We start from the raw sequence: 70,971 nt of genomic DNA, 5'->3' as shown, positions 1-70,971 counted from the left end.
TGTGGTCCCTGAGGACGGTGGCAGGCTGCTCCTGCTCTTGGGGACTTTTTCCTCTTAAATGCTCTGACACAAAGCAATGCTACAAAGGTACTAATACCAAATTTGACATTGATGACTGCATTTAAGTATGAGTCATTACTTTGTCATGGCTGTGATAGAACTTGGAAGATCTGAGAAAAAATTGGAAGGCAGCATCTATATAAATAGGCATGAGCAATTCTGAGGGGGCCTGGCATCTGCTATCTACTATTTTCAGTGTTCTCTGCCCACATCAGAGTTACGAGGATTGCTGCTATTCACAATTCCGTTTAAAGACTCATGGGAAAAAAAAATTAAATATTTTAAGCCAAGACTTTCTTTAAGAAGGAACTAGGGGGAAATGTCCTGATCGAATCAATCTTTTTTATGAGACCAATATGCCTTGAGTTTGTTCTGTGTCTGACTAGCTACTTTCAGCAGGGGAAATACATGTGGGACCCTTGTGCTGTCAGCTAGGCTGCCAAGCAGGCTGAGCCTTCTGGGCAAAGGATGCGTGATGTGCTGTCTTCAGTCTTTGGGGTGGCTGATTTACCTCGTTGAGCGCCACATCCTAAAATTCTCTCCAGATTACGGGAGCATTCTTGAGGCAACAGGAAAACTGTGCTGAATTACTCTTCTTGTAATGAAAGCATCCTTGTTTTCCATTTATCAGCTCCTAAAAACATCTACTCCTCAATGGGACAGAAGCCTAGATAAAAAATTCAGTTGTATTTGTGCCCAATTTTCATTACTATTTTACCTATTTGCTGCTTGAAATCTTACGGTTTTCTTATTGAGGTAGTCTTGGGGTGGGCCTGTCTACCAGTCTGTGTTCCGGCAAAATGACCAGAACATGCTATTGTAAACACAAAGTGGACTTGATTACTTTAAAATGGACCCTTAAATGAGTAAATTCAGCAGAACATTGCACAGAGCAGGTAGGCAGACCCTCCTGTTGGCCAAGCGATACTTGTAGAACATGAGGTTGTAAGCCCTTGGCTTTTTGATTACAGCTTGCTATGAGGCCACCTGTTGGAGCCCCAAAGGGCCAGTAGAATTTGCAGGGGAAAAAATGCATGATGGGACACAGTGCCATGCCCAAAAGTTGTGCTAAACTTTTTTTTTTTTTTTTTGATGAACAGGTGTTTAATGCTATTAACATGAACTAACCCAGAGGGCAGATAATAAAATGTCCATTGTTTATAAACACATAATTACATTTAGTACTTCCAACAACCCTATGTGATAATGCATATGTAAGCCCTCAGTGCATGGTAATTATCACGACATATGTGTTGGGGTAACCCATAAAGACAAGCACAATGCCTGGCATCTAGAAAGCACTGAATGAATGTTAATGACAATAATTTTTAAAAGCTAATGAAGACATTTGTCCCAGACCACAGAACTCCAAGTGAACCAGTGGGTTTTGGACCAGCCGTCTGGTTTCAGGACCAACACATTGCTGCCATGGATTTCTGGGTGCTGGAGCACTTGCAGCAGGCTTATTTTGGAAAGAAGGCTATTTTCATTAGATAACTTTCTACCTTTATAAGTTATATGTATTCATTGCAGAAAAATTGTAAAATACATAAACATTAAAGAAATAAGTAAAGGTGCCTGTAACTGACCATCAGCAAGTTTTGATGTATTAATATTTCCTTCTGAACTTCTGTTTTTCATCTTACATATTCTGTAACATACATAAGCACACCCAACAGTTTTTAAGAAGCTGCATTTGGCTTAGTCTGCATTGGATTTAGTTACCATCTCCTTTTCGTTAACATGCTATTACAGCTCCCATATATCCACATGACCTTGGGACAGGGCTTGTCTCTGCTTTAGCAGGCTCCAGTGCCTGGGTGAAAATACACATTCCAGCCTGGGATCCAGCTGGGGCATCTTCTTTACCTTGCAGCCCTCACTAAACTAGAAACATGACTGCTGTTTGCAGGATTTTAAGTATCACACGTCTAAAACAAACCTTTGCCACCCTCAGAGCAATGAAAGTAAAGCACTCTTATTTTTAATTTTTTTAAGTTTTGCATATGGTCACTGTAAAAATTGGCGCTGGCAAAGCACCTGTTGTGAAGATGAAATGGATACAGAATGACAACAGGAGCAGCTTGGAGAGTCAGGCATTCCTTGCCCACACCCAGCATTGCCCACATAGGCAGCGGAGGTCTCCTTGTTCCTCTCCTGGCAAGATGATAGGACAAAATGATCTCTGAGATTTATTTTATTTTTAAGGGCTCTAATTCTCTGTGTTATATATTTTATTAAACCATTAGCCTCAAAAGTACAATGTGTATTGGTTTTGAAGCCACTTGAGAAAAAATAAAAAATGAATTTTTTCAGAGGAAAAGCAAGGATGTTGGCAAACAAAGCAAGGCGTGTAGGGTCAGCTCAGTAAACAGATACTCAATTTTGCTTTTTTGAGATTCTTGTGTTTTTCAGTTGCTTTTCTAAGATGCCAACTCCTGTACTTCTCATTTGAGTATGCCCTCCACAACGTCAAAAGTGAATTGTCTTTCCACGGTCACAATGGAGAGACTTTATGACTTAACTGGGGGCAATGAGACATGATCCTGCATGGTGCACCCGAACTGCCGCGAGCCGCCACCGGAGGAGTGGCCAAGTTAGCGTGCAGGGCCAGCTGGAAGCCTCGGGGTGCCTGGAATGACTACACGGCTTTGAATTCTGTCGTAGCGTAAACTTGTATTTGGTTTTTAGGTCTAGCTCAAACTTCCCTTTATCAACTAGAATATAATTGCCAAATAATTTCACTCCTTTCATCAACTAATAGTGTGTGAGTAAAGTTCACCCACACAGGGTGGCAGAGTCTAGATACTGAGAGCAGGTGGCTGCACCACCAAGATGCATGGCTTCTTGCCCACTGATGCAGCAGAGGCCTTTAAAACCTCTGTGAGCTCCTCGTGCTGGGTAAGACAGGCACTGCCTTGGGCTGCTGGGCTTCAAGGGTGGGACATAGGCTGTCCACCATGTGGTTCAAGCATTCATTCATCCATCCCCTCATTAATTTAGCTGGCATTTCCCGAGCACACGGGCTGTGCCAGGCACAGTGCTAGGCATGGTCTCCCCACTGATCCTTGCCTGCCTGGAAGGTCCTGACAGCATTGAGTTGAGCCCATGGCTCCGCATTCCCAAGCCCATCCGTCTCTTATTCATCCTGCCTAGAAAACACAGTGAGGACAGGAATGAGAAAGATGAATGTGGGGATACCATTTCCCATACCAATTGCTAATTTTATGAGACTCTCACTGGCCAACTAAAAAATATGTCACAGTTGGCATTCCGTGACCTTTTTGCATCAAAAGCACCCTCGGCTTCTTTCCTTCTCACCATCTCCCTTTTCTTTCTATTCCTTCGATTTTTCTCCAGTCCAAGCCTTCCCAAGCTGTGACTTGTGCTTCCCTCCTGAGCACTGCTAGTGGCTTCCAAAGACTGCTTTCCAATTCTACTTCCCTCCCCACAACCTTCTCTCCTTCTTCCTTTTTTTGCCTCTACCTCCACCTCCGCTCTTCCCTCTTGTCTATTTTTCCCCCCATCCTTCCCTTCCTCTCCCTTTCTTTCCCCCTTCCCCCTCCACCTTCACTTCCATTATGGAGCTCCTGCTGTGAACCAGGCCCTGGGGACTCAGACGAGAAACGAGCAGCCTCTGCTCCCAGGAGCTGGCCCTGGCGCCAGCTCTCTGGCCTGGCCTGGGGCTGTCTCCAGTTCCCTTCCATCCACTCAGTGTCCCAGATCCATCCCCTCAAACTTGCTAGGCCCTGACCTTGTGTGGAAGTCCAGTGGACACCTTGTCTGACTGAGCCCAAAGTCAGTCTCTGCCCAGGGCCCGGCCCAGTGCAAAGAACCATGCACACCTTTGCTTGTTCCATGCCCTTCCCTGGGGGCCAAGGTCTTGATCTTTGAGGTGGGCTTGTGGATGGATGACTGGAGCTATGATGACAGTGACGAGGAGATGAAGTTTCCCGGTGAAGAGAGTGTCACAGCCTGTGCAAACATGGGTGGGCTGCACGTATCCCATTGTGCCCAGGATGCAGCACTCTGTCTCCTAGGTTTCTCCATGCTCTGTCCATGCTCTGCTTCTGTCCCTTCCATCCGTGTCCTCAGGGTCCAGCTCTTTACTGTCGCCTACCTGAGTCCCATACTTCTAGGGATGCTGGTGTAGGCTTGGGGGTAGCAGGAAGGCTCCTGGTCAGAGGAGCCCCTGGTATAGTGGAGATCATGTGACTCCTTTGGGTCTGGCCCAATCTGCATCTGTGTCCTGGGCCGTGGCCGGAGGGAGCTCACCTGGGCTTCCTTTTCCATCTTCCTGACTCTCCCTAAATCCCTCAGAGCATCTGACAGAGTCCAGAAGCTTGTTCATCTTGGGTGGAAGGGAAGAAAGTCTGGGGGCTGGGTAGCTTGTTGGGGATGGTGGAGATGCAAGGGTGGGCGAGGATGAGGGCCACCTGCCACCATCCCTGAGACCACGATCAGGCAAGTGGCGCAGGCAGAAGGCTGGTGGATGACTGTGCAAGCCTGAAAGCACAGCCTGATAACAATCAATAAGACAATTGTCCTGCAGACTCCCCTCTGAGCTTCAGAAGAGTGTTTCTGGGAGAATAGAGTGGGCCGAGCCCTCCTCAGCTCTTTGTCACATGGGGAAATGCATTAGAATTAACATCTTAGATGTGGCATCTTCCTAGGAAATACAACCAGACCAAAATGGGTGGTAGAAGGTGCTGTGGAAAGGAGACATCCTGTGTGTTTTCTATGCCTCTCATGGAGTACAGGCTTATCCAGCAGATCTGCCTTCGGAGCAGAAAGAAGGGATGGGTGACCCCTTGAGACTGAGCTGACGGTGTCAGGCTGCAAATCAGCGAAGGTCACATGAAGGGTTGTTGGCTACTGGGGAGCATGGGATTCCACAAAACCTGCCAGAGATGAGCAATTTTCTGTTCATACAAGTTCAGTAAATGTCTCAGAAGGACCCCCCCAAAGCCCCCGAGTCCCTTTCCCATCCAGATCCAGCACAAGCAACTCCCTCTGAGTACAGCCCATGGGGAGCTGCTCAGACTTGCCCCTGCTGCCATCCACCTGCTTCTCACCCGGATGCCCAGTGACTGACAGATGAAACTGTCTTACTTATCTTAGTGATATCCCAGATGATATCTCATCAGAAGGCAGAATTCTACCACAAACCCCCAACCACTGCCTCCTGGTGTTATTCCCACAGTTGTGGGATTAAGGAATGTTGCAGACGTAATTAAGGTTACTAATCAGATGACCTGAAAACAGAGAGATGTTCTGTATGGGCCAAACCTAATACATGAATATGTTAAAAGCAGAGGCTGGCTGGTTGGGGAAGAGACAGCCAGAGACTTTGCAGATGTTTGAAGAATTGGACACACCATTGCTGGCTTTGAAGAGGGAGGGGGTCATGGAGCAAGATTTGAGGGTGGCCTCTCGAAACTGAGAATGGTGCTTGGCTGACAGCTAGCAAGAGAATGGGGACCTGATTCCTACAGATGCATGGAACTGAATTCTGTCAACAACATGGATGAGCTGGAAGCAAACTTTTCCCCAGAGCCTTAGAGACGACCGCAGTCTGGCTGACAGCTTGGTTCAAGCCTTGTGAGACCCTGAGCAGAAAAGCAAGTTGAGCCTGTCTGACTTCAGATCCATGGAACTGTGAGCCCATAAATAGGGACTGTTTCAAATTGCTGTTTGCGCTAATTTGTTACTCAGCAATAGGGAACGAATACATCCCAGGAACATCAGGGTCTCCTCCTTCCCTCCCCCCACCTCTCATGCTCCTGTTGGGTTTACCTGGACCTCGTCTTACAGTTTTTGTACTCCTGTCCTGCACCACCTCCCCCACTCTCGCCTCTCCCTGTGTCCCACAGGGCTCCTCCCTCTCTCCAGACATATCATGCCCTTTCATACCCTGGGGCCTTGGACGTGCTTGTCCAGCTGCGTGAACTGCATGTTTTCTTGAACAGAGGCTCTGCTTGCAGGTGGAATGCATGGAGTGCATGGGCATCTGCCTAGAGAGGATATGTGGGGGCTGGGCATGGAGGTAACAGAGGAGTCAGCCTGTGGGCCCTGGGCCCTACCTGTGCTGGGTTCCACCTTAGCATTTAAGGAGGTGGTCTATACAGAGCAGGTGGCATTGTCGGGACAGGGGGCTCCTTCCAAGGTCACCATGGGATTGGTGGGCAGGCCTGTGCCTGTGGTCCAGTCTCTGGCTCTGATTGGAGCACGCTCATTCCTACAGAATATTGGCAATCCTCTATTGCTCACCTGCAGCTGGGGATTAAAAGACCCAAGGGCCACTGAATCATAGATTTTCATCCCCAAATCCTTTCCCTTATATGAAATTTCCCAAGTGCTGTCAAATCACAGATTCTTAGTGTTGGAGGGAAGCGTAGTTATTTATTCTTCATTTCACAGACAAAGAAATGGGCTCAGAGAGGTGAGCCCACAGTTGCAGGGAGGTCCAGGTCTCCTCATCAGGTCTGGGCTTTGTTGACCCAGGTTCTTTTGGTCCAAAGTTGAAACAAGGGCCTTTTAGCATCCCCTCTGGGCTGCCATCCAAGGCCTAGATGACGGGCCAAACATAAGCAGGATGGCTATGGAATTCACGGTTCTCCAGAGAAGGAAGCAGATAGGAAAGTGGGGTCTCCACCTGCCCGGCCTAATTTACTTGTACTACAGTCTTTTGGTTAAAGCATCTCTCATTTTGTTATTGTTGCTTGCGGCTTCCCATTATTAGGAGTTGACGCATTTGTCTGTCTGTCTAGCCTCTGGATGTGGGACAGGCAGATCAACGAGATCCAGGAAAAGTTTGTGTCTTGCTGTGTGAAAGCTGAGACTGACAGAACAAAGTGACTCAGTTATGGGAACACTTGTTAAAAGGATGTCAAAGCTTTTATTTTTCTCCCTCAAAGTGGGTCTCTCGTCCTATAACCACCGACCATCTTGATCTCGTACTGAGCCATTGATGTGGTTTTACTTCACCTCCAGGGGAGGTGGGATTTGCTACTGAGTTTCATGATTCATTTTTCAGCTTTCAGAGTTTGCTTTGGTTTGAGGTTTACATGCCTGTCAGTGATGAAACATGGTCAGTAGAATTGATTCTGATTTTTGACACTTGCGCTATCCCTACCCTGCAGTGGCGGATTGGGGTCACTCATTTACAGCCTATCTTCCGCAAGTGGGAAAATTCAAGAGAATAATTAAAATGTGTTGCATTTTCATTATGATAAAGTTCAGACCAATAGAATTCTAAGGAACAACAGTGAAACAACAGTAAAAAGCAAAATTGAAAGGAAAGGAACAGATACACTCTGGAGAAAGTATCCTTTTTTGCAGCAAGATTAAATTTCCCGGCCGGGCTCGGTGGCTCACGCTTGCAATCCCAGCACTTTGGGAGGCCGAGGCGGGCGGATCACGAGGTCAGGAGATCGAGACCACGGTGAAACCCCGTCTCTACTAAAAATACAAAAAATTAGCCGGGAGTGGTGGCGGGCGCCTGTAGTCCCAGCTACTCGGAGAGGCTGAGGCAGGAGAATGGCATGAACCCGGAAGGCGGAGCTTGCAGTGAGCCGAGATCGCGCCACTGCACTCCAGCCTGGGCGACAGAGGGAGACTCCGTCTCAAAAAAAAAAAAAAAAAAAAAATTTCCCTAGAGTGATTCACCGCAGCAAAGCAATTCATGGAACTCCCGCATTGAGTAAGAATTTGATGCTAACATTCCAGGAAGGAGGATGCAACTGCAGGTTAGACTCAGCTTTCACAAGACCAGTTAAAACCACGGTGTCTTCACATATCTGCAAATCACTAAAGTTCTAGCCCTGCAAGGCCAAAACAATGACCAAGGTAAAGTCCAGGGAGTTGGTAAGTGGCCCGCATGTCACCAAATGATCCACCTGGGCTGACTGAGGGTTTGGGGTCCTGCCAGGCTGTGTGGATGCCCACGGTCCCCATGCAGGGGAAAGTGAGTAGGTTTCTGCTTTCACTGTCATGAGCAGGGGCAAGCAGCTGCTCTCCTTCTATGTGGCCCCTAGGCCCCTGGGTAAGCTCAGTCTCTCCAAGAGCTTGGAGAAGACTCAGGAGAAACAACTGCCCACCCAGAGGGGCTGCAGGAGCTGGGGCTCCCTGGGCAGCAGTCTCTGCTGGGGAAGAAGCTTAGCCATCTGGAGCTGCCTGTCCATGCTGGGTTCCCTGGACTTGATCTTGATTATGTTGATAGAGAAGCAGACCACCCCACAACTGGGAAGCCCATTCCAAGGCAAATGGGCCATTCCACCTTCAGAGCCCCCCAAGGGGGCCCCAGCAACTAAAGTGAGGCCTGAGCAGACCTTGCTGGCTTCCTCTGGTCACCAGGCTCCTGCAGTGCCCATACGAGGTCAACAATGTGGCACGAGGCCCAAATGATATCAGGTAGAGGTTACAGGGATTAAACTAGGAGCCCAGGGGTACACCCCCAGCTGCATCCTCCAAGGGACTATCGTCATAGGCACTTCTCAGTGGTCACTGCAGTCTCAGAGGACAGCTGCTGAAGCCCACTAGATGAGGCCATGTGCCACAGTCTGAATGTGTCCTCTAAAATTTATGTGTTGGAAACATAATCCCCAGTGCAATGGTGTTGGGAGGTGGGCCTAATGGGAAGAGTTTAGGGCATGAGGGCTCTGCCTTGGTGAAAGGATTAGTGCCCTATAAAAGAGCTTGATGGAGGGAATTTTGTTCCTTTTCATCCCTCTAGCCCTCTTCCCACGTGAGGACGCAGTGTTCCTTGCCCCAGAAAATTCAGCAAAGAGTTGCCATTTTGGAAGCAGAGAGCAGCCCTCACCAGACATTGAACCTGCTGGTGCCCTGATCTTGGATTTCCAGCCTCCAGAACTTCCAGAAATAAATTTCTATTTTTTTAAATAAATTACCCAGTCTCAGGTATTTGGTTAGAACAGAATGAACAGATGTACACACCGTGCTTAGTGTTTAGGGGCTTGAGTGTCCTGGGGGACAGCCCAGGTGGGGGTGACGGGCTGGGGCAGAGCTTTAAAAGTGAAGCAGAACTCAGTCAGGCGGAGCTCATGCACAGAATTGAGGACAGTCACTGCCCTGGGGACATCTTCTAGGTTTGCTCCCGGTCACCCCCTCAGTCCTGTCCTAAGCCTGGGTCTGCAGGAGCCCACGCTTGGAGAGCAGATGATGGGCTTGCTTGTGTTGCCTTTGCTTTTCCCAGCTCGGGGGCCTGGACTCACACTCTTGCAGTAGGAGAGATTCAAGGACCCAAGGGTACACTTTTTCTATGGGTGAATGGAGAGGGAGAGAGGGAAGGTGTGTGTGTGTGGAAGGGGAGAGAGAGAGAGAAAGAGGTTCTCAGAGCCTAAGCAGTAGGATGGCTCACGGTGGAGAGCATGGTAGCCCAGGGAGTGGGGTCTGTGTTAGATGTGGGCACCCGTGGGGGCAGGGTGGGCTTCTAACAGTCCCACTGTGTCCGAGACGCGTAGGGCCCCGGGGTGACCTGGCAGTATCTGTTGACCTGAAGGTGGGGACAGGAATTGCTCAGCTTCTTGAGGGAATCCAGCACTTTTCTCCGTGTTGCTCTGCATAACAAACCACCCCCACACATGTATTGGGATGTTTCTCAGCTCCAGTGACCAGCTGGCCTGGGCTCAGCAGTTCCCTTGCTCTACCTGAGGCTGCCCAAGGCTGCCTGGTGGTCATGTGGGGGCTGGACTGGCTGAGAGGCTCAGGAAGTGCCATGGAAGGCACAGGGTGGGGCTGCGAGGCTGGTCTTCGCCAGGAAGCTAGACATCCCTGCTGTTCCCTCCCCGTGGGGCCTGTCCACACGGTCTTGTCAAGGGGTCTCTCTCCAGAGCATCCTGCACAGGGATGTTCCACTCCCACTGCATTTTGTGGGTGAATGGGAGCCACTGGCCTGGGTTACCCAGGAGAGAAGACCACCTGAGATGTGTTGTGGAAGTTCTTTTTGCAAAGAGGAGCTTCTCAGCAGGGCCAGGGGACCCTCACTCACCTCCAGGGAGTAAATCAGCTGGGTGGGGTGGAGTGGGGGGTGGGCCTGGTGCCTGTGAGGAAGGGGTTTCAAATCAAGTCCAGGCTTCCCCTGTTAACTCACCACTCTTCCCTTATCTGTGGGAAAAATAACAATATCATTTCATGCTATGATATAAGTTTGAATAATGAAAATATCAATTAATACACTGAGCTATAAACTCTGGAATCTAGCATAGAGGTCCAGGTTCCACTCATCATTCTCCAACATGTGTCCCTCTTCCCCCATGCCTTCTATGTGGCCTGTCTGTGCCCAGGATTGCATGTCCCAGGAGGACATGGCATGGGCCCCTGCCCGCCGGCTTCTTATTGGATTTGGCCAATGAGAGGTGTTGGTGGGAGATGAGAGGGTTGTGGGGAGGGAGGTAGGGCTGTGTCTTCCCTCTCACTCCGGCTTTCGGCTGAGTCCCCAGGGGTACCTTGTCCCTCTGCACTTTACCTCCTGCCAGGAGCCCCTGCCCCATGGCTCTGGTGTGGGGTATCTCCTGTCCTCAGCCCTCAGCCCAGGGCTGGTGACAGTCCCCCGGCCCCCGGGAATACATCAGCTCCATCCTCTCGGCTCTCTGAGCCACCACACATCTGAGAATGTGAACCTTTCTTTCTCTGTGGGAACTTGGGGCGACACCTCCTTCTGCTTGGCCCTGGCTGGTGTGCACGCGGAAGGACCTGAGTGGAACCATGACCCTGAACAGGTCAGGCCTGGGGCCGGCTTGCTCTTGGCAGAGCACTTGGCTTCAGTCCCACGTACCTGTCCCTGCCTCTCCCACATCACTGGCCAAAGCAAGGCTTGGGGTTGTGCCTAATCAGAAAGCAGAGCAGCACAACCCCCAGGTGCCTGGAAGGAGGGGAGCAGGAGGTTTATGAGTGGTGCCAGGACCCACACTGAGGCCTGGCTGCCAGTGACATGGGTGCCCACTCAGACTCCCTTTGGCAACAGGTGTGCCCATCCTTCAGCCCCTGAGAGCGTCACTGCTAGCCAATTCCTGCCCCTCCTTCTCTGGAGAGTTGCACGCAGGGAGCTGTGGGGGCTTTCCCTCTCCAGACCCCAGCCAAAAACCAGCGGGCAAAGGAGATAGGAAAGGCCAGCCTGATGCCTCCAAGTGGGACCAGCCCTGGGTATAGTTCACACTCCAGAGATCCTGGAGGCTCAGGCCCAGGCCAACGTCCTGGCTGAGCTTTCCCTCCTCGCACCCCTTCTCTTGAGAGCATCCCCATCCATCACTGGAACAGAGGTCCCCATCCCAGACTCTACGGAACCCAGTCTGAGGCAGAAACTGTTTCAGAATTACAAAGCCAGCAATGGGAGAAGCCAAGACCCAAAGGGAGGCCTGTCTGACTTAAAATCCTGCCTTCCTTCTATTGCTAGAAAGTAAATCTGCTGTGGTTTGACTGTTTGTGGCCTGCCCCAAATACATCTGTTGAAATCCTAACCCCCAAGGTGACGGTGCTAGGAGGTGGGGTCTTTGGGAGGTGATTAGGTCATAGGGGTGGGGCTCTCATGACTGGGATTAGTGCTCCTATAAAAGACACCCCCAGAAAGACCCACTGCCCCTTCCACCACGTGGGGACACAGTGAAGAGGCACCGCGTATGAACCAGGAAGCCCTCACCAGATACTTACCGAATCTGCTGGTGCCTTGATCTTCTATTTCCCAGTCTCCAAAACTGTGAGACATAAATGTTTGTTATTTATAAGCCACTCTGTATGTGGTATTCTGTGGTACCAGCCCAAATGAGCTAAGACAAAACCCAATGTCCTCAAATGAAAATAAGACTTACGGTGCATCTTGTGGTGCATACCATTTGTTCTGTGGGAAAGTGTGACACAGCCATAGAAGACCGTGGTAAATAACAATGACTAAACCCCTCACCGCTGCTGGAGAAAGCAGGGACTGCACCAGCAGGGAGGAGGGCAGCATCTGTCGGCTGGGAGCTTTCCTTGGAGATGGGGCTGGGGAGAATCCCATCCCCTACTAGCTGCATAACTTGGTTCAAGCTGCTTCCATCTGGAAGGCAGGCCTTATCTCATCAGGTGCTTGTGAGTCAAAGACATAAAAAAATGCTGAGGGGGGTGGATCTTGAGGTCAGGGGTTTGAGACTAGCCTGGCCAACATAGTGAAACCCCGTCTCTACTAAAAATCCAAAAATTAGTCTGGTATGGTGGCATATACCTGTAGTCCCAGCTACTCAGGCTGAGGCAGGAGAATCGCTTGAATCTGGGAGGTCTCCGGAGGTTGCAGTGAGCTGAGACTATGCCATTGCACTCCAGCCTGGGTGACAGAGCAAGACTCTGTCTCAAAAAAAAAAAAAAAAGTGCTCAGAACAATGACTGCACAAGAGAAGGTGCAGTGAGTGCTGGCCAGTGTTGCCTAGCTTCTGTTTGGAGTTTTTAAGGGAAGGGAAGGTAATTCTCCCTTTCTCCAAAGAATACAACTGAAGAGTTAGGGAGCCCCTGCTAAGTATCCCCTCTATCAAGAGTTGAGGTGTTGGACAGTAAGTGACAAGCTATAAAAGCCACATGAGCCCCAAGGCTCAGGCCACCTGCAAGGAGTGGTTCTCTGCAGCCAGCCAGGCTGCTGTCCAGACCAGAGAGAGCTTTCCTTCCCTGCAGGGGTGCTGGAAGGTGCCTTTCACTGCAGCATGGCAGCTTCACTGGGTGAGACCAGGGCCAACTGTGGCCAGGGATGAGGCCAGGCCAGTCTGCTAGGGATTCCTTCAGGGGCTGGGGAAGAACTTGCCAGAGAGAAAGCCAGGACACTCTGAGGTAGGCTAGCTTCCCTAGGGGATGTGCTGGCTGGCTTCCTTCAGGCTCTGGCTGGCTGCTCCTTGACCTCAGGGTCTCCTTGGGTTTGGGAAGAGCAGCCTGTCTTGGTCTCTAACTTGCCTGTCAGTCCCCTGGGATCTCCTGCACACTCAAGAGGGCAGTTTTTCCAAAAACGCTTCTGGGGACAGTGCTACTGGTTCACTGAGCACATTCTGGGCATCGAGAGGACAGAGGAGCCCTCCACTCCATGGGGTGGATTTGCATTTCCACCCAGGTAGAGCTCTGTGGAGAAATTTCTGGCTCAATGGGGGCCAAGCCTGAACCGACATTGAACTTGAACGGGAGCTCAAGCTCCAGTTCCAGGATGATCCTGGGATAGGGGGCTGTCCTCTGCTGATCTGATCCCATGCAGCATTGGAGAAATGGGAGGAGTGCTGTGCCGCCACACGATGAGACAGGACGCTGTACTGCCTTGGCCCTTACTGGCCACGGGGCCAGAGCTCTGGGCTAGGAGCCAATGTGGGGCTGGGGACTGCATTTTGAATTCCTGATCTTCCCAGCTTCCCAGCTGTGACTTCAGACCCTTTGGTACCTCTCTGAACTTTAATGTCCACATTTTTAAGACGTCTGACCTCACACAGTACCTGTGTGCTCAGAGGTGCCCAATACACCAATTGACTCGGGATCTGACCTCGGGGCAGGTTGCTGGCCTTCCCTCTCTCAGTGCTCAGTATCTTCAGAGATGGCCAGAGGCCTCTCTGCTTGTGAACTAAGGATTAAAGCCAATGGGCTCTTAAAGGCTCTCCCAGTTACAGGACACCAATTTCCCCAGGTTCCATAATCACCTGTTCTGCTAGCTGCTTCCTCCCACACATGCACACACACACACGCACACACACAGGCACATGTGCCCATAGTCCATACCTATCTATTGTGAAATGAAATCATTCAATCTTGTTGGACTCCCCAGCTATTAAATTAGGTCAGCAGCATTAGCTTTACCAACCTCAGATGGTCAAGGATGAGTGAAAAGTAAGAGCTGCTTTGCCCCTGCAGAGAGTGGAAAGGTGCTGGTGAGGAGGGCCAGCATGCCGTGCTAAATGGCCTGCACCATGCCCTGTGAGCCTCCTGCATGGGCCTGGCAGCTCGTTCTTAAAGAGTGAGCACTAGAAAATAAACAGACAGTGATTCTCTTGATGTTTTTCATTCTCCCGGGTTCTTTCTTGAGGCCACCTGAGGGTCTGTGGGGATGCCTGGGTGTTACCCGGTGCAGGCAGGCTCTGCCTTTTCGCTGTGGTTTTGACATTGTCACCATCCAGCCATGTGCTGGATGAGGCTGTGGCCTCATTTGCTTGCTTCTGCTCCTTTCCATGGAGGCTGACAATTGTCTCATAAACATGAAAGGAGAAGGCCCTCTTTCAAAGCTGAATGATCCTTTTTGCCTTTTTCCACGGGGTAAAATTGAACAAAATCATTTTTTCTACAAGTGTCCTCTCTCCTTAGCACTTACCCTATTTATTTATTTATTTATTTATTTATTTTTTTTTTTCAGGGCTGCAAATTACTTCAAATAAACAAGCTAGCACAGAAAAAGCAATGGCCAGAACCCTTGGTTTCTATTAAACAATCATGTTATGGGAACATTGCACCTTGTGGCATCCCCGGGTGAGGTGATGGACAAGCAGCCAGTGCACAGCATGTTCTGTTCTGAGCTGGAAGTTGGTTGCTTTGATTCTCTCGCTTGGTCTTGCACAGTTTAGCAATTAGTGAAGAACAACTTCAGCTTGCAGGGTTCTCCTGGAGCCTGTCTTGTTTGTCCCAGGGCCCTGATTTGGCAGCAGAGAGCAGATTCTGAGAGGTTCTGTTCCCTGGCTGACAAAGCTCTGGGCCTTAGCATCAACGCTGCCATAAGCGTATCTGCCAGGAGTTGGGCAGGAGGAAACCTCTCTGGCTAGGGTCTGGCCTGGTGGAGAAGGGACTGGCCCTCTGGTTCACACCTGCTGGAAGGCAGATCCCCGGCACCTCCACACCCTATCCTGCCCACTAATGTGGTCCCAGGCTCTCCCAGTCTCTTCTTCTGTCCAATAACTCTACTCAGACCACTCGCTATCATTGTTGCAAAGACTGAGACAAGACGCATGAAAGTTGTGTGCCCAGGAGACGGCCTTGCCTGGAGTGGATGCATAGTGAAAGTGAGTTTCCTCCCTGCACTTGGAATGTGAACCACTTTCTTTTTCCCACCATGCAACTGTGCCTGCAGCTGCAGCTTCACCCAAAGATTTCCCCTTTTCATCCCCTGTGGGGTTCCTGTCTGTGTTCTCTACAAGCCACAGAGGTTGAGGGCCCCCTTGAGGCTGTCTGGCCTTGGGTTTTCTTTCCTATTCATGCATACCGACCACCCCAGGGCCTGCGATGCAAGGAGGTAGAGATCTGGGAAACTGTTCTTGTCCCCTATTTCTTTACTTGCTTTCAGAGGAACATGCATTTCTAAATATAGTCACCCTGGAAGTTTCAGGAGAGGAACGTTTGTTGGGGTTTCCAGGAAGCACAGTGAATGAACTCTGGGTGCACCAAAGCAACCCCAGGATCAGCATGGTGCGGTGAGCAGGAAGCAGAGCTGTGGCCAGCTTCAGCCAGGGATAAGTGAAGCTCCATCTTTTGTGGGATTAAAGCTTTTCTGGTGCATGGCAAGGTACCATTTCTTTTTTTCCAACTGAAAAACAGAAGGAGAGAAGATCCCCCAGGTAGCCATGGGGCCTCCCTGGCTATTATTCTGGCAGAGTGAACGTCATGCAGACATGCGAATGAAATTGCTCTTCAGTTGGTTACAAATATGTTTGCAAAGCCTGTGTATCATAAACCAGAAAGCAGCTATATGTATATATGTATATGTGTGTGCCTGTGTAGGTGTTTATGTATCATACTTCTGCTAAGTCCTCAGATAGAACCAACGCTGGCAACTAGATCAAGAAATCACGGCCCAGGCTCAGCATCGCCCAAGGGCAGCTGACCTAGCCTTTGCAATGGCACTGGCATTAGCGGGGGAGGTCCACACCAGGACACACTCCCTGGCTGGGGTGGGATGTTCTGAACTGTGCAGATGGGGATTAGGCTGAGCCTCGCACCCTGAGCGCCTCTGTAAACAAAGGGCTTCTCAGTAAGCAGAGCTCAGCATTTAAAGCCCTGCCATTGACGGTCCTCGCTTGCCATGACCTCAAAGACTGGGTATCATTTTCCATCCTGGGAAGGGGAGACCCCTGAGGCGCCTGCAGTGAAGTGACCAGCTCAAGGTCACCAGCGAGTAGATGACTCCAGGCATTGGGAACATGCCCAGGGGAGTGCTTTGCAGCCATCCTGAAGCCCGTCTGGGAACTGTTTACAAGGCCTGGTTGAAAGCTCTGCTAGGAGTCGGGTATCCCGACTGAGCTTCTCAGATGTCTGCAGAAGCAGGGAGCCAGTGAGAGGGAGATAAATTGTACAAGCTAGAACAAGGAGGGAGCCAGCCCCTATGGCTGCTGGGGGTGAACTGCCCGCTGTCCTCGCTGTTCGGGTCCCGGCCCCAGGCCCAGCGGCAACGAGGAGCTGTGAGCACAGCCTGCTTCTGGCAGGACCTCCTGTACTGCTGTTATTTTTATCTCTGTGTTGGGCTGGAGTTTACCTTTTTGTTCTGGTTTCCCATAAACACAGCTTGTGGGCTTCCCTTGCTGCCTCCTTTCTTGGCATTTAAGACGTACACCTGCCTGCGTTTCGGATCTTTCTAGCAGGCTCAGGAACACCAGCAGGCTCTTTGCAGCCATGGGCTGCATTGAGAAAGTGCAAGAAAACCAAGTGAGGCTCTTGGGCTCTTAGCTCCTCAGCCTGCGTCTCCAGAGTGGCTCGGCTCTGCTCAGCAAGGGAGAGTGTGCACAGCCCAACACACGGGAACCCAGGAGGGGGGCAGGCCAGCAACCCCCACTGAGGGCTGCTGCTGTTTGAGGTGAGGAGGCCCTGGCGCCCCCAGCCAGCTGGTCTGCGGCCAGGAGCACTGAGTGCCCTTTGTTTCATGGTGGTGATGACTTCCCTCTGCGGGTTAATTTTGCAGCCTAATAGCTGTTATTACTCCTGAACAAAGTGTGCTGCCGGCAGCCTGTGGCAGTTTTAAGGGCAGCTCTGTCTACCAGCTTCCCCTTCTCTGGGTGCCCTGCCCACCCTCCAGAAAAGTAAAGTGAGAGGGCGCCTCTCCCAGCAAGGCAGCGCTCAGTCCATGGCTGGCCGGAGCTTCCTCTGGGCTGCTGCCCTGCTAGTGACGTTGATTATTGGAGGGCATTTTACTTTCTTGGGAGACCTGGGTTTGGGGGCTGACTATGCCAGGGAGGAAGCGGCTGGGATCAGCAGTTTGGTGGAAAGGTGCTGAGCATGGTGAGACTCACTCTGGGTTTGTCCCGAGGCCCCGGGTGCCTTGCTCAAGGCTCAAAATTGCTGTCAGTTGTGGGGGCACAGATCACCTCATGGGCACGGCTCCTGAGGACTGTGGATTTGGGGTTCAGAGTGGCCCTCAGAGCTTACCTGGCCCCCATCTCTACCCAGCGCAGCAACCATAGCCTCAGGATCTCCAGCGTTCAGCTCTCATTCCCTGTGACTTCTGAATGGGCACTTTGAGACAACCCACCTGGTGTCTTTTATAACCTGGGTCCTGACGGCCCCTGGCATTTCTTCATCTGGGATTGTGAACCCCCGTGGGCCATGGCTATGCCCTATTCCATGTGACATACTCTGTGGAGGTGAGTTCAGAACTCAGTCCCCAACATATTTATGGATGCAAATAAAAAACCCCGAAGGGGCAATGCAGAAATCTCATTCTAAGTTTTTGTCTCTTGGATGTAGTGAATGTTTCCCAGACTGAAAAGGATGCATCTGAGTGTCACCTCCCCTAGTGCCTCTGCTGGAGGAGTTATGCCCAAGGAGAGCAGAGGCAGGGGGCAGTGGCTGGGACATGGGGCCGGAGCATTCCGCCCTGCCCCTTGTGGACCACACCCTTGGGTGCAGCAAGCCTGCTTCCAGGAGGAGCTGTTGGACTCGTGTGCATCTGTGCTCATTTGCAGTCATTCAGAAGGCTTTTTTTTTTTTTTTTTTTTTTTTTTTTACAGTTTTGCTCTGTCACCCAGGCTGGGGTGCAGTAGCACCATCATGGCTCACTGTAGCCTCGACCTCTCAGGCTCAAGTGATCCTCCCCCTCAGCCTCCTGAGTAGCTGGAACTGTGGGCGCATGCCACAGTGCCTGAATAATTTTGTTTCTTTTTTTCTCACTATGTTGCCCAGGCTAGTCTTGAAATCCTGGCCTCAAACCATCCTCCCACTTCGGCCTCCCAAAGTGCTGGGATTACAGGTGTGAGCCACTGTGCCCAGCCAGGCCTTCCCTTTATAGTGGCTGGGAACAGGGACAGCATCCATGCAACACTCTGGAGTGCACAGAAGAGGCCTCACTGTCTGGCTCTTAGCTTCTGATTATTCTCGAGGTTGACTCAGACTTGTTTTCTGGGGGTCCCTCTGATGGCCGCAGAGGGGCTGATGCAGTCACTATGCAGATGGTTAGGGAGCTCTCGTTATGCGTAAGAGATGGCGGGGCAGTGTAGGGTCTCAGATGGGCTGGCCAGGACTTCCACCCTGAGGGAACCAAGAATCCAGGTAAGCCGGTGGTCCAGGATGGAGAGGAGGGTACCATGTACTCCCACAGGCAGCGTGCAGGGTCATGGCTTGCATGTGGTTGGCTGCAGACTCTGCTCCAGAACAGCAACCACCGGCCGTCTGCAGCAGGCCACTCTACTAGTGTGGGTGCATGGAAGGGGGCCTGCTGCAGTGCTCACTTCATGATCATTTGAGCTGAGGCAGTCACATGGCCACTATAACCAGGCCTGCAGGTAGAGGCAATCTGTGTGTAAAATGGCCGTGGGTTCCCCCACACTGTGGAGGCAGGGATGAGACCACCACCCTTGGTGCCCAGTGAGTCTGCAGTGATGCCACAGAGCACTGAGCAATGTGGATTCTATGGGCTTTCTCCCTTTTCCAGGCATTTTCCACTGTTGTTGAAACAGGGGCCCAGAGCAGTAGGATAATACATTTGATCTTTGTAAGGTTGTCAGTAATAGGTGTTGTTTTAGCTTAAAGCAAAATGTTAGTTTTTCTGCTAATTCTTTCCACTGGGACACTAAGTTTTTCTTCGTTCTTAAAAAAAACAGGCAGCTTTTTGCTAGCACACGTTTCTTAAATGTTTGGCTGCAGCCCCTCCTGGCTTCAAGCAGAGCCCGGCTGGATCTGGGAAGTGTGCGACCCCGCTGATGTCATGCTATGGAACTGCCAAGCACCCAAGAGATGGGTGCAATCTGAGTCAGAGAGTCCCCTGGCTCAAGGAGACAGGAACCCTGTGAGGCCGATGGCTACAGAGAGGTCAGCAGCAGGCAGGCTGCAGCCACTCACTCCCCCACTGACCTCGTCCCTGCCCTGCTGGGGCATTTCTGCTCACATGAGGGGCTCCTGTCTTGCAAAGGCTCTTCCCACAGCCTAACTCAGTGGGGCTGGAACTCACTGCAGGCAGGGAGTCCCCAGATACCTGTGTGATCTGGGGGTGAATGCAAATCGGAGTTGCACCGCCAAGCTGAGTGCTCAGCTTGCTCACATTTCTTGTGAAAATCAGGGAACATTCCACTCAGGTGGGTGTGGAGTTGCCTGTGGCCACAGGGTGTGACCTACAGCCCAACAAAACCTCTCTGAGGAGCAGGAGAAGCAGAGCTTGTGTCCCCGCTCTGGCTGGGACCCGAGAACTGCCTGATGTCAGAACTTCCAGGGGGAGATAAAGAGAGCTTTGACACGCCTCAGGGAGTGAACACAGCTCCCAGCGTTATTTTTCCAGATCAACTGCAGGCCTTGGAACCCTGAAAGGGAAACTGTCCTCCTTCCCATCGTTTCTCAGCATGGACAGGGGATCCAATGACTGCTCAGTGCTATGTCAGGCCGGGGCGTTGGCTGTTTAAGGTCCTGCTGACCTTGGTGTGAATAGCGCGGGGCTGGGAGATGGTGCAGGCTGGACTTTCAGTGAAGGGGTTCCTGGTGTTATGCTATTCACCCACCATGTTTCATGTGCCCACTGTAGGGGGCAGAGCCTGCCCTCGGGCAGATGGACTTGTGGGTGGAGAACAGCGCCCCAGCCAGTAATCACAGAAGTAAGCACGCAATGACAAAGTGCGAGGAGTGTGGGAAAGAAAGCCCAACAGTGGTGCAAGAACACACCCTCAGAGGCATGAACAGCTTCCCTAAGGAGGGGGCATTGAGCTCAGTCTGGGAGGGGATGCACTTAGGAACCTAGATTCAGTTGCTCTGAGGCAGGCTGAGGGCTCCACTGCCGTGAGGCACTGAGATGCCATCAGATGGAAGGTTTCGGTGACATGTGCTGAGCTCCCTGGAGTGAGCTGTCCTGAAGGAGACTCAGAGCTGGGAGAGGATCAGCCTTTGCACCCCACACCTCGGCACAGTAAGAAACCCGGGAAGGAGCACTGGGCCGGCTGGCCATAGGCACAGCTCACTGTGTGGCACCTGCCCCACTGGCCCTGCTCTGCCTTCCCTGGGGGCAGGCGTTGGACAAGGGTTCCTCTATGCTCCCCTGAGCTCACCGGCCTGGGCGAGTCCTTCCATGGGTCTAAATGACATCCTGTGCACTAGGGTGAGGTAAAGACCAGGGCAGGGGGCTGGGGTGTGAGAGGCCAAGTACCAGGACCTTGGGGTCAGGGTAAACCTGGGGTCTCTATCATCCTGCTAACCAGCTAGGTGAGCTTACGAACCCTGGTTCTCACTTGTGACATTGGGGCAAAGTCACTTGAATATTGGGCTATTCTGAGAACAACCCAGTGGAACATCTTTTGTTGTTGTTGTTGTTGTTGTTGTTGTTTTGAGATGGAGTTTCACTCTTTTCGCCCAGGCTATAGTGCAGTGGCACGATCTTGGCTCACTGCAACTTCTGCCTCCCAGGTTCAAACAATTCTCCTGCCTCAGCCTCCTGAGTAGCTGGGATTATAGGTGCCAGTCACCACACCCAGCGAATTTTTGTATTTTTAGTAGAGACGGGGTTTCACCATGTTGGCCAGGCTGGTCTTGAACTCCTGACCTCATGATCCACCTGCCTTGGCCTCCCAAAGTGCTGGGATTACAGGCGTGAGCCACCAGTGGAACATCTTACTGTGGCCCATGCCATGGCAAGATGGAGCACAGTCTATGCGAACTTCATTCTGCCCTCCGGTCCCTGTTCCGCACCCTGCAGGGCTGCTCTCCTGTGGGGTGTCCTGTGGGGTCTTTGGGAGCACTGGGTGGGGTCAAGCTGGGTGGGGCATGTACCAAATCACCCATGCAGGCACTCACCAGCACCGTGACTTCCCCAATGTCCCTGGCAGCTTTCCTTGGTGACTGAGTGTCCCCAGGCTTAGCTTCATGCTTTCAAACAGTTTCTTTCTGGAAAACTCTGAAATTTTCCAGAAACAAAAGAGGTATCCCTAGGAATCCTTGGACTCAGATAGAGTGTTCTCTGTGAGTGGTAATTAACACCAGGAAAAAGGAAAATGCTGAGTCCCTGGCCTGGGCACCCTGGTGGTCTGAAAGCTTTCCTATGGACAATCATGTGGCAACTGCTTCCAGTGGGGCAGAAAGTCTTAGAAAGCCTGGGGAACCACTTGTGAAAACATGCGGCTCTGACAGTGACAGATGCAATTTTAGGCATACATTTGTCTGATTTGGGGTAGGGAGTTGCCCTTTAAAATATAAAGGACCAGAAAATAGAAAGGACATCCTAAAGGCTGACAGATTTGATCTTGCAAAGGATAAACTTGCTGCATAAAAGTTAAACATTTCTGTTTGGCAAGAAGTAAAATGACGAAGAAAAACCGGGGAAAATGTTTGGCAATTTCTGTGAAAGATAAAAGGTTAGTGTCCACAATATGCAAAGAGCTTTACAAATAAACACAAACAAAAAATGGGCAAAGATATAAAAATGGAAGAAGAGGACACCTTGGTTGCCAAGATTACATAAAAAGATGTTCAATTTCACTAGTAATCAGCAAAATGAAGATAAAAGTCACAATGACGTATATTTTCCACCTCTAAGGTTGACACAATGTTTAAAAATGGACAACCTCAATGGTGGCCGGTTGCAAGGAAATGGGCACACTTCCTTACATTATTGCTGGGATGGTGAACCACAGCGAAGGCAAGAGAAGCCACCATGGTGGTTTTCGTTACACTGTAAAATGCCTGGATACTTTGACTCAGCAATCTCCTTTTTAGGAAGTTACCCTTCAGAAGTAAGTGAACTGATGTGTAAGAATATATGCACAGGGTGTGTACTGCAGCTTTATACAAAGATAGCACAAAACAGGACAGCTTGAATGTTCCTGGGGACAGAATGATGGGACATCCATTCAGTGGAATATTAGGTAGCTTTCAAGAGGAACAAGATAGGTCTGTGAGTATTAATCTGGAGGAATGCCCAGGAAATATTAAATTACAGAAAAGCAGCAAGTGTCCACTCAGCACCCAGGGTGGCCTGCCCCGAGTGGGGCTCATGGTTGTGTGTGTGCACATGGTACAGGAAGGCAGGGTGCTGTAGGACAGGCCATGGCTTTGGGTCTTGGAGGTGGGGCAGGGGGTGAGCAGAGGACTCAGAAGTGCTCCCTCATGCAAGCACACTATGCCACTTGTTCCAGCAACATGAACTATTTTTGCAGTATTAAAAGAGTCAACAATAAAACCCAGCTGGTTGCAGGCAACGTGCCTTCGGTGAGCCTCTGACATGCCTCTTGCTGCAGTTGCTCTTGCATTTGCCTCCATTTCTATTTTGTTCCCTCCAAGCTCCCAGTTCTAGAAAAATCACCAACCATCTAGTAGTTTAAAAAGTTTTCTTCTACAAAATCATGTTTTGAAGTCTCAGTTCCTCAAAAACAATGGCACCGTCCATTTGGAAAGAGTGGTGTGCCTGCTGATGTTGGCTAGCGTGCAATATCATCTTTTGAGTCCTTTGTGTGTGCATTTTTGTTTGTTTGTTTGTTTTGTTTGTTTATAACAATATTCTTCTAAGCCAGATTGTAGAAGAAAGGAAGAAAGCTCTAACGTTCCTCTTTGGCAAAGGAGAACAAAAAGTCACTATTCTGTGCATGGAACCCATCCCTCCTCCTTTTCCAGAAGCAGTCACATTCTTGCAGACAAGCTCCAGTTTCTGGTATTGGTGAGCAGAGAGTAGGGACCCAGTAGTTCCTTGCACTCAGAGCAGGAGGGCCCAAGGCAGAATTTCCCACTTTCCCAGTCAGTAGCTACAAGCAGGTAAAGTTTACCAGGTTGAAAAAAATCTCAGGGTAAAAGCTTTCCTGAGGCCAGGACAAATACAGGGTGAGACCAGACAATGGCTGAAAACAATGGATGTTTGGTGAGTATCTTAGTCCGATTATGCTGCTATGAGAAAGTACTGGAGACTGAGTAATTTAGAACACACATTTATTTTCTCATAGTTTTGGGGTTTTGAAGGTGGCCCTGCCTTCAGGGCTGCACCAAACATTGCCCTAATGAGGACTCTGCTGTAGCCCTGACTCCATGGCTCTGCTAGGCATTCCCTAGTGGAATGCTATAGTCTGAATGTTTGTTTCCCTTCCCACATTCACATTGAATTCTAAATCTCAATGCAATAGTATTAACAGGTGGGGCCTTTCGGAGGCGAGGAAATCATGAGGGTGCCTCCTTCATGAATGGGATTAGGTCTTTATAAAAGAGGATTCACATAGCCTCTCTGTCTCCTCCAGAGGATGCAGCAACAGGGAGCCATCACGGAAGCAGAGCGCAGCCCTCCAGACACAGAACCCGCCAGAGCCTTGATCTTCAATTTTCCAGCCTTTAGAACTGTGAGAAATACATTTCTGTTGTATATAAGCTACCTAGTCTATGCGATTTTGTTGTATCTGTATTAATGGACCAAGACAATAAGCAAGGTGTGAAATGGACCCATGGTGACTTTCCTTCCAGCAAATGGCAGTGTTGAGGCATTGCTATTTATACTCAGCACTTTCCTTATTCAGAGCATCCTTGGGCAGCCAGGTTGGGTGGGGCCCTTGCAAAAGCTCTAACTTGCTGGATCCTGTGCCTGGTCTGCAGAAATGGCCATTGGTTTGGTGGTACTGTCCCAAGTTACAGACAGTGTCTTACTGGCAAGAGAAAGGTCTCTGAAGTGTTGGCCTGGCAAACTCCAAACTCCAAACTGGATATAAAATGCTGCTCCTGATAGTCTTCTATGAAGATCCCCACCCTATGTGCTAGATCTTGGAAACAACATTGCTCTGGTCCACTAGGACCCTTTGGCTCATCTGAGGTAAGGACTAATTGCCCAGCTATCTGCAGGACAGGGAGGAGGTGCCTGGCCAGGAGCACATGCCCTCTACCGTGTTCTTCGGCCTCTGAGTGAGTGTTCCTTTCAATAGCTCCTTGTGTCTATTGGCTCTGGGAAATGAGCCACGGCTCTGAGTCGTGGCAGGAGGAGCTGCCTTCAGCTGTCCTTTTGGTGTTTACAATGTTGCTGGGCTGTCAGGGTGATGCTAAGTGAGGCGTGGGTATTTCAGCAGCCTGCTAAAAGCGTGATAGGCCACGTGAATGGTCCCTTGGTATTGCCTTTCCCCCTAAGTACTGTATCTTTTAATTTTAACATCTTTATAAATTTGGGGAACATTCACCCCAAAATGGATAAATACAAATTGCACTGAGGGGTAGGGTTATTCCCTGAATGGCTGGGCTCCTTCTGCGTGCTCCTTGTCTTTACCTTTAAAAATAAACAGGGTATCAAACCTGGAATCTTGTAGCCAACGTTTGTTGTGGACCCAATATAAGTGAGCTTGAACTAAGGGAACGATGATGGCTTTCTCTGAGCTGCTGCAGGCCACACTCTGATGTGACCCACTTTAATGGGTACAGCTGATGGCCTGACCTCCTCTCTCTGGGGTCCCTGGATCACCACCCTTTGGAGGGGGTTGGGGCATAGTTAATATGCCAGAATCTCCAAGTGCCCAGGTGAGGCTGCTGGGTCATGTGGCCCGTGGCTGGAACTTCCTGGAGGCTTGCCTCTGAAAGTGTCTCCTGGATTGGCACAGTGGAGTCAAGTTTGAATGGGGCAGTGCCTGACTTGCAGTGGGTGACCCCTCACAGATCTGCTGCCCAGTGCATCTGGCATGGGGCCTGATTGGACATGCAACCTTTGGGCAGTCTGGACTCCTTGTTCGGTCAGGATGTGACCGCTGGTTTTAAGCGATAGTGTTGGCATTTTCTTTTAAGGTCTTTAGGAGTCCAAGCTTGGGAGCCATGCAGAGCATGCCAGTGTCCAAAGCCCAGCTGGGAGCCTCTGTTCTCCTGAGCTTACTGGGCTGACATGCAGGTCTGCATCTGCTTATTAGCAGCTCGTAGAGAGGGAAATCTTTCTGTTTTACAAGGAAATGGGATGTTTGCTGCTAGAAATCTTTCAGGACTGGCATGTGGAACGCCGGCAGATGTTGAAAGCATTCCGACCATGTTGATCCCACCAAAGTTTGTTTAAAGATTCGTGTAAACTGCCATCACAGAAAGGGCTGGGGGGAGGTGAGAGGCTCCAGATCCAGCCCCAGCTCTTATCAGAGATCCTAAGAAGTAAAACTTTTGAAGAGTACTCTGGCTTGGAGGACAAATGCAGCAGCGTCTTGCAGATGGCCTTCCCAGGGACACTTACTGAGGTGGAGACTTCTGGGGCACTCTTGGGATTAATGCCTGTAGAAGGAAGGAGATGGGGAGCTTCAGGTGAACCTGCAAGGGCACTGGAACCTTCGGTCGGGTGGTCTTGCAGAGGTGTCCTGAGTCAGGCCGAGAGGACAGGCCTTTATACCCCAAGGTGGGCCGGTCCCAGGAGCAGGCTGCCTGGGAGAAGTGGGGCAGCACACTTCAGCGAGGCTGTCCCTGGAGGGCCAGGGAGTGGTTCCAGCCCCTGGAGTGTAAGTCCTCTATTCCTTAAGGGGGCTCTTGGAGGTGCTTGGCTGCACTCCAAATCAACCTGTAACCTGGGCTTACCTGGAACATTCGCATCCCAGTAATGCAATGTTGCTTTGGGGTGCGGTAAGGGACCAGGAAAGACCTCCTTACCCATGCCTCCTGGGGGTCCACCTGCCACCTCTGCAGCTCTCTGTCTCTGGCAGAAACGTCCTGGCCCAACTTGGCCATGCCTGGCCATGGGAGTCATGCCCTTGAGAACAGTTTCAGTCCAGGAGAGCTGAGGGTTGTTGCATAAATCCCCTCGTCTCACCCCTCCATGTCATGACACTGGGTCTACATCCCCACCCCCGAGCTCCTCAAGGCTGGAGCTCTAGTTGCCCACAGTTCCAGGCACTCAATAGCATGTCCCTAATCAGCTTTCTCCCCTCCTCTGATCTGGGGGTGAAGGTGCCCAGGATAGCCATGAGGATGGGGCCACCCCACCTCTCCAGGGTCACACCTGATTCCCTGGGAGGCCTTGGAGCAGCCGTGGGGACCCTCCATGGGATGACAGGTGAGGGTGATTTTGACCAGCTTCCCTTCTGCATGGAGCTGCATCCATGGGACAGGGCTGAGACATCTTTGGTGGGACACTTTGATGCCTGCTTTCCATCACATCCTCAGTCTCAGAGGCTGGTGTGGATCCAGGCCAGCTGAGGGGGTCTTGGAAGCCAATCGACTCCTTGGCCAGTCAGTGCCAGGTCCTCCCTCTTGCTATGAATTCTGCATCCCCTCCCTGCAAAGACATGTTGAGATCCAGTCCTAGTGAAGGTGACCTAATTTGGAAATAGGGTCTTAGCAGATGTAATTAGAGGTCATTAAGGTGGGCCCTGATCTAATGATTGGTATCCTTATAAGAAAACAAACAGACAGATGTACAGGGAAAACAGCCAAGTGCAGATGGGCCAGAGACTGGAGGGTACATGGACAAGCCAAGGAATGCCAGGGACAGCTGACATGGGCAGGAGCTAGGAGGAGGCACAGAAGGGTCCCAGGCGAAGTCTCAGAGGGAGTGTGGCCCCGCAGACCCCCGAGTTTCTGACTCCAGGCCCATGAGACAATCTGTTTCTGTTGTTTGAGCTGCCCCGTGTGTGATACTTTGTTATGGCAGCCCTAGCAAACCACACACACCCCATGATATGACACGTCCTTGTGCTCTCCTGGGCCACGGTTATACCCGCTGTCATGGCCACCCTATCAGCACTTCTCTTCCTGTGCTCGGCAGGTCACTGGATGAAGTTAAACCCAGATGCCCAGTGCTTTCTCTCCATGTGGCCCAGCCACTTGCATCACTTAGCTCATCTTCACAATGACAGGCTGGGCAGCATCATCGTACCCACCTTGCAGAAGAAGAAACGGAGGCTCAGGGGCAGTTTAGTGACAGATTCGTAGAACTGCCCAGGACTGCACAGTCTTGTATGCAGTGTGATTTACCCAGTTTACGTTTATGCCCTCCTTTTGCTTTCTCTGTGAATACACAAGATTAAAAAAAAATATTTAAGACAAAATTAAATGCTCTAGTATCCAATCTCTTGGCTCCTACACTCTGCTCATCAAGATAAGTAGACATTGCACACATTTCCGGATTCATCTTTTACAACATTTCCAGTAGGAAAAAAACGGATTGAATCATACATAAATTAAAATGTACCAGCAGCAAAACAAAACAATAAATTTGTTTATATCCGTATCTCTGGGGAAAGTTTCCAAAGACAGAACCTAAAGCTGAGCTCTAATATTAACAATGGGTTTGTAAACTCAAAGTCAAGGATTACTTTGATCGAATGCTAAAAAGTGGGAGGACAAAGCCCAGGGTGTTCCTGGGCAAACTTGGGAATGATATGCACAGTGGGTGTGAGCAGTATTCCATAGTGAAAGCCAGGCCATGAAGCCACCTACCAAAATAGCAACACACTTTCCAGTAACCCCAGTTTCTTTAAAAGCAGTGTAACACCTAAATCCCACAATTATGGTTGAGAAACTCTCCTGCCCCACCTTTTTTCCCATTAAAGCTGTGCCTCTGCCGTGTCCATTAGTCACTTGGCATGTTCTGAATAGAACAGAGTGAGTCAATTTAAACGAGTGCAGGAGGCAAAATCTTTCTTTTCCATAGTCAGCTCAGAAGAGAATTTTTTCCTTTGTTACTGTTTGTTGTGGAAAGGAGGTGTGTGGGAGGAGTTGCTGTGGTCAGTCTTTAGATAGTACCTAGTTGAAAACAGATAGAACGTTCTTCAGAAGGCCACCCTGCAAGGGCAACTTTGTGTGGAGAAGCAGGACCGGAGCCACCCAGAGCCCTCTGCAGGAGCTAGAGGATCGTTGCCGTCCTGGGTTAGCTAGGGAGTGACAGTCCAAATGGCTTTGAACAAGCCAGCTCAGACACACCAACCCATAGCCTGGGTTGTACCCAGCCATCTAGTCTGCCTGCCATTTAGGTAAGATAAAGGCAGGTGGCTTAAGCCAGACTGAGAGTGTCACCAGGTGGCCAGGGGTGCTCAGCATTGCTTTTCCCCGGCAGTCAGCCCAGGGTGCCACTTGAACAGCAGCCAGCCCAACAGATCACCTGAGGGTGGAAGGACCTACTGTTTGTGGGTGGCATCTTTTGAGAAAAACACAGTCAGGAAGGTTCTGGGATTTTGGTCAGTGCCATGCATTTCAGGGTCCCCAGGCCATGGCTCAAGGCCCCCCACAGCACCCTCATTCTGCTAAGCCATTAGAGGTGCTAATCACGTGTGCCCAGAGAAGCTCCAAAAGCCCATCGTGGCTGGGTTGCTAACGTTGGCCAACCACTGTTCACCTTGGGTGGCTCTGTAGACAGCTCCAGCTGCCTCATGTAAGAACCAGGGCAGTCCTCCAACCATGCCAGCTGCCATTCATGTAGAGACGGTAGATATGCACGGCCAGTGCTTCACACAGATTGCTCTCCCCCTAGCAGCTGCAGAGATATGCTTGAAATTCACTCAGGCTGCTCAAGGGTGAGCCATGGTTCCTGGATGCATGGCCCAGGGTCCACTCAGATTTTTTTCATCTGACTCACCAAGGTAGAGGAATTCAACATGCTTCTCCATTCTTGTATAGCCTCCCTTGAGAATCAACCACAAGCTAAACTCTGATGACTGTAGATAACAAGTAGTACACATTTGGGACCAAGAATGAAAGAAATACAAATTATAAGATGCTGATAGATTCCTTTGCACCTGGCCGTCCGGTCTTGGCAGTCACGCCTTGCTTGATGGAGCCCTAACACCTTATTGGAGCTCGAAAACCCACCTAGCAGGGACTGGATCTTCCAGAAATGGTGCCACATCTGCTACCATCTTTGCCACATGTAAGAATCTCCCATTCCACAGACATTTGCCAAAACCCTCCTGAGCAAAGGGCTGAGGGTCCGTCTTGCCTGCCTTCTGGGAGCCCACCTCTCCAGGGCTCCAGGAGGCCCCCGTTCCCTCAGGAGAGATGCAGTAGGCCCACCCCAAGCGTAGGTTCCTGGAATCAAGGATCTCTTCACTGAGTTATAGGATGCCTTTGCCTTATGGTCAGGTATCTATCTGCTACTTTTATGCTGATTAGCTTCCTAATAGAAATAATTCCCTGAGATAGATTTATTTTTTTAATCCCCAGTTTGTGACAAATACTCATCATTAAAGAAAACATAGGCCTTTTCCACAAATTTAAAAATACACTAAAAAAATAGGCTGGGCACCGTGGCTCATGCCTGTAATCCCAGCACTCTGGGAGGCCAAGGTGGGCAAATCTCTTGAGACCAGGAGTTCTAGACCAGCCTGGCCAATGTCGTGAAACCCTGTCCCTACTAAAAATAAAAACAAAACAAAACAAAAAAATTTAACAGGGCATGGTGGTGGACACGTGTAATCCCAGCTACCTGGGAGGCTGAGGCAGAAGCATCACTTGAACCCAGGAAGTGGAGACTGCAGTGAGCCAAGATCACACCGTTGCACTCCAGCCTAGGTAACAGTGCAAGACTCCATCAAAAACAAAATACACTAAAAATAATTGACCTGAGTTTAAGGAAATTAAAGGAAGTCAGTTCTGCACTTGCAGGTGCTTGTTCTCTATCACATGTGGGCTCTGTTGTACTTTGCAGCAGCCCTAAGAAGAGGGGAGGTTTCAGAAGATTTTAATGACTATCCCAAATGAGTGATTTTCCGAGAGCCAGCTGCGGGCTTCCTTCCCTGTCTCTCACCGCTGAGCACCACATGTTCTAGGGGCTGTTTGTCTGGGGGCTGTGTGTCTGGGGGCTGTGTGTCTATAGAGCTATGTGTCTGGGCCTGTGTGTCTGGATGTCTTTTCATTTGGAGCAGGTGTTTGCCTCATCCTCTCCCAGGTTAGCAGAAGCCTGGCAGGACTCCTCTCGGTGGCCAAGCCCATCATCTGCACCAGAAGTCCATCTCCACATGCATCCTGTCCCTGGCCTGTCACTGCCTCAAGTCTTTTTTCAGTTATCTCAGTAGAGGTGGTTTGAACTGGGTTAAAACTGATCTTCCACGAAGCTGGAAGCTTCACCAGGGGCTGGGGGTCAGGACTTAGGTCCCAGACAAGTTTAACAACAGATGCCTGTGTTTCAAACCTGTCTTCTGTTGGGCCCACAGCTTCCAGTTTTCCAAGCACCCCACCCCTCCCTATTGTCCACATGGGATTCACGCCTTTGGGCCCAGCCAGTGAAGGTGTTAGGACGTGCCATCCTCTAAATCTGAACTAGGTGGGCGTCATGAATCCAAGTCAGTCCAGAACCATGGCCCATGGATGGGCAGGTACCAGGGGGGCTCTGGGGTGTGGGATAAGCAGCCTTGTCCATACAAGCGTGTGCACCAGGTGGGGCTTCCCTTTATGTCTCTTCCTGTGGGCTGTGCCTCACTGGCCGAGCTCTGTGTGTGGAAATCCAGCCTCGGGTGACTCACCCAACCCCTCAGAGGGCCTGGAGCTCCGTGATCAAGACCCGCTCCTCTGCTCTGCTTCCCGCCTCCCTGTCTGCTACTCAGCTCCTCAGGACCTCTGGGCAGGGTCCCCCTGAGACCTGGCATCCACTCTGGACACCACTGGGCTTGCTGGCTCTTTACAGCCTTGCTCCAGACTGCATCTCTGCAGGACTCACTTCTGTATGGTGTCCTGGTGATCCAGCACTCCCCGCTCTGCTAAAATGCAGACTCCAGGGGCAGGCTCTTGTTTTGTCCTGTAGGAGTGAATTCAACACAAGTCATAGCCACCTTGCTCCATCTTAAAGGCGAGGAGCCCCAAGCCCTGAGCTCTTGCCAACCTGTCCGAGACCACACACTGACCCTGGAAGAGGAGGAGCAGGTAGCCTGGGATGTACCCAGGGACTTTCTGAAGGCTCAACCATCCCAGTTATGACCTCCCCCTGCTCCTCCTTGCAGCATCCCTCTTCATTCCTCGTGGAGAAGTGTGGGCTCCATAGAATGAACCGGCAAGTGTGCACCGTGTGGACGGCTCTGAGCAGCTGCCACCACCTGGGATAGCATGGGCAAGGCAGAGGACACAGAGTCTCCAGCCAGGCCCCTATCACCAGCTGCCTGGCCTGGGACTAGCTATGTCACTTCTCCCTGCCTCAGTTTCTTCATCTGCACAGCGAGGATAATATCAGTGCTTACCTGTTAGGATTACCATGTGGTTTAAAGAAGGAAATGCAGAGAAAGTGCTTAGGACAGTGCTGGCCTTGTAGGAAAGACCACAAATATTCATTGTTTCATTGATGAGAGCAAGAAGTGCTCTTGTTACATATTCACCCAATAGTGTGGGGTGGAGGAATGATGTACAGGTGGATACCCTCTTGGAGGACCTGCTAGTGTCTTACTTCCTCTGTACATGGATGGCAACACAGAGGCGGAAGTCTCAAGTTAACTTGTTTTTCGTTTCAAAGCGTCTCGTGTCATTTAATACCTCTGCACTCATACTTGCCCGGAAGTGTGAGCTTGGTTCTCCCTGCAGCAGCGTCACTAACAGGTATTTTCAGCCCTGCTGAGGAATCTGGGCCTGCTCCTTGCCTCCCTCTCCTTCCTCTGCAGCCCATGTGAATTAGCCTGCCTGCCACTTAGGGACTTGTCCCCGCAGTGTGGCTCCTAGGGCCCCAGCTTCATTCCTTCAAGGGCCAGGATGTTGAAGAATGGGGAAAGGGACCCCTACACTAGCCTGCCCTGTGTGGCCCAAAGACCCTTGCCAAGATCAGGTGGGGGTCAAAGTGCAGGAAAAGAAGGATGTCGATTTCAGAAGAAACTGTTGTGGGAATGGCAGGATGGCTCCAGCGTTGGTGTGCCTTCCTGCAGCTCCCCTGGGGCCGCACCCCAGCAGCTCTTGGCAGCAGTCACACCGCTCTCGCATCCAACCTCGGCCACAGGGAAGCAGGCCTCGCTTCCCCCAGCTTTGCTTCTCTGCCCTGCAGGGCTCCTTTCCTGTCCCAGGGAGCTCTACTTTCCAAGCAGTTCCGTGGCCAACAGCTGGAGTCTTATTTTAGGGACGGGCTGGCAGCCCAGCATTTGTACTGAATGTTCCGGGTCGGCCTGGCCTGCGCCTGGTGCACCAGTGGGAACCCCATAAGTCTGGGCGTGGGGGAGCGAATTACTTCTGAGGTTTGCTGACATTCTGTTTGGCTGCCTGAAATGCTTTCTCTTCATTCAAAGAGCAGCTGCTGGTCTCCGCCCCTCTGTCTTTCCTTCCTCCTCCCGGTGGCTTCCCTGTTCCTGCCATCCTGGCTTTCCTGGCTTTTTGGATCCCCATCCTGCCTCTGTGGGGAAGGAGAATGGGTCTGGAGCACCTGTGAGACCCAAGCCTGGGCCCACCACAACAGAGGATGCAGCCTCCCAACCCCAAGAGCCCCAGATTGGAGTCCCTGAGAGAAGCTGGGGTAGGTGAAGTGGGCGCTCTGTCTGGGTGTTATCTGGGGAGGAGCGTGGGTCTCTGGGACACACTGGTAAGATGCACTCCACTAGACCCTCATCATAACCAAAGGCCCATTGGTGGGCTTTTGCCTCTGGTGGCTCCAGGGCCCCTGCCTTCTGGCTACTGCCATCCGTGGGGGATGAGTGATGTCAAACTTCCCCTTCTCCGGGCTGTTGGTGAGAGTGGGTGCAGTGGGAAAAACACATCTATGAGGCAGTCCCACCCCTGCACAAAGGAGCAGGGACTGTGCCTCAGCCCCAGATCCCTGCCCGGTGGGTACCACATCACGGACAGACACGTTCCTAGCTGGCTGTGTGCAGTCACTGCCACCTCGGGCTCCTGGGAGGCACCAAAGGCCCATTGTGGGCCCCTGAAATGACAGCACCCACCATAGTCAGCTGCCGTCATGCAAGGCACCGAATCTGCTGTCCTGGTGGGATGGGACCCCACTTCTGCCTTTCCTGTTCAGCCTCCCCGGGCCCCATGCCCTCTGTGTGAGGCCATGGCAGGATATGTTGTGGGCAGCTGGATTTCTGGCCCTCTCTGTCAGAGGGGTTGCCTTTGACCAGCAGGAAAGGGATTTGAAGGCGGACTCAAGTGGGCCCTGCCCAACTCAGACTGAGGAGGAAGTTTCTGCAGCGCCGGAAGGAGAAGCAATGAATAGCCACTGTCTAGACCCTCCCCTATGACTCCATCCCCAAGGTGCTCCAGACAGGCCTGAGATTCCCCTCTTCCATCCTAGCCACACCACTCCCGGTGTGAGCCAGGCAGGCAGCCCAGCCCTCTCCAGCCCTGGTGGCAGGAGGTGCCTTCCTGGCTGTAGCAGGAAGAGTCTCCAGGTTATATGGCCGTGTCCCTGTGCCAGGACTTGGGGTAGGGGTACACTCTGTTCTGACCCTCCCCAGGAAGTGAGTTCCAAAGGAGTTGGACCTTTGGAGGAGAACTTGGTGGCTGTGCTTCTGACCTGGCATTGCAGGAGCATAAGCTCTGGTCAACTTGAGCGAAAAAGCCGGACCCACTGTCACCATCTCGCAGGCTGTGTCGCATGCTCTGGCGGTGAGGGCCTGTTTCCCAGCCCTCCCTAGTAGGGGACTGCTCAGGGCAGAGCTCCTGAGATACTATGGGTTCCTTTGGGGTGGAAGAGTCTGTGGCCAAGTCAGCGAGGAGAACAGAGTGGGAGCATGAGGGTGGGCTGGAGAGGAGCTGTTTGTCCCACCTCCCGACCCCGAGGAGGGCATAGTCCACAGGCTATTTTAGGGAGCAAGAACTGGCCAGTCAGAATGTGCCTACGCCTCTCCCCAAGACAACAGCACCATCAAAGGGGAGCATCTTTGTCTTGGGGGAATTGCACCTAGAACAGATTGTGAACAGGGGTGCCTGTCAATTTACATTTATCAGGACTTGGTTCTTTTCCCTCCCAGACTTGCCCTGCAAATCTCGTGATGGGGTGGGGATCAAAGAGAAGAGGGCTTATCTTGACTTTCATGATCTTAGTGTTAATGACAGTTACCCAGGCTAGAGGTTTTTAGCCCCTTTCTTGGCCCTAGACCCAATGGCCCCGTCCATGATATTTTTCAAAGTCCAGTGAAGCAGTGGAGAGAGGAGTGAGGGGGAGGAGAAGAGAGAGACGGGACTCTGTTGGCAGACACTCTGCTGTCTTCCAAGACCCTATATAAGCTTCTGTGGAGTTCTTGCAGCTGAAAGCTGAGTCCTTTGCCTGGGGCAGGGGTGGTGTGGGTTCTTGGCCATCACACTCCTGGAACCCTGAATCTTACTGTTTCACAGTCTCAGAGCAGCCAGGCTCAGGACCTCAGAGCTGCTTGTGGGCCCCTGGAAAGTCATACTTAGTTCCTGTTGGCACTGGGCCTGCTGTCATTTTGCAGCTTCTGCCCTGCAAATTTAGAGTTTTAGAGTTTTAAGTCTCTAAAACCCTCACAGTTAATTTTTTCTCTTCCTTTAATGGCACCCAAAAGGGCACTCAGCATTATGCCTCGGGTGTTTGACCTGGCTGGATGTGGGATGGAGGGCATTTGGTGGGTCCTGGGAGGAGCTCAGGCCAGGCCAGGATTTATCATTGTTATTGATGCTACAGATAACAGCCTTGCCCTGAAGGCTTTCACAGAGTTTATCTCCTTTCTTGTTACTCTAATAGGGCTGGGATTGTCCACCACCTGCTCAGTGAGGGCTAACATTGAGTATCCAGCGAGAGTGCTGTATTAAATCATATCTTGGCCAGGCACTATGGCTCATGCTTGTAATTCCAGCATTTTGGGAAGCTGAGGTGGGAGGCTCACATGAGCTCAGTTTAAGACCAGCCTGGGCAACATAGTGGCACCCTGCCTCTACCAAAAAAAAAAAAAAAAAAAAATTAGCCAGGCATGGTGGCACATGCCTGTAGTTCACCTACTCAAAATGCTGTGGTGGGAGAATCATTTGAGCCACAAGAAGCCGAGACTGCCATGACCCATGATTGTGTTACCGTACTCCAGCCTAGGCGATAGAGTAAGACTCTGTCTCCAAACAAAAAACAAAATCTCCCGCTTGGTGGAGACCTCTCAGAGTGCTGGGGAAGGGGCTCCGGAGTCCATAGGCTCTATTCTCTCCCTTCCCTCACTTCCTGGCTGTGTGAGTTTAGCTAGATAAAATTATCTCAGGGTTAGTTTTAGAAGCCAAGATTTGCATGCTAGGCCCTAAAAAAGATTGCATTTTCAAAAGGCAGTCACATCAACCTACAAACTCTCTCATCAGCTTTTCTTGCAGTATGGCCTGACATCCGTCCACTGAGAGGTGAGCTCTCTGTTCCCTTGGCTGAGACCTGCTTCCCTCAGTAGACTGTGATGGAGGTCACCTTATGTGACTCGAAGCTGTGTCATAAAAAGTGATACAGATCGCAGATGGCGCCTGGCCTGCAGTCTCTTGGTTTGCTCACTCTGTGGGAAGCCAGCTGACATATTGCGAGGACACTCAAGCAGCCATGAGGAGTGGCCAATAGCCAGTATGAGGGACTGCAGCCCAGCCCTCAGGGGATTCCAGCCAGAAATGCCTGAGTGAGCCAAGACCCACAGAAACCACAGAAATGATAAGTCATTGCTGTTGTCTTCAGCCACTGAATTTGTTTTTTGTTTGTTTGTTTGTTTGTTTTTTACTTAGCATGATGCCCTGAACAGGTCCACGGCAATAAGAAGAGATCATTATTGCCTTACTGAATTTTTGATTATAGGCAGACAGAAACTTCCTAGCTCAATTGCCGAGCCTCGTGTTTTAATTTACAAATAAAATTTCTGTTGTGCCCATTGACCATTTAGTTATCAACTTCTAAGGGTTTTTTCTTGTTTTGTTTTCTTCTGAGACCGAGTCTTGCTCTGTCACCCAGGCTGGAGTGCAGTGTCTTGATCATAGCTCACTGCAAACTCTGCCTCTCGGGTTCAAGCAGCTCTCCTGCCTCAGCCTCCTGAGTAGCTGAGATTACAGGCAGCACTACCATGTCTGGTTAATTTTTGTATTTTTAGTAGAGATGGGGTTCCACCATGTTGGCCAGGCTGAACTTCTAAGGTTTTTGAATGTGGCTCTCCTGGCTCTGCTATCATTGGAAGTAAAACTGTGACAAAAAACATGGCTCTTTACCTACTCTTCAGCATACCTGGGCACCTGGACTTCTTATTTATTTCTCTCCCCTTCCAACCAGAAAGCTCTGTAAACAAGAAGAAAGGGACTGAGGACCCACAGGGTTGCCTGGACATTTGGAAAATAATTTTAAATATTTACACTAGATCTATAGGAGATTACACATTTGCTAGAGAGAGCTTCAATTATTAAATGATTAGGTTCACTAGAGTAAAAAACAATTATTCTCTGCTGAGAAAGTATTAAAACAATTATTCTCTGCTGAGAAAGTATTTTGTATTTCCACTTTAAACTTTGCTCTGTTCTGGTTAAATGTGTTAGAAAGGAACACTTGTGCTTATTAAAGGAAATTTTCAGAAGAAAATGAAGGGGTTGAAATGGAAGGATGTCCTTGGATTTGGAGTTCCAATGAAAGAACGTAAGTGCCGGATGCAAACTTCTAGTTGCGTGCACATCTCTGGGCAGAAAGGAGTTTGGTGCTAAGTGCAGGTGGAAAAGGGACTTCTATTACCTGATTGGGGTGACTAGACCATTGTGAGTGTGTGTTCATCCATATTACCAGTGCATGTGTTCACTCTTTACCCTCTTCTTCATGGGTTTCCAGCCTCTGCTGCAGGCCACCGTGGCCCTGGGATGGAATTCTGCACAGAGGATATGGGCGGATGTGGCAGCTTTTTAAATTCTCTGTGTCTTCCTTCAGGTTCTCTCCTCTCATTTGCTGGACTGACAAAGAGGGCCTGGAGACCTCCGAGGATATGGTGGTGACAGGGCCACTGAGGAGGGAAAGTCTGAGTCCCTGAAGGTTTGTGTGGATCACTCTTTCCCCCAACCTATGGTAGACTGGGACAAAGGGATAAACAAACTTATAGCTTGTTAGATCATTGAGAGTTAGGAGTTGTTTTCATAGGTGTTAACTCATCTTGGCTAATGTACCTACAAACACCTTGGGGACAGGGGCACTTGTTAGTGTTCCTTGTCTTTGCAGAGTCTAGCTGGTAATGGGCACAAAGATGTTTACAGAATGAATGAGTGAGAGATAAATGTGTCTTTACTTGGGGCAGCATGGTGCTCTGCTTTTCTTTCCTTTTGTTTTCACAAGATAATGGAAAAAGAAAGTGCTGAAGTCAAACACTGGTATGGTCTGATGGTGTCCCCCCTAAAATTCATATTGAAATTCATATGATGAAATTCTAACCACCAAAGTGATGGTGTTAGGAGGTAGGGCATTTCAGAGGTGAGGAAGTCATGGGGGATGAAGCCCTTATTTATGGGATTAGTGCCCTTGTGGAAGAGACTGCAGTGCTGCCTTCCCCCCTCTACCATGTGAAGACACAGTGAGAAGTTATGGCCTATGAAGAAGGGGCCCTTGCCAGTCACTGAATCTACCAGTGCCTTGCTGTGGGACTTCCCAGCCTCCAGAACTGTGAGAAATACATTTGTTTTTTAAGAACCACCTAGTCTATGGTATTTTGTAATAGCAGCCGAAATGGACTAATACAGCACTCTAAATAGAAAAATGGAGACTTCCTAGCTCTTGGCATCTTCTTACTCATTTACAGAAGAATAAAGTCATCAAGAGTTATTGATGCCAGCATTGCCCTGGAGGGACCAAGGGAACATGAACTTGTTTTCCTTGTGTTTGCCCTTCTTCAAACCTATCCTGTAGCTGCATCTGATGGTCAGAGTGATATCATCTTAACAGTTATGCCTAATTGTTTTCATAAATAATCATATTTAGTAGGAAAAGAATAACTAAGTCAGAAAGTTTTGTATAATAATGTTCTTTAGTTGACTGTGTTCTTGGCAACTCTGGTTGTTCAGAATTGCAGACAAAAATCCTATCACACTGGGAAAGAGCCTAGGTCAAAATGAGATTCCACATTAGTGTTAAATTTGAAAACTTGAAGTGAACACAAGCATATTGTATTAGTCTGTTCTCACACTACTAATAAAGACATACCCAAGACTGGGTAATTTATAAAGGAAAGTGGTTTAATTGACTCACAGTTCCACATGGCTGGAGAGGCCTCACAATCATGGCAGAAGGTGAATGAGGAGCAGTCACAGCTTACATAGCAGCAGGCAAGAAAGCATGCGCAGGGAAACTCCCCTTAATAAAACCACCAGATCTCATGAGACTTACTCACTATCACAAGAATAGCATGGGAAAGACCTGCCCTCATGATTTAATTACCTCCCATGATTCAACGTCCCTCTCACGACACTTGGGAATTATGGGAGCTAAAATTCACGAAGAGATTTGGATGGGGACACAGTCAAACCACATCACATATCATTGAATATTTTGTGTGTGTATTTCCATAAAGGTATTAAATTGTCCCTCCTCCAGGCATAAAAATGTAACTCCAGGTACTTTCACCTCCAGGCTGCATGAGCCTGCTTAGAATCAGACAACCCACGAACATCCTCCATATTCAACTCCACACATCACAGGTGGCTTTCATTGACAGCCAACAACCACCATGCTTTACTGAAAAAATATAGGAAGAGAAACATGCAAAATGCCGCATAGTACACAAGGACTGGAATATGTTTTTAGAAACTCATGTGTTTCTTATTAGAACATAACAAGTAGATTTTCGACTCCTTAAATAACTTTATTATGGATCTTCATGTCAAAGAGGAGTTTTAAATGGAGACATTGATAGGCTCAATTATTTCCATATGTTATTACATTTTCCTTCATTGTAGACCTGGCTATGTGCTGTGGTCAGCACATTTGTACTTGCCTACCCTTAGATGGATTTTGCTAGATTTGGTGGCTACAAACACCCAATTTTCATGAGTAGATTAGGAGGCTCTTTGAAAAATAGGGCTAAAATCCCCTACAGATGGAATCCAAAAGCATGCATGTGTATTTATTTTGAGCTACCAGGACAATCTTGGGCATGTCCTTCTATCTGTTCAGTGTACAGGCTTTGACTTAAAGTTTTTATTGCACAAACACCATGCTGTGGATGTTTGAGTCTGCAAAGGACACAGCGGGAGCCCAGCTGTAGCAAGCTGCATTTTCATTCTTAGTCTAGGAGATTAGAATTTAATGTAGTTCACAGGAGCTAAGGTTTTCTTCCAAATCCTTTGACATGTTGTGGATTGTGGATTCCAAGTTTATGATCATGTTTATTAGCGCCTTCCGCATTCGTGCGGCAGATTTGCCTGTGGGAGAATGCTTTGCCCTTTCTGGTGGATAGACTTGTTTTTCTGAGGTTTTGGGAGGCGGGGGTAGTGGTGATGATGCTGGAGAGGTTGTGTTGCCCCAACTTTTCCTCCTCCCTCTCTCCTCCCAAGATGTGGGAGTCATAAAACCTGAGTTAAACTGAGTAAAAATGCAAAACCTCACCGCCTAGGCAAGATGCCTCAGAGCAGAGGTCCTGAGACGTCATTGGGGTGGGCACCCACATGGACTGATTTCAGGGACACGTGTGGTGGGTTATGGCTTTAAAACATAGCCTGAATTCTGTGATAGTCCTCCAGTTGAGAGATGGGGTCCCCTCTTCCAAGCCCTTCACAGTTGGTAACCCCCTGACTCCACAGCAGCCGAGCACAGGGAGGGTGGGCTGAAGCCCGGCTTGGTCCATGGCTCTCGTGGCTCTGACCTGGGATCATCTCCTTGGTTAAAGCCTTGTCCTGCTGGGAGGCCGAGGCTTCTATTCTGTCATTAGGGGTATAAAGGTCAGGTGGATGGTTCTTAGATGAGGGAAGGAAGAGACATGGAAAGTCAGGAGGAGAGGGCACTGAGGAGAGAGCTGCCCACCCCAGACCCAGCCTAGCGTCCCCACCTAGGACTCCTTGCACCTGTGCTTGTGGACAACACAGACAGACGGAGCTGCACACCCTGCAGTGTTTTCTTTTCCTGGGCGGCTCAGCTCCTGGAAGCTCATCACAAGTCTCTTGTGTAAGGAGGTGGTCTGACAAATGCCTTTTGCTTGGGAACGTGTGACTCTGTGTTTGCGATGCAAGCCCGGGGCCACTGCTGCTGTTGCAGACTGTGAAACACGGAGTGGCTGCAGGGGTGGGGGCTTTGGAGCTTCCTCTAAGAAAAAGAAAGGTGCCGAGTTCAGGGCTCTGGGTGGCCTCCAGCTCAGTGTCTGCTTTCATGGGATATGGTAACATGGAGAGCAAGGCTGTCTGTTTGGAAGAAGCAAGCAAACTGTCCCCACATGTGAGAGAAACCAGGAGACTCAATTCCAGTCACAGGGAAGTGACCTGTCATAGCCCTGAGTCTGAGAAGGCGTCCAGTCAGGGACACACCAAGGCAGAGCTTGGGTGTGAGGCCAGAGCAGGACGGACTGTCCTGTGCAGACACAGGGCTGGGAACGGAGCTCTTGCTGGGTGAGACTTCCTGATAGAAGCACCCGGGAGGCCCCACTTTCCATCGCTGGACCCCCCCATGTCTGTGCTGTGGGTCCCTCATGCTGCACCTTTGTGAGTGCAGTTGCTGGTGTGAAACTGTCTGGGTGGTGGAGTGGGGCTGTGGAGAGCTGGAGGGACAGTTTTGGGACAGTCAGCGCTGGGGGCTACTTTCCTTGCTGTGTGGGACCCAGTACCCGGAGCATCTCCTTGAAGCAAACTTTTAACAAAATTCTTTGTATGGTGAGCTAATCACTTCTTCCAAAATGAGTCTGGCCGGATGTTTCCCTTCTCTGTCTAGGAAAGGAGGAGCACATGTTCCTGCTGCAATACCCACATGTTACAAAAAAAAAAAAAAATCAAACAAACATGGAGCTGAGTTCATGACACTTAGGCCCATGTGCTTAGGTCAAAGGTCCGGATGCCTGTCCTTGCCTTTGAAGTAGGTACACAGCACGATGGACTGATGAGTGGGTGGACAGATTTGAGAGAAAGCAGGTACGGCAAAATATTCATGGTGCATGCACGCTGTGGGGTTCAGGATGCAATTCTTTCCACTTTTCTAGATATTAGAAATGTTCACAGTGAAACACTGGGAGATCTCAGAGCCGTGAGGCCCCTTAGGGTCACCCACTCATGTCTCCATTCTGCACTGAGTGTGCTGTCAGAGCACAGTATTGGAGATGGGACACCTGCCCTTTGGAAGGTGCATGGTGTGTATTCTCGGGAAGGACACCCTGTGGTGGAGGAAGGGCTGCCTCCCACAGGGCAGTCAGCAGCCCTGGCCCCTAGGCACTGACTCCTGGGAGAAGCCCTCAGTCACTGAGACAGGGCCAGGCAGGGCAGATGAGGCGGTGCCACCCCAGGTTGACAAGTGCTAGTCTAGGCCTGGAAGTCCCAGAGAGGGCAGCCTGCCCTGGGGAGGGTACGCAGCATGGGAGTGGCCGCCGCAACGTAGAGCCTGGGAGCCTGAGCCCCTGGCTGGACTTTTTGTTCATTCTCTTTTGTCTTATAAAACCAAATGGTGCTTGAGCCAGTCATCTAGGGCATTGTAGCAATTCTTTGCTCTGGGTACCACTGAATGTACTGAAAATCACCATGGTGGTGCTTTCTCTCTTCAAGTTCACAGAATTCATGGAACCATGGGGGAGGTGGGGCAGCGTGTGTTTGGAGTTGTTTTTCCAGGCACCGTGACAGGTCTTGCTGATTCACTCACAACAGAGAAGTATCTGATAGGGCTGCCAGGTTTATGGATGCAGCCTGTGACCTCGGAACGATGTTTTTAAATCTAAAGTTACTGATCTAAGTAGTATTAAACCTGAGACTCCACCTGTTCCTAGCTGGAGCTCACAATTAAAGTCAGTTGACCAGATTTACCATTTGTGGTTAAGTCACTGTCAAAGCCACACACTCTTTGGGGGAGTGAGGGCTGCACTGTGACTGCTCCAGTGGCCGAGGGGACCTGAGCTCACTGTTTCCAATGTCAAGCCTGCGTTTCCGTGGGGCCCCAGCCATTCCTCTTCTACAGCAAGACCCAGCCCAACTCACAGGACATTCAGCTACTTTCCATTGAGAGATATTTTTTCTTTGGGGAAATTTCTTGCCTCATTTTGGATCAAGCTTTTATTTTAAATTAGTGGTGAGCTCTAAGCATTGTGGAGATCAATGCAGGAAGCTTCCCCCTTTGTTCTTGATATTTTACATGTACACAAAGCAATGGAAGGTGAAGCCTGCCTGGGCCCAGAATGACTGTACAGATATGGCAGTGATTTTGCTGTGGCTGAGGGAGACCCTGGGGCACAACTGTTTCCCGAGTTACTGCCTTAGTTTACCTGAAGTGATTTTAATTTGGCTCTGGGTTTACTCATTTAGAAGCACTAAGGAAAGGTTTGCTGCAATTTCTGGTTATAATTGGCACATCGATTATGTGTGTTTTTCTACATTCCCTCTGAATCATCACAAAATTATAGTAAATGAGTAGGAAAAGATATCAATCCAAAGGGATGTGGATACCAGCAGATCAGACATGTCAACACAATTTTGGAAAATGGAAAGTACATGGCTCAGCTTAGTTAATACCTGTGTATTTAGTTAATACACAGGTATTAACTAAAACCTATGTACCAGCAAGTTTGTGTGTGTGTGTGTGTGTGTGTGCGTGTGTGTGTGTGTGTGTGAGAGAGAGAGAGGTGTACTGGTATAACAAAGAAGAAAACCTATGGTTGTTCCAGTTACTGTTGGTGCACAACAAACTAACCCAAATGAGAACACACAAAGATCATTTTATCATCCCCACAGATTCTGTGGGTCAGGAATTCAGACAGAGCAGAGCAGGGCTACCTTATGTCTGATCCACTGTGTCAGGAGCCCCTGCTGGGAATACTCAAAAGCTAGACTCAGCTAGAACTGTCAACGGAGCATCTCCACGTGGCCTCTTCACGTGGCGGGGCTTCCTCACAGCATGGTGGCTAAGTGCGCAGAGGGAACATTCCAAGGGAACATTCCAAGGTGACAGCTGCTTGGCCTCTTCTGACCTAGCTGCAGATGTCACATTGCCCTTCTTTTAACCATAATCTGTTGTTTGAAGCAGCCACAAGCCTGCCAGATTGAAGGGTCCATAGACCCCTACCTCTCAACAGGAGAGCATCAAGAACTGTGGAACTATGTTTTACAACTGCAACAATGGTCACACAGAACCCCAGGAGACTTGCAGTCAGAAGCACCAAAGGCCAGGGTGTGGCACAGCCACCCTGCAGAAGGCAGGAGAGTTACTCCTTGGAGACACCGACCAGTGAGGCTCTGAACTTGGAGATTCCAGTCAGAGTTGAGGACACAGAACTCAGATGGAGAGCAGGTGAATTAAGTGAAAACCTGCTTTCTGAATAGTCAGACCCCTCCCACTCAGCCCTCCACTCAGTTGTGGGAGTGTTGCCACCAGGATTATGCCCCTTACCCAGAATGTCAAAGGATTCTTCTTTGGTGAAACTGAGAAACCAAAGAAAAATGACCTATTAATTGACATAAGACCACCAGGTACACACCTGATAAACCTACAGTGAAGTGGTCTTATGACAACCTCCGCTCATCCACACTGAGCTTCCAGCCAGCTGACTGGGGCCTTAATTAGTGAAAGAGATGGCCCTAAACACCTGAGCAGCTGAGGAAAGACTTTATTGGGAAGAGACAAACACACAAACAAACAAAACAGCAACAAGCAGAAAAAAGGAACTCAGGGAAAGCAGTACAATGCATTAGAAAAACAAAGACAACTCAAAGAAAATGCAAAAAACAAAGAAATAGCCAATGGTGAGATGTTAAAAAGAGAACTTTTAGGGTATGTGAAAGAGCCGTTAGAAAAGAAAAATATGTGGCAGAAGTAAAAACTCAGTAGGAGTTTGGGAAATGGTGTTGAGGAAATCTTCCAGAAATGGAACAGAAAAACAAAGAGATATAAAAGCAGAAAATTCAAGGACTAATCAAGGAGATACATCTGACAAAAGAGGAGTTCCAGAAATAGAAAAACGAGAGAGAGGAAATCATCACAAACGTTTACCAAAATGGAAGGAGGGGAATTTTTTAGGCTGGAAGAAACATGAAGTGCTTAGTGCAATGGTGGACAAAAAACCCCCCACATCAATGCATATCATGGTGAAACTCAGGACACCAGGGATAATGAGAAGATATTAAAGGCATGTTGGGGGGGAGTGGGAAAAGGCAGGGAGGCAGAGACAGAGACTGAGAGACAGTGAGAGAGAATAGGTCATATGCAAAGGATTTAAGATGAACTTGACCTCAGACTCCTGCTCAGTAGCCACGGGAATCCAATGCTAGTGGAAGGATGCCTTCCACAACCTGAGGGGAAATGATTTGCATCCTAGAATTTCATACTCAGATAAACTTTCAGTAAGGTGCAAAGCTCAATGGGTAAATTTGCTGCTAGAAAGCTTGACTGCTTGCCTATGAAAGTGCCTACATTTTCCTTGGTTTAGATTAATGCAGAATCTTTTAGAAGATTCTGAAAGATCTGCAGCTTCATCTGCTATAGTGTTTATCCCAAATTTACAGGTACCTTCCTGACATGCTTTTCCCTTCAAGTGGCTTCCATGTCTGTTTTCCTTTATGGTCAAACTTCTTGAAAACATAGTATACATCAGTGCTTCTAACTTTTTTGGACCTTTTTTTTTTTGGATGGAGTCTAGCACTGTCACCAGGGCTGGAGTGCAATGGCGGGATCTTGGCTCACTGCAACCTCCGCCTCCTGAGTTCAAGCGATTCTTCTGCCTCAGCCTCCAAGGTAGCTGGGACTACTGGCGTGTGCCACCACGCCCAGCTAATTTTTGTAATTTTAGTAGAGATGGGGTTTCACCAGGCTGGTGTTGAACTCCTGATCTTGTGATCCACCTGCCTCGGCCTCTCAAAGTGCTGGGATTACAGATGTGAGCCACTGCATCTCGTGGATCGCTATTAAGAATTGATAAAAGTGACAGAGTATCTTTTAGAAAAGAAAATGCGTGTATGCATACACATGTGAGATTTTCCAGTTAACCTGGAAGGTCCACAGGTACACGGGCCACCTGCTTTTTCTCTTCTCAGACCTATTTTTTACATGTACTGTCGTATTCCATTTTATTAACTACCTTTTTCTTATTTTTTCTTTTGTATTACAAAAGTAATATAATGCAGAAAAATAGAATCAAAGAGAAAGTCCCCATTTATCCCTATATTACTGGATTATTCTCCCTCAGGTATTCTGATTTATCCTCCAGGTATTTTTAAATTAAGTGTGTGTATCTCTGTGTGTGTGTGTGGGGGGGTTCATGTATACATATAAAATAACTGCATATAAGCAATCTTATAACTATAAGATTGCTTACAAATGTGTTTTAAGTAAAACCCATATTTTGAATAATCCTGTATAGATATCCTGCTACAGGTTGAGTATCCCTTATATGAAATGCTTGAGACCAGAAGGATTTCAGATTTTGAATTCTTTTGGATTTTGGAATATTGACATTATACTCAGCGGTTGAGCAACCCTAATCTGAAAAATCCAAAATCCAAAATGCTCCAATGAGCATTTCCTTTGAGCATCATGTGAGCACTCAAAAAGTTTTGGATTTTGGAGCACTTTGGATTTTTAGATTTAGGATGCTCAATCAGTATTTGGCTTCTTATGTGATAAATTATGGACGTCCTCCATGTTAAACATAGAGATTTTTTTTTCCACTGATTTTTTCAGTTCCATTATATTCCTTAGAATGGGTCCTCTATTATTAACTTCATGCCTTTTTGGTGGCTATTTAAGTTGTTTGAACTTTTTTTTGCTTATACAAACAGTGCTGCAATGAAATATATATAAATATATAGAGAAATCAGTAGAAATGTATACATATATATTTACATCACTAGCAATATGTTTGTAGAATAGATTCTTAGAAGTAGAATTGCTAAGTATGTATTTTAAATGTTCTATTGCTGTTGCCAAGCTATTCTCCAACAACATTGTACGAATGTATACTTCCACTAACAGAGTACTGGAATGCCTCTTTCCTCATGCCTTCTCCAATGCTGGATGTTAGCAGTATTTTAAAAGTATTGAGGATGGGTCAAAAGTAGTACAGTAGTTCAAAGTTGCTTTAAATTTAATCCTCATGGCTGGGCGTGGTGGCTTACGCCTATAATCCCAGCACTTTGGGAGGCTGAGGCGCGCGGATCACGAGGTCAGGAGATCAAGACCATCCTGGCTAACACGGTGAAACCCTGTCTCTACTAAAAGTACAAAAAAAAAATTAGCTGGGCATGGTGGTGGGCGCCTGTAGTCCCAGCTACTTGGGAGGCTGAGGCAGGAGAATGGTGTGAACCCGGAAGGCGGAGCTTGCAGGGAGCCGAGATAGCACCACTGCAGTCTGGCCTGGGTGAAAGAGCGAGACTCCGTCTCAAAAAAAAAAAAAAAAAAAATTAATCCTCATACATTTAACCCAACTTAATTCAACCCAAATTAATGCTAACTCTTACAATAGACAGACTCCATGATCGAATGAGCTAACATGATCAGGTTATATTTTCCTGCTCACTCTGTCTTCTCCTTCCTAAAGCCTTGCCCTTGGACTCCGGGCGGCTGCAGCAGGGAAGGGAGGGGCACAGGAGTCAATGCTGCCTCAGCTCTGCAGGGGTTCTCGTCACCTGATGCCCTGTCTCCTTGGCCAGAATGGTGGGTCTGTCCCCTGCCAGGGAGGTTGGGAAACTCTTGCTGTCACCAAAGTTTGTCTTTGTTTTGCAAAGTTTTGCAAAGTTTGGCAATGTTTGACAAAGTTTTGTTTTGCCAATGTTTTTGTTTTTATTGGTTTGTCTTTTTTTTTTTTTTTTTTTTTTTTTTTTTTACTAATTTGTAAAGGCTTTTGACGTAGTATGGACCATAACCCTCAGTTTTGTCATGGAGGGCTTAAATGTTTCCTCCCACTTTATTGTTTGTTTTAAAACTCTGTGTTCCCTTTGACCCTACACACATGTTTTGGCTTTATGTGTTTCCAGGTAGCAATATTCTGAGAGCTTCTGGATTTTCATGTTTTGCTTGGGGCGGTTGTCCTGTGCCAAGGTTATGACATCCCTTTCCACATGTTTCTCTTAAGTTGATAGTTTTTAAAGCATATTGATATATTTAACCCAACTGTCATCTGTTTCCGTGTACATTGTGAGGGTGTGGGGTTTTCAAGGCAACTCTTTTCACCCTGCTGAATCCCTTGTCATTGGGACACTGCTGGACTCTGAGAAACCGGATCCCAGGGTCGTGTTTCCTGCTCCCCTTGCCTTGCCCTGCATGGCTGCTGGCTGTGATGCTCACTCCTTTCTCGCAGCTCCTTCCTGGGCTTCAACAGAGGCCCCCGACCCTGATTTCCATCCTTCTGCTGCAACTGCTCCTTCCAAGATCCTCCTTGGCCCCCTCCTGCCACATTACCCTTCCTCCAGCCTAGCTGGAGAGCCCTCCCTGGGAGCCCCAGAGCCTGCTTCATGCCTCTGTCTCCTGCCAGCCACCGTGGTCTGTATGCTGCTGGCTAGCCCCCTGCGGGTGCCCACAAACCTTCCCTTTCTGGACACCTGCGTCTTTCTCGTCCCTTCACCGACAGACCCTAGGCACTTCTGACTTCCCCTCCCATCACGACAGGTCCCCTCCACTCTGGCCATATGGCTGACCCAGCCGATCCCTCCTCCCAGCCTAGATCTTGTTTGCAGTGACCTTCCAGCTTCCTCCTACTCAAGGACTCCTGCTGCAGACCACAGAGCTGCCCGGGCTTCCCGCAGCCTGACGCCTCATAGCTCCATGGCTTTGCAGGGGCCATGTCTTCTGTGTAGAACTCTTCCTCCAGCTCCCTGTCTGGCAAATTCCTGTTTCCTTGACAGCCCAGTTTAATCTACACCCTCTGCAATATCCCCTGACCTGCCAAGTGACTGTGCCTTCCTCCCTGCCACCTCACAATCCAGCAGAGCCTGCACAGGCCAAGCTTGGCCTGGGACTCTGGTGTGCCAGCTCACTGTCAATTGTCGATGAGGCCTTGAGCTCCCGGAGGCCAGAGCCCCAGTCCTCCTGCCCTCGGCTCCCAGTGGCTGGTGCCTCACAGTGGCGAGGCCTTGATAAGAATAAACCTGCGAAACAGACAGTCTTAGAAGGCGAGGAGGGCAGGGGCTGTCGCTGTATAGGTCAGGTGGGCCTTGGCAGCATGAGTAAGCAGCCAATCACCCCAGGCATTGCTGTGGGAGCTCAGGCCTGCACTGCCCTGTCTGTCCATTCAGCTGCAGCATCACAACAAGGAGGGTCCACGGCTGGAAGCCTGCCCAGCTTGCTCGAAACTTCTTTTTTAAAGCACGCATTTTGTTCTTCAAATTCCAAAGCCTCACCCAGCCCTGCAAAAGCGACGACTCCTAGAACTACCCTGCTGTGCACAAGGCCCCCGAGACCCCTCAGAGGGAGTGATGATTGCGAAGACGTCTTGGGACTGGTATCTCCTGCGGGGTCAGGCGGGCCCTGCCTGTGCGAGCACACACACCGCTGGATGCTTTTCCCTAAGCCCCTGGAGTGAAAGCGATGCTGCACCTCCACTGCCTTCAGCAAGAGGTTTTGCTTTCCAGGCCCTGAGTGTGGAGTCATCCAGAGGGCTGGCTGCTGGGTCGAAGCACATACTCTGACCTGGCTGGAGCTCAGGTCCGGTCACAGGCTGGGTCACCTTGGCCTTTCGTCCTCTCAGCATGGAGTGACTGAGGAGGACCAGCTGTTTTTCAGCCTCAGAGGCTGGCTAGTAGTGGGGTGCAGGCCCTGCCCCTGATGAGGAGAGTTTAGCTGTCCCTTCTCTGTCAGTCCATCTACATGACATGCAGTCCTCTCCCCACCGGACTTCCTATAAACCTGGGTTGGCAAAGCATCAACATGTAAGTTGCCACCACTTCCTTCCTCTTGGGCAGCCACCACGAGCTCACCTGACAGGCTGTGTCTGAACACAGCCTCAGAATCCTTCTCAACACTGGAGGAGAACCACCATGTGAAATGAGCACTGCAGACCACGCACGCTGCTGGGGCAGTGATGAGACACCTTTGAAGGTGGCTGTTGTAGCTCGAGGGAAAACCCTGACCATGTCCACAGTGATCATCACGGGTGGTTGGCAACGGGGTAAGGGGCACCGTGGGGCTTCTAGTTCAACTCTCTTCTTTGGCGGATGACATGGTTTGGATCTGTCTCTCCACCCAAATCCCATGTCGCACTGTAATCCCCAATATTGAAGGTGGGACCTGGTAGGAGGCGACTGGATCATGCTAGTGCTTCTCGTGATAGTGCTTCTTGGTGCTGCTCTTGTGATAGTGAGTGCTCAGGAGATCTGGTTGTTTAAAACTGTGTAACCCCTGCCCCCACCCTTTCTTCCTCCTGCTCACTTGCCGCTTGCCTTCCGCCATGACCAAAAGCTTCCTGAGGCCTCCCCATGCTTCCTGTGCAGCCCGTGGAACCATGAACCAATTCAACCTCCTCTCTTTATCAATTACCTAGTCTAGGGTGTTTCTTTATAGCCATGTGAGAATGAACTAATAGAGAGGATGAGGACACAGAAGCACAGAGAAGGTGAGTGACACCCTATCCGTGTCCAGCATGCCTTTCCAAGGCATGCCTTGTGGGCCACTGGGCCCTGTGGAGTGGTGGGGAGCACATGCGCTGCTTGAGGACACCGCATTCTGAGGCTGCCTCTTAGGGATTGTGTATGTGGTTGATGTTACAGGTTCTAACAAGCATGGCTGTGAGGAGCTGCTTTTGCTCACAGCACATAGCACACTATGCGTGTGATCATGTGCATTCCCCATGTGGTCCTCCAGCCCCCGGGGAGAAGCCCACACTGGAGATGCTGTGCCTGCTTCCACCTGAAAACACTGAGGCTGGCTCAGGTGTCCACAGTTGGTGATACAAGCAGAAGCAGGGCTATTTCCATCAGAAGCAGAGTGGTAGAGTATCAGTCACTGACTCCATCGCCCATAGGGCTGACAAAGCATTTCTGCTGTCAGAATCTCACACTCTTGGGACCAAGCTGAGCGAGATCAGGTTTCCAGGCATCCACATGCAGTTCCTGTAATGAAGACAGAGGATCTCCTTGAGTGGAAAGCAGTTTTCCATCACCGGCATCCCAGAAACAGTACCTGGGATCTATTAAAGCCTCAGTAGGTATTCACTGAAATTTTTAAAACTCAGTTAAATGCCGGTCTTTGCTAATAATGCCTCTTTGCTCAAGCACATTAGCCCGAGCATGAGTCCTGCATGTGTTGAGGTGTGTGTGAAAGTGCATTTGCACACCAATATGTTACTACTGTCAAAACCAGGTAGCATTGCTTTGACAAGGTTGCATGCACCAGGATGCAGCACAGAGAGCCCATGCTCATGCCGTGTCACTGCTGTGACAGCTTGGTGCTGCTGGAGATGTGGAATGAGCTCATAGAGGGGACTGAAAGTGAAACAGAGACTCAGGTCCTGGTGATGTTGCTGCATACACACCATCCCCGTGTAGACATTGAGAACAACCATCATTTTATTGTATCACCTAATTGTGTGGGTCAAGAATTTGAACCGTTGTTCTCTTCCCCGCAGAGCTGATGGAGGTTACTTGTGATACCACATCTGGCATGTGGGTTGTTTGGGGAAGTCCAAGACAGATTCATCCCCCTGCTGGGGCCTTTATGGGGGTGACCAAGAGGCTGAACTTGGCAGGGGCCATTGACCAGAGCACCCACACGTGTCTCCATCTTGATTGTCTTGGGGTCTGTGGACTTTCTCCCAGAGGGAGAAGCTTGCAAGAGAGGAGGTGGAAGCTGCCAGGTTTCTGTGAGTGAGCCTCCAATGTGTGTCTCTCCTGGTATGTCCCCTGGAAAAGTGAATGGAGCTAGCCCAGATTCATGGGACTGGGAACTGACTCCACTTCTCTGTGGGAGCAGGAGCAGAGGCTTTGCAGCTACTCTTCATCTGTACAGACTGACGGGCCCTGAGATGAATGCAGTGTGCCGTGGAGAAGGGAGAACCAGCCCTCCCCGCTGAGGAGGCTCTGCTGAGCCTGTGTGCTTGCTTCTCTGCCAGTCCCCTCTGCATTGCTCCATGGCCTCTCTGCCAACTCCTTACCCCTTAAGGCTGGCCCTTAGCAACAGCATCTTCCTCTCCCTTGCTCCTCACCCTTGCCCCTCAGGCCATGCCTGCTGCACTGCCCTTGTGGACACATCCTTTCATGAGTCCCTCTTCTGTGGACCCTGTGCCCGTGCCATCTGTTTTCAACATGGGCCTGACCCTGATGGCACATTTAAAAAAAAATCATATCTTTACAATAAAAATGACAAAAATTATACGATCAATTAGTAATAAAATGACACAGGCTAAAAAGTAACTTGGAAGATTTTCCTTCTTCAGAATATCTGAGGGGTTATCAAGGCCATTTTGGAATTGACAATTATGCAGAAGTGTTTGCTCCATCTTACAGATACCAGGCACAAGATTACCCCTGATCTCCAGGGGGAGATCACACATCTGCACTGCTGCCCAGGTAGCGTGAGGCATTCTGCTCAGCTTGTCTCCTCAGTGCATTGGGCACCCTCCATCCATCTTGGGAGGTGTGGCACAGAGTGTGGCCGATGGGTGTGATGGGCACTTTCCATCCACTTTGGGAGGCATGGCATGGGGTGTGGCCGGTGGGCGGTAGCTCCTGCACCAGACACTCCACATGTGAGATGTGCTCCCCACCCCACTCAAGATGCCTGCTATCTGCAGAAAGAGATTCCACTGGGCAGCCCACAGAAGAGGAGAGTTCAGCATCCTGTTGATGGTTAATAAATGCCAGCTCCCCTCTGTGGTCCTGTTGCTTCAGGAGGGTGGGTGAGAGGGTCCAGGCTCAAGGGGCTTGCACTCATATTTTCTTGAAGAAAAACACAGAATTCTGAGTCCTATGTTGGATGTGGGTGGTGAGGGTGGTGAGGCTGAGTGCATGCCATGTTTGGGGAGGGTTCGAGGTGCCCAGGTTCCATCATGCCTGTATTCAGAGGGCGGCACTGATGCTTCTGATTTGATCCTCACTGCAGCCTGCCAGCAGGCTCATGTGGCTTTGAGCACCTCAAGCGTACAGTGAGGAAATGGAGATGGGGGTGTTACGTCTTGTGCCCAGAGCCCTTGGCTGGCCCAGGGGAGATGAGGCTGGTTTGGAGCTCCAATGAGTCCCGGGCCAGGTTGTGCCCACTGAGCTCCTCACTGAGACCCTGATGGATGCGGAGATGCGGGATGGAAGAGGCAGGCTGGGGAGTGTCCTGTAATGTGGGGAAACCCAGGGGTGGGAAGATGAACCAAGAAGGAAGGAATGAGCATTCTTTCTTGCAGCTCCTCCTGCTCCTCATGTCTGCAGACACCCCTCCAGGTTTCTGCTTCTGCTCTGACCTTTACACCAGGACGTTCACATGAACCCATCCCTGCTCCCCTCCCCTCACTGCAGCCGGCCACGCAAGGTGAAGGGCTGACTTGGACCTCCTTAGTCTGCAATCCTGAAGTGAGGTGCAGGGGGCAGGGGAGGTGGGCCCTGGGGCCAGTGGGTCTAATTCAGAGGCATCACGGTGAAGGAAGGGAAGCTAAGAAGCAGGAAAAGTGGCTTTGTAGTGAGAACAGATGCAGAACCACTTCCCTCTAGGGGAAGCTCAGGCTTCCTTCTTGGAAGTGAATAAATCGCTTGTATCGACTGGTTCTACCTGAGGGCACCTTCTCTGACAGTGCCCTGATCCAAGGCTGCATGGCCCAGGAGCCAGTGGACATGGCTGGCCTTGCTGCCTCCATCTATGCCATCCCTATAAGTTTCTCTTCTCTTCAGGCCATGACATTGAAAGGCTTTTGTTCCTCTTCTTAGCAGTTTCTACTTCTCCAAATATCTGACGAATAAAGGGCCATTGCTCACCCTGGAGGCTGCTCTGCCCTTGACACCACATCCCCAGGCAGCTCCATGTAGAACTCCACCGTGAAAATGCAGCAGAGAAGCTTTGGCCTCATGCTATGTCATTCTCCTAACACTGGAAAAGACATCTGAGGCCACATGAGGCTGGTGGGCAAGGGGTCTCTCTGCCCCAACCGGGCAACTCTGGCCTGCCACCCACATGGGACTGGCCACTTCCTGAGAACAGGAACTCCTCATGGCCATACTCAAGGCTGTTGTCTCTTCCTTTGCTAAAAGACTGGGTCCCTGGCATGCCTCTAGGCCTCCTTGAGGCCCTTCTGGCCAAATTCAGAGTCCTGTTGGTATCGGTGCCATGAGTTCACCATCTCTGCCTCTTTCAAATCCTCTGTGCTCCTCAGCAGGGCAGGGGTGGGGATTGTGGGGTGCAGTCTGTTTCCTTCCTTTGTCCTTTAGGCCCTCCATGCTCTTGAGGTGCTGGGCACAGGGAGGAGAAAACTGGGTGACCTCCAGAGGGAGAGGGGAACCCGTGAGTGCCATGTCGGGATGGGAGAAGCCAAGCCTCAAGGACAAGAAGCTGAAGGTGCAATTACTAGAATGCTTTGCATACTTGATCCTCTTGTACCAAGACACGTGTGGCCCCCAGACTCGTTAATGTATTTGGTAGACAACTCTGTCACATGTCCACCAGGGGTTTAGAAAAACCCTGTTGCTTATTCTTGAATGGAATCATCCAAAAATGATGGGATATCACTTAGGAAGCATCATGTCTCAGCAAAGCCTTCTGCTCTCTAGAAGGACAATTTTGGGTGCATTAGAGCTCTCTCTGCATTGTTTTCTTAAAACTTGCTGTAGTGTTTAGTGATGACATTTGGGAATCAAAGTACATAGTTAATTTGAATTTGCAATAAGAAAAACTTCCGAGAGGTAATACTTTTCTCCTTTAGCAAGAGAGGCCATGCTCTGCCCAGGCACTGGGGGAGGGGCAGAAAGAAGGAAGCTGAGGAGCCTGCAGGAGGCTGGCTGATTTCTCACCAGCCAAGCCCTCTCTGCGCAGCTTTGTCCAGGCCTTCATGGCTGTGGAGAACAGATCCTGCATGCCTTTTGTCTTCTGCAAGCATCTGCCACTCTGGTATGGCCACCAAATGCTCTTCTCCCTGGTGCATGCCAGGGAGCTTTGCACACAGCATTCCATAGATAGCGGGGACTAGGGGACACACCCCAGGTGGACATGTGACAGGCAGAAGACTTGTGCAGCGTGCTGTTCAGGGTGAGCATGCAAAGACAGGCCACCTCTTGGGGAGACGGCCCATAGCGCGGAAAGAAGTCATCTTCCTTTCCGCCATTCTCTTTTTCTCTACACACCAGCCCTGCAATAGGACTCAGTGGCTGCCGCCTTCAGTCTGGGCTGGGCCACTCCTGCTCTCGAGGGTGGAACACTGAGATCTAAGGGCCTCTCCCTGTCATGATCCCTGTTTATCCTTCGTTGTGCTAAATACAATGTTTGTCATTACTAAAGGGCTCTTAAAATTGCATCTGCACGTCTGAATAGCCTGCTAATGCAGAGCTGCCCTTTGCATTCAACAGAGGAACCTGCTTCTGCCTGGCTCTAGGACAACGCTTCTTGCTGGACTCCTGCCAAGTGCGGCTGGGCTGGGCCTGGAGCGACCAATCCACTGATCCACCAATCCGGAGGGCAGCCCAGGAGGAGCGAGATCTTAGTGGAGGGACGCCCTGCCTGTCTGTGGAATGGCTTCTTCCTGGGGCAACCCCGAGAACAAGAGGCAAAACAGCCTCTCCCCCTCGCCTCCTGCCCTCCTGCAGGCAGCCACCTCCCCAGCTAATTGAAAACAAAAAGGGACGCAGTTGTGAAATTCAGCCCCCAGCGCCATCATCATCTCCTGCGGGCTCAGGGGGCTCCTCGCTGTGTTTATTTACAAATCAGCACATGCTGTTTTGGCCACGGCAGCAGACAGTGACCCCAGAGAGGGAGGTCCAGAGCACCACACAAATTGCACAACACAAGCAGGTCATCTGTCCCCTTTGCTGAAGATTCCTAAGAAAACAGAGGCAGCTGACTCTCAGGCCATCTGGAAGCCACCCTCAGGGGCCGAGCGCTCGGGGTGTGTACGCCAGCCTTGGGGGTGCTATCCAGACACCAACAATGTAACCGCTGCTGCCAGCCTCAGTTTCTCCATCTGCGAAGGGCGCATGGTGGTGTTGGGGGGGATGGTCAGCATGCAGTGATTGGCAGCCACCTGGGGTACTCTACCGGGCAGGCGTCTGTGCTGTGTCCTATAGTTTCAGCCGCACGTTCTCTCTCATTTTACAGTTGGGAGAGCAGCTGGGTGGCTGCCGATTCTCGCCCTGCCCATGGCTGCCCTGGCCTGTGGCCGAGGCTGTGATGAAGGGCAGCAGCGGCTGCTGTTCTGTGCGATGCAGTTAAGCAAGGTGTCCGGTGGGCTGCATTGTGACCGGGTCAGCCAGGCCCTCCCCTTTGTCTTGCTTCTGCTGGCAGAGCTCACAGCACAGTTTTTGGATGGAGGCTGCCGGAGTTGCTTCCTGCTCCGTGCTCCCACACACCGTTCTTCAGCTGACCATGTAGTGACAGCAGGACCCCAGGGATCTGACCCTGTGCAGCAAAGCACACACTTTCAGTGCTGCGGCTGATGCTTGAGATGCCCAGTGGGAGGTTAACCATTGCTTGGACTAAGACTACAAGTCCAAGCACAAACATCCCCCTGAGGTGTCACGTGGGGTGTTGGGAGTGGGGGATGGGAAGGGGAACAATACTCGGATGGGGTTCTTGAGAAGACTTTTGAAAGGATCTAAGAGGAACTGACCCCTCCACCGCCCCCAGATGATGCACAAAGAAAATGGGCCCAAGAATCCCCAGAACTGGGCTCTGACATCCTCACTGTCTCCTTGCTGGTCACCAGCAATTGCTGTGGCTCACCCTCCTGGTGCTTCTGTGGGCCATCTAGGGCACCTTGGGGAAGTCCCAGGGATCCCCATCAGCAACCCTTTCTCCCTGAATGTTCTATCCCACTGGCTCCCCAGGGTGGGGCTGGAGGGAAGAGCAGTGGCCAGGCATCCTCGGGGTCCTGCAGGGCTGATGGGAGTGGTTTCTGTGGGTACCGTGGCTCTCCTGTGTGAGTTTCCCGCCCTGGGCTCTGTGTGTGGGCCTTGATGGGCACAGGGCTGTTCTTCTACCTTGTGGCACCTGGCCCTGTAGAGATGACAATTTCTGAAACAAGAGCATTTCCTCTGAATTCCAAGGAGCTTGGCTCCAGGGTCAACTTTGCCTTATGCAGGCTGGAGCCTGAATGCTTGCGCTGCTACCAGCTGTGTGACCTTGCAAAAAGTCCTTAAGTTCTCTGGGCCTTACTTTCTCATCAGGATAATATTACAAAAGGCTGCTTGAGAAATGGGATTCTTTCAGAGACAACATAGAATGAAAGCACTGGGCACAGTAAAATTCAACTGCTATTAGTTCCTTTCTCCCTTATTGAAGAAGGAGGGCAGATGAAAGCAGCTTTCAGGAATGGCAGCTTGGAGAAGGGGAGAGGGAGTGGGGGCCTAGAAGAGGAGAGGCAGTAGAGGCTATGATAATCCTCTGATATTGGCTGAGAGCTAGCAGTAAGAAAGAGAAAAAGCTGTCCTTCAGGTACCCACTGGCTTCTTCCTTGCACCCTCGGGTGCTGAGCTGAGCTGCAGACATCCAGACCTGACAGCCCTTATTCCAGAGCTGGCCGTCCAGGTGGGGAGTGCCATTTGGCCAATTTTTTATTTTGAAACACAGAAACCAGGAGAGTTGAGTTAAACCGGGTTTACCAATGCGAGTGGCTTATTGGCTATAGGTGCCCCAGCCAGGCACGGAAGTCCAGAGCTGGAGGGTGGGTGAGCTCCCCGAATGCAGGGCCGGCCCTGGCAGGCAAGCACACAGCTAATGGTAATGGATGGCATAGGAATACAGAGCCAAGGTTTCTGGCAAGAAAACAATGAAAAATGCGTTATCTGTGAATTTTTCTCTAGGACTCAGTTGAATTTTAGTGGTCATGACCAGAAATGAAATTCAACCAGTTGACTGATATTTTTAGAAATGCCTCAGGCTTTATCATCTCAGCTCTGGGGAGTGAGTATCCCAGAAATCTTGGGAGTGTGGGTCACAGCACCGGAACGTTAGTCCTTTACATCTGTAACATCAGAATCATGGATTCCCGAGTTCCCCTTGCAGAGATTCTAGTTGGGTTGGAGCCTGGGAATCTGTATAAAAATACCTCCCCAGATTTGGAACCACTACCATAGACAATTAAGCAAAGAATGAGGTAAGGCATTCTTTTCTCCAAAATGTAATTTTCTGGGGTCCTGCTAGAGATGTGTCACCTGTCTAGGCCTCTTCTCTGGTGGGAGCTCAGGTCCTCCTGAGAAGGGCACGAAAGAGAGAGCCTCTGGCCTTTCCCTCTGTCCTTTGCTCTAAAAACACAGCCCTGTTTAACCCGACAGAGAGTGACTTTCTTCTCTGGAGTGCTCTGGGTCACGCTTGGGGACACATGAAGGATACGCCCTCCCTGTCAGGCTCCCATCGCACGTTGAACCTGGCTTGTGAACCCAGCCCTCCGGGACACCACTAGGAACAAAGTGTTCCCGGTGCTGCAGGAGCTCAGCTGCCACCTGGAAAACCTGTTTGGCCACTTTAGGTCCAGATGACAGGAGCCAGCCCGGCTCAGGAGAACAGAGCTGGCCCAGGAACACCTTGCTTCCTCCCTGCTGCAGAGACCTGGGAGGGCCCTGCCCAGCACAGCACACTGGAGTGGCCCTGTGGCAGCATCTGGGCTGCTGTACCCATGGTGCCTCCCAGCCCGAGGGGCTCCCAGAAGCTCTGGAGCCTCCTGCTGTCACGTCACCTGGCCCCTTACCATCACTATCCTCATCTCTCCCGGGTGGGTATGTCCACACCATTCCTAGCCTCATTTATTTATTTATTTTTGAGACAGGGTCTTGCTCTGTCACCCAGGCTGGAGTGCAGTGGCACCATATTGGCTTACTACAACCTCCGCCTCCTGGGGCTCAAGTGATCCTTCCACCTCAGCCTCCTGAGTAGCTGGGACCACAGGTGCACACCACCATGACCAGCTAATTGTTTGCATTTTTGGTAGAGATGGGGTTTCTCCATGTTGCCCAAGGCTGGTCTCGAATGCCTGAGCTCAAGTGATCTGCCTCCCTCAGCCTCCCAAAATGTGGGATTACAGGCATGCACCACCGCACCCAGCTTCATTTAAAGATTGAGAAAACCAGATCCCAAGAAATTTGCTCACTATTGAGGATAGCTGTCAGCAGACACCAGATTTGGGCATCGAGTTAGCAAGCTCTGGTCATGTGCTTGAGTACTAGCCCAAAAAACATCCCCAGAGTCATTTTTAGAATGAGTTCTTCTTACTTACCCTTATTAAAAGACTTAAATGTGCATCAATAGTTCCCACAAAAGCCTAGTGTTACTGTTTTAAATACTGAGTTCATAAGCCAGTCAGAGATTGCGGCTCTTGCTGGTTCATTAGCTTGTTTCATGTTTGGAAGGAGACCCACGTTTATGTCCAGAATGTGATATTCTGTCTATGTGCTGATCTTAGTTGGGAAGTGGTTTGAATAAAGCCAGAAATCTCAGCATATTTAGTTATGAATCCTGGTTTGCAAAGGTGCTGACTTTGGTTGCCCACAAGACCATTGGCCCCATAGCTTCACCTAAGCTTCCTACACAACTGTGGTCTTCTCTGTGGGACTTAGAGGAACACCTGAAGAGAGGAGCAAGAGTGGGTTGGTTGATTACCGACAGGGCAGGGGCACAGTATACCATTTGCATACTCATATTCTGGAAGTCAAGGGGCCTCTAGGACAAAGATGTTCAGTACTAAGCAAAGAGGGCAAGAAATGAGAAAAAAAGGTGCAATGTGCAGGGAGCAGGGCTGGGGCCACTGGCGGGGGAGGAGGCTTCCTGCTTTAGAACCCGGTCATCCAAGTGCAACTCTTTAGAATCCAAAACACGTGGACGCAGGGTTGATGGGTAATTTACAGGTTTGGGCCAACATGTGAGGGACTCTCCAGTGCTTTTGAGCTGGCCTGGGGCCTACGCTGCTGGCTGTGGGAGGCCGGCGTGTCAGAGGCAGAGCTAACCAGCTGCCTGCTTGGACCCCCAGGCACTCAGAACAGGACTGACCTTTTTTTGTGCATGGTCTGGGTTTTGTGCTTCTGCACAGGTTTGGCCACACAGTCCAGGGGCTGACAAAGGGGACCCGGAGGGGCCACTAAAGGCTCTATGCCTGTGCTAAGGATGGAGTTTAGGAATCATGGCTGGGCATGGACAGTGGCAAAGGGCTGGCCCCTGCTTACCCTCACTGCAGGGCTGGGTTCTGTTGCCTGCGTCAGCGCTCACCGTGGGAGTGGGTCTCAAAGGGGCAGGCTGGAAATTTGTGGGGGCATTTTTTGGTGGAAACAGTGACCATAGGGACTACTTGCTTTGTGGTCCAGGGCTGAGGACACTCGAGGTTCTGCAAAGTAGAGAAAGCCCCACACAGACAGATGGAACTGTGGCTAGTGTCGCTCCCTCGGCTTCTCATTTGGGTGGCAGATCTGTGTTTGGGGATCTGGTCTGGTCCTATGCCTGTGTTCTGTCAGTACCACCCACTTCTCTCATGGCTGTGATAGACACTGGATTTCCCAACACTGCAACTATGGCATAGTAGACTAAGGGAGGATCCAAACTTTGTTTTGCTCCAAGCTTTGCCAAGCTTTGTTCCTAATTTCAGAAAACCACAGCCCTAGTGAACGCTGGAATTACCAAAGCAAGGTCCACTGTCTGGCAGAATCCTCAGAAATTTTACCTGAATGCACGCATCTGAGGACTTGATTCGTCATCTAAGGTAGTTGTGCCTAAACATTTACTATCAGAATAGATGTTATTGTATGTTATATCTATGTCAGTTTTTTTTGTATTACCATTAAAGCATTACACATATGATCTATCTATCTATCATCTATCTGTTATATCATCTATCATCTATCTATCTAATCTATATCATCTTTATTTCTCTATCATCTATCTATCCATCTGTAACATCGTCTATCACTTATAGACACATTATATTATCCAAAAGTTTCATTTCAGGATAGTACAGAGAATGTTAAAATTATTCATGATCAAAGGGGCTGTTTGATTCTAGCATTCACATAAAAGTTGCTGGTGGAATGGCCCTAGAGCCCAGTCTCCCTCCACAGAGCCCCTGCCTTTGGAAAGATGGTCTGTCTGAGGCTCGCCATGCTCTTGCTGCTCTGCTCTGCAGGGCCTGGGCTGGATCCCCCAGGCCAGCGAGCCCTGGCTGTGTCTCTCCCCCTGTCAAACTTGCCTGGCAGTTTGTTGCTGAGTCTGTCCTGGCTGAGGCACCTGCTGCCTTCGGAGCATCACACCCAGCCAGTTCCCGGAGGTGGCTGAGTGTTTGCTTTCAGGACATTCAGTAGTACTGGGAAATGTGTGTTGACACAGGAGATAAGAAGGTCAGATGGGAAGAGAGGAAGGAGGACCGCCACTGCCCAGCAGGCAGCCGGGAGGCCTGTGGATCCCAAGATTGGGGTCAATTCCTCGGGTTCATCTCAATATTGTGGGAGGAAAACATAAAGGAGCCCAGAGCCACTTCTCGAGGGCTCCGGAAACTGTCCATATGAAATAGGCACCAACACTCATCTATGAACTCTTTGAATAAGACAAGGGTAAATTCCTAATTTCCCTTTTCCAGGTATAGAAGACTTAAACGCATTTTCCTGAAGCCCTTCTGCCTCCATCTACTAGGAGGTCCTCCCACCTTCTCACAGAGGCTGCATGGCTGTCACCTTTCCATGTGGCAGCTGAGTTGGGTGTGGGGATCCCCGTTTGAGAGGCAAAGCCTTTGATGTGCACCAGGGAGCGGACTGATCTGAAGTAGTCGTTTGACTTTGGCAACTGCTTCAGTTTCCTCATGGCAGGTGTGCAATGGGTCATGTTTCTTTGTTGATTCTGAATTTAGCTTTGAGAAGAATTCTAGAAGAGGGGATCCAAAGCTATCTGGAATAAAATCCTGGAAAGAAGTGGACGGCCCTCCCCAGGCAACGTGATTTTGGTTGTGCAAGTTCTGGTGGTTTTGTGGGGAGACACCAGGCTTAGGGTCACACCATGTGCACATTCTGGATTATTCTGAGTTGGAAACCATGAGTGCATGCTGCAGCTGGTGGCTATGGAGTCCCATGGACTGTTGTCCTGAGAAAAACTCGGATAGGGAGGGTGCATGTGTGCATGTGTGCCTAAGTGCTGTGTGTATGTGTGCCCACATGTGTACGTGTGTTGTGAGCATGTGTGTACAACTGTGTGTTTGTGTTGCATGGGTGCACATGCCTGTGCATGTGCCTGGGGAGGGTCATCAAAGGGGTAGGAAGAGGACAGACAGGCCCCCGGAAGCCCTTTGCAGCAGGCAGTGAGCAGGCAGGATTCACAGGACCTAGCCTACCTCTGAGAGGCATATGGAGGCCTCCCTCTGGGTCTTCTAGGAGCTTCGTTAAGCTGTGGACACATCTATTCCAGTTTGAGAGAGATGGGAGCAAACGAGACTTGATGTGTTCCTGTGTGTGTTTGCAACTCCTTGCATCATCCAGTGACAAGCAGACCCCAGCAACGGTGGCTGAGCAGTGGGGCCTCATGGAGACCCCAGTCTTCCTTGAAGATGGTGTTGTGCCCACTTTCTGTGCCCATGGACCTTCACCTGCACCTTTGGAGCCAAACAGCATTTGGGCCTGGGAATTTTTTGGATTATGGTGTGGATACCACATACCCTACACCACCCCTTGAGGTGTGGGGAGCACCCTGTAAGCAAATGGGTGAGTGTTTCGTAGCGAAACCAAATCAGGTAAATAAAGACTCACGGGCATTCAGGTCAAGCTTGGCCTCCAAATGAGTTATGGAACAATGGTCAGTTCTCAAAGTTTATTGGGTTTTAAGTGACTGCTTAGCAATTGCTGACCTGCAAAAGTCAACAAACTCAGTTGACCGAACAAACCCAGTTGACCCAAAAGTCAGGCCCCTTCTTGGCCATGGGGCTTGGCTCTGCTTGCAGATAGGCCCTGTGCCCTCAAGCAGGGGCTGGGTAGGGGACCTAAAGGTCAGCACCAGAGGTAGATGCTACTGGGAAGAGACCTGGGGTGGGAGGGATCTGAGGACGAGCTGCTTGGCCCAGGTCCAGCCTCTGCTGAGGTGAATCACCCCTTGGATAGTCTGGAGCTCCCAGGAAGGTTGGGTAGGGGCAACAGCCAGGATGGCCAAGGGATTGATCAGAGACAAGCGGCTCCGGGCTGGGCACGGTGGCTCATGCATGTAATCCCAGCACTTTGGGAGGCCAAGGTGGGCAGATCACAAGGTCAGGAGTTCGAGACCAGCCTGGCCAACATGGTGAAACCCCTGTCTCTACTAAAAAATTACAAAAATTAGCCAGGCATGGTGGCATGCGCCCGTAATCCCAGCTACTCAGAAAGCTGAGGCAGGAGAATTGCTTGAACCTGGGAGGAGGAGGTTGCAGTGAGCGAAGATCGTGCCATTGCACTCCAGCCTGGGCGACAGAACAAGACTCTGTCTCAAAAAAAAAAAAAAAAAATGGCTCTGATGTGGGCACCAAGTACGTAAGAGTTCATCTGGTTGGCCCCGTAAGTGCTCTGGGGTAAGAGGGGGTGGCTCCTTTGTCCCTTGTCACGCTGCCCTTTGCCCTAGTGGACCCAGCAGAGGCTGGACCTGGGCCAAGCAGCCCATGCTCAGGGTCGGGGCAAAGGGGGAAGGCAAGAAGGGGAGCTTCCCTCCACAGCGCCCTGGCAGGTAAGGAGGCCACAGATGTGAGTCTCGTCACTGAGAACACTGGCGCCAGCTATCCTGCATCCTGTGTGTGGGGCTGTGGGGATCCATTGTCCCACCTACAGTCCTGAGGGGAGCCTCCAGGTTTAGGGCTGCTCAAAGCCCTCCTAAATCTGAGATTGGGTTTCCTATCTACCCAGAAGAAAGAGCCCTAGATTTAGCTTTAAATCAAATTAAACAGGAATAACAAAATGTGATGTGTTTGGCCTAAGATTTATACTCCCTATGTCTACCACCTTAGCCCTTCTGGAGAGACAGAGGCACCTAGGGTCAGACATGTGGAGGGTAGATGGCCACAGGCAGGAGCCCCTGGCCAGAGTAGCCTCTAGAGATGCTCCTCATCATCCCTTCTGGGATTTGTTTTTTCTAGTTGGAGATTAAAAAAAAAAAAAACTTGAAAAATAATTCTGAAATGAACTATACACACAAAAGAGTATCTGTAACTTACATATACATAGAAAATAGCAATAATAAATGAAGACACACCCAGATTAGCAGTTTGAACGTTACCCAGACCTCTAAATGGTCCCATAACATTCTTCTTTTTTTTTCCACTTTCATTGCAATAACCACTGGCCCGGATTATGTGTTAATCATTACCTTGTCTTGTTTAAAGTTTTACTGTAAATGTGTGAGTCGTCAAGCAATAGATGGCTAAATTTTATCTGTTTTTGAGCATTTGTAAATAAAGTTATACAGTATAAATTTGGTGACTTGCTTTTTTCTGCTCACGAGTTGCATGCATGTTGAGGCATATACCTGCTGGTCAATCATTTCACAGTGCTCCCTTGTAGGAATTATTTGCCTCGCTTTGGGCTTTTGCTACTGCAAACAATGCCCATCTGAATATTCCCTTAAGGGCACAGGTCCTTAAGCGTGATAGCTGTGATTCAAATTCTGCCTCCTAGCACCTGCCTGTGTGGCCCTCTATGGTCAAGGGTCATCCTTTTTAAAATGAAGACAATAATACTACATGCACCAGCGGGCTCTAAGGAGAACTAAGAGAGTGTGTTCAGGTAAAGCATTTAACATGGTACCTCACACAGGATCAGTTTAAAGGTTAGATATAATGATATTAATGGTGGTAGTCATGATAGTGGTGATGGTGGTGGTGGTGATGATGATGGAGACAGTAGTGGTGGTGGTGGAGATGGTGGTAATGATGGTGGTGATGGTGGTGGTGATGGAGATGGTTGTGATGATGATGATGATGGTGGTAATGATGGTGGTGATGGTGGAGGTGGTGATGGAGATAGTAGTGATGATGGTGATGGTGGTGATGATGGTGGTGGTGGTGGTGGTGATGGTGGTGGTGGTGGTGAAGGAGATGGTGATGATGGTGATGGTGGTGATGGTGGTGGTGGTGGTGATGGAGATGGTGGTGATGGTGGTGATGATGGTGGTGGTAGTGTTGGTGGTGATGGTGGTGGTGGTGGTGATGGAGATGGTGATGATGGTGATAGTGGTGATGATGGTAGTGATGGTGGTGGTGGTGGTGATGGAGATGGTGGTGATGATGGTGATGATGGTGGTGATGGTGGTGGTGGTGGTGATGGAGATGGTGGTGGTGATGGAGATGGTGGTGATGATGGTGATGGTGGTGATGGTGGTGATGATGGTGGTGATGGTGGTGATGGTGGTGGTGGTGTTGGTAGTGAAGGTGGTGGTGGTGATGGAGGTGGTGATGATGGTGATAGTGGTGATGATGGTGGTGATGGTGGTGGTGGTGGTGGTGGTGATGGAGATGGTGGTGGTGATGGAGATGGTGGTGATGATGGTGATGGTGGTGATGGTGGTGATGATGGTGGTGATGGTGGTGGTGGTGTTGGTAGTGATGGTGGTGGTGGTGATGGAGGTGGTGATGATGGTGATAGTGGTGATGATGGTGGTGGTGGTGGTGGTGGTGGTGGTGGTGGTGATGGAGATGGTGGTGGTGATGGAGATGGTGGTGATGATGGTGATGGTGGTGATGATGGTGGTGATGGTGGTGGTGGTGGTGATGTTGATGACAACTCCTTGGGTGCTTATTTGGAAACAGTCTTTGCAGACACAGTCAAGTTAAAATGAGACCATGAAGGTACACCCTAATCCTAAATGACTGGTTCAGATATCCTTATAAAAAAGGCAATTTTGAGACACAGGCACACAGGAAGAATTTCATTCAAACAGGCAGGCAGAGATCTACAAGCCAAGGAACACTAATGATGGCCAGGAAACCACCAGACGCTTAGAAAGAGACCTGGGTCAGATTCTCCCTCTCAGCCTCAGAAATCAGCCCTGCCAATGCCTTGATCTCAGACTTCTGGCTTCTGGAATAACCTTCCCCTGTATAAGCCACTCAGTCTGTGAAAGTTTGTTATGGCAGCCCTGCCAATGCCTTGATCTCAGACTTCTGGCTTCTGGAATAACCTTCCCCTGTATAAGCCACTCAGTCTGTGAAAGTTTGTTATGGCAGCCCTAGCAAATGGACACAAAAAGCACAGAAAGAGAATTCCTCTCGAATGGAAAGGTTCCTACCGTTGTCAAGAGATTGATTTTTTAAAATATCATTTTACGTGGGCCTGGGTGCGGTGGCTCACACCTGTAATCCCAGAACTTAAGGAGGCCAAGGCAGGCAGATCACGAGGTCAGGAGATCGAGACCATCCTGGCCAACATGGTGAAACCCCATCTCTACTAAAATACAAAAAAATTAGCCAGGTGTAGTGGTGTGCACCTGTAGTCCCAACTACTTGGGAAGCTGAGGCAGGGGAATTGCCTGAACCCGTAAGGCAGAGCTTGCAGTGAGCCGAGATCGTGCCACTGCACTCCAGCCTGGTGACAGAGCAAGACTCTGTCTCAAAAAAAAATTTTATGTGCTATTAAATTTTTCTTAAAAGATTTATACTACTTTGGCACTCAGTGTTACAAAAGGGAAATCTAGAAGAAAAGACTTTAGGTAGAATTTGATGATGGCCAGTGTGGGCAGAGTCCGTATAATTCTGTCTGCGGCACGCAGTGGCTCTTGAAGACGCCATAATACAGATGCCGCACAAAGGCCACTACTTCCTGTTGCTTTACTGTAGGAATTAAGACATTGAAGGAACAGAAGCAGGCTGCTGCCAGCATTGCATTTCTGTCAAGAAGCTGCTCCACAAAATTTATGGATATATTGCTGTATGCACCTAATAGCAAGCTCTACTGGATGAATGGCTTATAAAGATCTCCCTTGAATAAAATTGTGGTTTTTAACTTTAGAAGAACAATGTCAATTCTCTATGCATGCTTTATGGCAGCCTCAGCATGTGTTCAGCACTGGTATTTATTCTATGTGACTGCTTGTTAAGCAGTAGGCTGAATTAAAATTGGAAAGTTCACCGAGAAGCTTTCTTGAAATACTGTTTTTCTAGCAAGGAGAACATAGAAGATGGTGAGGCAGCCGTGGCTGGAGCGCTGACTGCCCAGAAGCAGAGGGGCAAAATGCACTACAGTGTGGATTTTGGTCATTGAGGCTTTGCTGAGAGCATGCCCCAGGCTGGGTTCACTTTTGCCTGAAGAAGAATGAAAACTCAACGTGCAAAACAAAACACTCAAATTCTAAAAAGTACAAGATTCTGCTGGGATCATCTGGCAGCAGGGGCAGCAGGAAAGACGTAATAGAGATTTCAAAGCAGGCTGAGGAGAAGGACAGCCAGCCTCTGTGGTTCAGCAATCTCACCACCCCACAACCGACGGTGGCTTTCCAGGTATGCAGATTTGAAGGGTGCCCTTCCATGGAGGGTGATCGAGGTCTGCTAATGCCATTGCTCTGTGGGTGTCATAGTGAGTGTAAGTGCCTTGGCCAGTGTGCACGCCCCAAGTGTGATTAACTGAATGTTCATGTCCCCAATATGTACATACTCCTGGTTCCTCCAGTGTGCACATCCCCACAGTGTGCACATTCCCCCCAGTGTACACATCCTCCCAGTTTGAACATCCCCCCAGTGTGCATATTCCCTTAGTGTGCACATTCCGCCAGTGTACACATTCCCCCAGTGCACACATCCCCCCAGTGCGCACATCCCCCCAATGTGTACACATCCCCCCAGTGTGTACATCCTCCCAGTGTACACATTCCCCCAGTGTACACATCCCCCCAGTGTGCATATCCCCCCAATATACACATCCCCCAGTGTACACATCCCCCAGTGTACACATCCCCCCAGTGTATAATCCCCTGAGTGCACACATCCCCCAGTGCACACATCCCCCCAGTGTGTACATCTACCCAGTGTGCACAACCCCTCTGTGTGCACACCTTCCCATTGTGCACATCCCTCCAGTGTGCATGACCCCCAGTATTCACACCCCAAGTGTACAGATGCCCCCAGGGTACACATTCCCTCGGTGTGCACACCCTGCAGTGTACACATTCCCTTAGTGTACACATTCTTCCAGTGTGCATGCCCTTCTAATATGCATGCCCCCAAGTGTACACATGCCCCCAGTGTGCACATTAGCCCAGTGTTCATGCCCCCAGTGTACACATTAGCCCAGTGTTCATGCCCCCAGTGTACACATTAGCCCAGTGTTCATGCCCCCAGTGTACACATTAGCCCAGTGTTCATGCCCCCAGTGTACACATTAGCCCAGTGTTCATGCCCCCAGTGTGCACATTAGCCCAGTGTTCATGCCCCCAGTGTACACATTAGCCCAGTGTTCATGCCCCCAGTGTGCACATTAGCCCAGTGTTCATGCCCCCAGTGTACACATTAGCCCAGTGTTCATGCCCCCAGTGTGCACATTAGCCCAGTGTTCATGCCCCCAGTGTGCACATCTCCTAGTGCACCTCCCCTAGGATGCACATCCTCCCAAGGTACATACGCCTAGAGTGCATGCCCCCCAGTGTGCATATCCTCCTAGTGTACCCTTTCTTAGCATTTACACCCCAGTGTGTACATCCAATACACCTGGTGTGCACAGCTCCCAGTGAGCAATCCTTCCCTCAGTGTTCACATGCTCCAGTGTCCACAGCCCCCGGCCAGCCTTGTCCAAGGCATCTCTGCAGGCTCAGCCTATGTAGGCACATGAGGACAATGCAGCAGAGTCAGAAGCTGCCTGTGCTGAGATGATGATAAGGACACAATGCGGGGCATATGGTCCCCGCTCTCAAGCACCTTCTAGTCCCCGGGGTCAGTGCGTAGACTGGCAAAGGCTGCTGGACAGGGCTGAGGGAGTCTCAGCTGAGTGAAGATGCTCCATCAGTGAGGGCTCCTGTGTGGACCGAGAAGGCAGCGCTTCCCTCACTCTGGCTCAGCTAATCTGGTGAGTTCATTGCGCAGGGCTTCGGGGACAGGGCAGTGCTGTTCATGCTGCTGATGGGAGGAGTCCTGGGCTCGCAGCGCCTGCCTTCCCCGCCCAGCAGGCAGCTCGGAGTTCTGCCCAGCAACCAGGCCCCCTCCATCTGCCGTCTGGGATAATGAGCTGACCCCGAGGCTGCTGGCACAAGCCCACTTTGTGTCTTCTATTCACTGGGATTACCTTTCAGCTTCCCATTGTTCTTTGCTAATGGCCTTAAAACGTGCCTGCCTGTTACCTTCCCTAGCCCTGCTGGCTGCTGGAGGAAAGCCTCATCTCCTCCAACTTGAGAGGCCTCCTCCACTCCATCCTGGCCTGGGCGGGTGGTAGGAATGCCAGCCTGGGCACAGGGATGTAAGCCGGCCACCCAGCCTTCAGCTGCAGCCATTAGCCAGGCCTCAAGTGTCACAATATTTTATGGGACGTGTCTCCTCGCCCTTGGTGAACTGGCCAGGTTGCCACATGGCCCAGCTTCTGTGCTTTCCAAGCCCTGCCTCCATTGAGAGCGTGGCTATCCCTGTGTCTGGACAGATGGCTGAGGTGGGCTGCAGGCTGCTGGCCTCTGGCCCTGGCAGGAGCTCATTCACTGTGATTATCCAGTCGTCACCCTGCAAGGGCAGAGGGGACAGGGCAGCAGTGGCTGCATTGACTTTTAACCCTTTCCAGAGCGAAGGGCTCTATCCTTGGGGGAAAGAATTCATCCAAATTGGATGAGCCCTTCACACTCGCCCTCATTATTATCCACGTGTGCAGCGAAAAGGGGGAGCCAAATGTCTCCAGTTACTTACACTGCATCTGGCAAAAAGATAATTGTCTTCTTTTGGAGGCGTTTGAAAGCTCAACCGTAGTGGGCTTTCACTTAATGCAACCATCAGCATTAGGATGAAGCAGCGTATGACAGCGTTATTAAAACATGGCCACTCATTTCCTTTTTGTTTAGCTTTAGAGATGATGAAAACATAGAGTGATTCCTTGTTTGAAAAGGAAATGTCAAAGAACAGATGCTCTCAGGGTCTGATTTATAAAAGTGTGGGCTTTTATAAAGTGTCCAGCTTTCCTGGGCAGCATCTTTAGGGGACTACTGGACACAGCTCAGGGGGCTGACCCCCTGGCCACTGCCAAGCTACAACCTTCTCAAGGCCCTGAGTCACAGAAAACAGTCTGCGGGTGGCAGTGTCTGTCACCCGTGTGTGCACATGTGTGCCTGCTCCTGTGCAGGGCCCCGGCACGCGTCTCAGACGGGCTGCCGGCTTTGTTGTTGGAGGCGCAGGCTTCTCCAGATTGGCTGGTCTTCAAAGCAATGACATGCCGTGTCAGATCTGCCATAGTCCAGGCACGTGGCAGGCGTCCAGCATGCAAATGAGTCGGACGCTTTGCACTGGCCTGGAGTGCCCTAGACTGCTGCCCCACACCCCTGGGAGGCCCAGCAGGTGCCCACGAGGCAGGTGTGCAGCTCGCCATATGCTCTGCTGAGCGTCGGGTTTCTGCCAGCATCTTTCAATGACCCACCAGGTGAGATAAAGTGAGTGGAAAGGGGCCCGTGCCAACCTGTGGCTGCACAGGCCACTTCTGGGTAGGGACAGCCCTGAAACCTGGGCAGGGCAGGCAGAGGAGGGACAAATGTCAGGGTGGATAATTGCTTTAAAAATCCCCTGCATTTTAGAAACAGGGAACGTTTATGGCTAAATTAGATATGCACCTTCCAAATGCACTGTCTGTCTCTGCAGAGCCCAGATTTGGAGTTGGAGGCCTAAGACTGGGCCCCAACTTTTCTCCCCGTCATGGCCACCTGGGGAGCCTTAAAAATCCCCATGCTCAGGCTGCTATCAGAGCAGTTAAATCAGACACTCTGGAAGTAGAACCCAGGCATCTGAATTTTTTGTTTCTGATGTGATTCAAAGTTTGAAAACCCATCATTTAGAGCTGTGCTGTCTAATGCAATAGCCACCAGCCAGATGTGGCTATCTTAATTTAAATGTATTAGCATTTTTAAAAGTTAGTCTGTTACATGTGCAAGCTGCTTTTCAAGTGCTCAGCGGTTGTGCTGAACAGTGCAGACCCTGTTCAGAAAACCTTTTCATTATTGCAGAAAGTTCCACGGAGCAGTGTGCTGTGGAGAGTCCTTTCAGCCCCTTGTCCTCCCTCCCTAAGAAGGTGACCTGCCTTGCTCCGGGGCACACTGGCAGTGCAGGGCAGTACTGTGCTATTCTATTCTCATTCCCTAATGCCTTAGGCTGCTGGGGGCACAGGTGTGCCCAGAGAAAGGCTCCAGAAAATCAAGCTACCACGTGCTTTTCAGCAAAGACTCAGCATGCAAAAATGAGGTGTCCCCCAAACACCTTCATGGAGCCCCTTCCCAGGTGTCAGGCCAACTTTGGTTGGCTTCGGTAATGTGTATTTCCACGAGATCCTCTTGTCCTCTGGTCATGCATGCCAGAGTCCCAAAAAGCATGGATGTTCCTAAACAGCCCCCCTGCC

The 70,971-nt window shown here is 50.2% G+C and overlaps 1 long non-coding RNA gene across 1 annotated transcript; it reads left to right on the top strand.

The window, feature by feature from the left end:
• The first annotated feature begins 32,671 nt into the window (after positions 1-32,671).
• LOC134736235 (uncharacterized) lies at positions 32,672-60,138 on the top strand. The gene is made up of 3 exons (XR_010120132.1): positions 32,672-32,791; positions 37,151-37,252; positions 60,063-60,138. It is a non-coding gene; the product is annotated as an uncharacterized lncRNA (long non-coding RNA).
• Positions 60,139-70,971: the final 10,833 nt, after the last annotated feature.

The sequence above is a fragment of the Symphalangus syndactylus genome, chromosome 3 (assembly GCF_028878055.3).
Source record: "Symphalangus syndactylus isolate Jambi chromosome 3, NHGRI_mSymSyn1-v2.1_pri, whole genome shotgun sequence".
NCBI classification, from domain to species: Eukaryota; Metazoa; Chordata; class Mammalia; order Primates; family Hylobatidae; genus Symphalangus; species Symphalangus syndactylus.
This window is presented reverse-complemented; position numbering and strand designations above follow the sequence as displayed.